Raw genomic sequence first — 60,948 nt, 5'->3', positions numbered from 1 at the left:
ACAGATCAGCTTAAGATTTCCCTACTGTGTACACATAACACCATGAATTGTCTGTTATTAATATAAATTATGTTATATAATAATTACTTATTTAACTTCTTGTCTTACCCACCTTACTGTAAGTTTCATGAAAGCAGAGATAATGTTTGACTTGCTCATTGTTATATGGGCAGTGCCTAGCACATATTAAGCTCTCAAATACCCAATGGATGTCTATTCCTTTATCCATTATTAATCGATATAGAAGGACTTTCCCCAGCTTTGCAAAGAATGCAGACTCATCTCTCTTCTTTGAATGACAATAGAGTTATTAAGGACCATGTAACTAATAGAGTTTTCTAGCCATTCAGCTATACTGGAAGCCCCCAGAAGCCAGAAAAGTGATGTTCTTTTTTATTTTTTCTTTCCTTGAATCTCCTACTTCCCTAGTAATAGTTTATCATTAGTTCTGCATCACTGAAAATCATAAAACTACATTAAAAAAAGTTTCAGTATTTCCACTTGGTAAAATCTGCCATTATCCTAATTCATTGCAATGGCATGCTTTAAATTCATAATTACATTCATCTGGTATTTTGGAATATGTTGCATATCTCAAAGCACTTATATAACCAGCAATGTATCCATTTCTCCTTTCAAGCTCATCTGCTTTTTATGACCAAAGAGAGTTACACAATCCAATGTATCTGCTTCTTTTCCCTGGTTACCAGGAAGCTCCTAAGTATACATGTTATGCTTAACTATTGAAACTGTTATCAGACAGGATTTCTTAATACATTCACTTTACTCTCTACTTTTATATCGTGACTCCTACCTTTTACCTTGTGTTAATGGCTTCAGTATATACCTGTGCATTTATTTTACATTGTCTCAAAACCTTTTTAAGGTTGACAGGAAGATGACAGATAGATAGATAGATAGATAGATAGATAGATTAGATAGATAGATAGATAGTTAGATAGATAGATGATAGATCAATAGATAGATAGATATGATATGATTCAAATACACACATATATATATCACCAATACTGGAAGTATATCTATCTAACTCCCAGATGGCTTCTGTCCCACCTTTCTATCAGCTCTGTCTTCTTCAATAATCTATTTTTGTCACCCACCAACCAGAACACATAGCTTCTCTACAATTAGTGAATTCCAAAAAGAATCTTCTCACATGAAGCATGAGTTAACAATTTAGACATTAGGGAAGAATTTATAGAGGTGTCATTTTTTTATTTGTACCAATTTATGGGCCACATGTGAAATCTTGTTACATGTATATAATGCATAGTGATCAAATCAGGGTATTTAGGGTGTCCATCTCCTGAGTAAAGTACATTTTTGTTTAAATGTAGTCATACTACTCTACTATCAATCAGTGAATTTATTTTTTCTATCCTCTGTATATTCATACCCTTTAACCCACTTCTCTTTGTCTTCCCACTCCCCCTGCACTCATCCTTCCCAGTTTATATTCTCCATCTTTCTACTCTCTACCTCCACGTGACCCAATTTTTTAGCTGCCACTTGTAAATGAGAACATGTAATATTTGTCTTTTTGTGCCTGCTTATTTCACTTAAGATAATGATCTCCAGTTTCATCCATGTTGCTGCAAATGACGATTTTATTCTTTTTTATGGCCAAATAGTATTTCACTGTGCATATATACCACATTTTCTGTATCCATTCATCTGTTTATGAACACTTAAGTTGATTCCACATCTTTGCTATTGTGAATAGTGCTGCAGTAAACATATGAGTGCAGGTATCTCTTTGATATACTGATTGTTTTCCTTTGGGTAGAGACCCAGTAGTGGGATTGCTGGATCAAATGGTAGTTCTATTTTCACCTTTCTGAGGACTCTTCGTACGATTTTTCATGGTGGCTGTACTGGTTTGCATGCCCACCAATAGGGAATTGAGTTCCCTTTTCTCCGCATGGAAGTGTATTAGGAAATGCATTTCTGTTCTTTTCCCCAAATCTCTTTCGGTTATCCTGCCTTGGGTCTATTTTAATACTCTAAACCAAGGGTCAGCAAGCTTTCTCTGTAATGGTCTAAATAGCAAATATTTTAGACTTCGCCAGCTGTGAGGTCTCTGTTGAAACCACTCAGATTTGCTGTTGTAGTGGAATTGAAGCCATAGATGTATACACAAATGGATATGATTACATTTCAATACAACCTCAATTACAAAGATAGGTGTCTGCCAGATTTGGCCTGTGGTTCAGTTTGCTAGCCCTGTTCCAAATCTTCCTCCCACTGTCCCTGTCCTCACTGGGCCCTCTCAATGAAGTGTCACTGTGGCTCAACTCCAACGTCCAATCTCTTCAAGTTAGCCCCAGCAAGACAAAGAGCTCTAAAGTTAAAGGTACAGGACCCTCCCTCCTCAAAAGGCCATTTAGTTACATGTGTTATAGCTTGAATATACCCTGGGTGAATCTGTCCTTGTCTCACATATACCCATAGTTAAAAAAATATATATTTCTACCATGTACAATGGTCACCAAAAGAGAACCTTAAATGAATAAAATTATTAAATTACTTTTAATAGCAAAAACTGCAATCACTTTTGCACCAACCTAATGATTTTAAATGGAGTAAAATGTCTCCATTCTATTCCAAATATATCTGCATTCCAGAAAGGTTCTGAAAGTATTTCTAGAGCCTGCAGCCATAGTCAAGGTTAGAAAGAGGGCTCAATCGAGGAAGCAGAAAACTAGTCTGTAAACCAACATGACCCAGCTACATGACCCCAGACAATAACTTATTATGCCTCAGTTTCCCTACCTACACAATGGAGGTGGTAATTTACCTGCCCAAAGGCTAAATTTTGGACCAGATGATCTCTTGGAGATTGTTTCCCTAAATGAGTGTTTTTCAAATGGTCTCAGGCATCTGTATTCCCTGGGGTGCTTTGTTAAAACAGACTACCAGACCCCAGCCTGAGTTTCTGAATTAGAGTAGGTCTAGAGGGTCTTAAAGTGGCATCTTGTTCCCAGGTGCTACTGCTGCCACTGCTGGTGTGGGCTTACACCTGAGAGCCTCTAGTCTCTACAACAGAGATCTCCCAGTCCCTTATACAGGAAAGCAATGTTGGAGGAATGGCTACTGCTGGCTTCCCTTTATTTTTCAAAATGGCGTTCCTTCTTGAAGGGATGAGGGGTTAGTTCTATTTGCCTACTGAGTCTCAGGCAGTGCAGCCACACCTCAGCAGCCAGTTCCAGGCTGAAAGGAGGCTGGGGTGGTCACTCTCCTGGGGCCATTCTCTGGAGAAAGATAGAGACACGGAGTACAGTTGAGAAGAGAGAGGCAAGAATGCCACCGCCCAATTCCTTTACATAAGCCACTCTTCTAGAACTTTCTCTTTCCATAAACACGAAGCATAGATTGAAGGTCAACCCTACATATATGACCAGCAGCAAGAAACTCAAGGTGGGATGCAAGGACTTAGAAGACTAGGAAAGTGCAGACCGCCCTCAGGAACTTTCATCTTATGAGCAAGGCAACATTTACATGTGTTTACACACTTGGGTTCCACGTCAAGGGAAGTAGATAATTAGACAATTAGGTTATGTGGCATGAAAATAGAGACATTCCAGAGAGGGTGTTGGTGGACTTGAGAGATCTGGGCAAGCATTCCTGGAGACGGTGAGGCGGGTTGGCAAAGGCTGGAAGGGAGAGGAAGAACAGGAGCAGTGGAAAGCCAAGTAAAACGTGAGAGGAAGCCTGGATGCACCTGGAATATTAGCAGAGCCGGCATAAGAATGAGCAGAGGGGTCCGGGCAAGCAGAGGGGGCTGGGTGCGGTAGTTCATGCCTATAATCCCAGCACTTTGGGAGGCCGAGACAGGCAGATCACGAGGTCAGGAGTTCAAGACCAGCCTGGCCAACACGGTGAAACCCCATCTCTACAAAAGATAAAATAAAAAAAAAAAAAAATTAGCCAGGCGTGGTGGTGTGTGCCTGTAATCCCAGCAACTCAGGAGGCTGAGGCAGGAGAATCACTTGAACCTAGGAGGCAGAGGTTGCAGTGAGCCGAGATTGCGCCATTGCACTCCAGCCTGGGTGACAGGGCGAGACTCAGTCAAAAGAAAGGAGAGAGAATGAGCAGAGGGGACTCTTACACCTGTCTCTCTCCCTGCTGGTATGTACTCCCTTTAGTTGTTCCCATTTCTGTGTCTCAGTTTCCTCCTTTTGTGGAATGAAGGATTCAAGCCAAATTTTCTGACGTTTCTGAATTTTGTTCACCTTGGAGAGACCCCATGCCAGAAAAGGGCGAATGAACAGGTGAAGCTTAGCCCTTCTCTCTGTCCCACCTGTGCTTCAGCCAAAGCAGCCCTGTTTTCTTATGTTTTTATACTCCTTGTACAGCTTTGCTTCCAGAAAGGATTTAAAACTTACTCAACAAGAAATTCTATAAAGGCTCCTTCCATCTGCACATCGTATGGCTTGAGTAGAAGACTGAAAGAAGCCAGTTAGCACAGGTCATGGATTTCTATGTTGGCCAGGCTAGATTCTAGAACAGCTGGAAAGCAGAGAGGGGCTTAGAGCAATGGGGGTGGGAAATAGGGAGCCACTGAAGGTTTGTGAGTAGAGGAGTGTCACAGCAAAAGAATGAATTGAGCCCGCAAACTACTGTACTAGGAACTGATCTGAAAATCTCAACTGTTCAGAAAGTTGAGTAAAAACAAAGGGTGATTTTTTCCCCCTTGTCAGCCTTCCCTCCCAGGACATTGTATTGTATGCAAAACGGGTAACTGTAAGACAAACATTTTTTTCCACTGCCCTTCTCAGCCTCACGGGCCTTCAGGAAGACCCGAACTTCAAGCAAAGCCTTTTTATTTTTCAACACCCACAGCTTCCATTCAACAATCAGAAGTTTTCCACTTTGATCAAAGAGGCTGAACAAGAGGGCCAAGGGAGCAGCTGGTTCTCAGCAGCTCTGGGCAGACCACAGAGCCCCTGCTACCCACTCGCTGTCCGTGCCCACCAGAGGACACAGCCTTCTCTCCAAATCAGCCAGGTCCATGCCCCAGAAAACACTGGCTTGCCTCGTTCCCACCTTAATTACCGGACCAAACCAATGTGAACACACTGTTTTCAAAACCAAACTCAACTTGGGATCACGGGGGCCTCGGTTTCCTTGATTGTAAAATGGGTATATCGCCCCCCCACTCTATTTAGCCCAAGAAAACAATTTATCTCTTGATGTCTCTTTTGTCTCCAGGATCTATGCTTTTACAGACTCACTGGGAGGAAATATCCAGACCAACTCCTAAAGCCTGTCCTAATTTGGGAGATGCTCAGAAATTTTGGTTCTATGCAAGAACAGCAGTGGTAATAATCCAAGCTTGGCTTTAGACATAGGACATTTCCTTAGGGGCATCTGGGATCTCTGCTGGCTCAAAGTGATGCGCTGCAGACAAAAAGTGAGCAGAAAGGAAAGGAGGTGCTACACAGAATGAATTTCTTCCAGGGTGATACCAAATGGAGCTTTCAAAGGCCCACATCTGGAGGCAGCAGCTATGCAGTGATTAACATTTTAAATGATATTTTGAAATGGAGATCATTAGTAACCACAGATGTGATCTAACTCTGTCCCCCAGGTAATCTGTCTATTGTATCTAAATTCCAGACTTGGCCCAGTAGACCGCTTGGGATGTTTAACAGGAATTGTCCAACACCATCCCCAAATCTATTTTTATTCATGGAGTACATCTGACATCATCAGTCTTCCTGATGACTGTAATGCATATTGGGAACAGAGAAAGCCATAAAGACTTGTATGATGGCCCAAGGTTAAGAAGGGAAAGGGCTGAGACCACACTTCAGGTTTTAGCTTTCAGGTGCGGTGAAGATTGAATGACATAGCATGAGTTTTCAGCCAGGCAGACTGCAAAGTGCACCCAAGTTCTTTCAGTGATCGACACTTGCAACTTGGGTTGAGATAGTTTTCATCCTCCCTGAGCCTCAGTTTTCCCATCTGTAAAAAATAAATATTGCCTGCCTCGGAGGGTGGAGGTGGAAGTGGATTGAAGCCACATGTAACTCCTAGCGCTGTGCCTGACATAGTAGAGGTTCAATTATAGTAGTCATATACACACACAACACATACATACACAAGACACAACACACCACACACAACGCGTACATACACACCACACACAACACATACATACACACCACACACGGCATGCATTGCAGATCACAAATGCACACCACACACACACTGCATACATACACCATACAGAATACACAACACATACACATACCCCCATAGCACAAATACACACACACTACATAGTACACCACGCAGAACACACACAGCCCCCACATTCCACACCATGCCACCTCACTGCCAATTCCTTCCCCTCTTCATGAGTTTTATGGCAGGTCCAGGTTCATCTGCCAGTTTAACAGATCCCAAAACTTCTGTAGGAGTGTTTGTTCAAAAGATTGATATTTCCAGATTCCTGCTCTCTGACAGTATCTTTGAACCCCAAATTTCATACTGCCATAAGCCAGTTTCCCTTTGGAGAAATATCTTCATTTGTGCGCCCTTTTTCCCCCAGGGAGCCTGCAGCATGTCCCTTTTTCAGCAGTAGCCAATCAAACCGAACCCTTTGGTGTTATTCCACTGCAGTCCGAGGGATCCGGCCTGCCTGAGACCCAGCAAGGACTCATTATCCGGGGAGGTCTTCTGAGCCACAGGCCTCGCTGAAAGAAGGTGCAGCTTCTTGAACAGGAAGGCGTTTCGTGGCAGAGTCTAAACGAAACAGAAGTTGCTTTGTGTGTGCGCACGCATGCACACACACACACACACACACACACACACCCACCCAGAGTCGGGGAACCGTCATTTTCCTACGCGCCCTCTGACATCAGCCACCTTCTCTGTAGCTAGTTTCTCTGCACACAACTTAATCCCTGGCAATGAAAAATGAACCTCTCCCCCACCCTTGCTGCCGCCTCTCGCCTCACGCCCCCAGAGAAGAGTTTCTCCGCCAGGCAGCAGGTGAAGGTTTTTTTCCAAGTCACATGATTCAGGATTCAGGGGGAGAATCCTTCTTGGAACAGAGATGGGCCCAGAACTGAATCAGATGAAGAGAGATAAGGTGTGATGTGGGGAAGACTATATAAAGAATGGACCCAGGGCTGCAGCAAGCACTCAACGGAATGGCCCCTCCTGGAGACACAGCCATGCATGTGCCGGCGGGCTCCGTGGCCAGCCACCTGGGGACCACGAGCCGCAGCTATTTCTATTTCACCACAGCCACGCTGGCTCTGTGCCTCGTCTTCACGGTGGCCACTATTATGGTGTTGGTAGTTCAGAGGACGGTAAGTGGACTCCTCTTCCTCCCTTTCCTTTTCTTGTTGTTTTCCCTAGAGAAAGAGCCCTGGGAACAAATGATATTCGTTTGTTGGTTAAGAGCAAAAAATAAAATTAAATAAATAAACTCTCTCTCTCTCTCTCTCTCTCTATATATATATATATAATATACTATAGTATATACTGCATAACATAATACACTTATGTTACATAATATATATTATGTTATACTATATATATATATATATATGAGAAAGGGAGAAAAGAAAGAGGAACTTAACTCTCTAAAATAATTTGGCTTGTTGAGAGAAATACTGTTAGACCATCATCATCTTAAAACTTTGCAGACCTGTCTGAGCAAAACAGTGGAGAGGAGCTATTGGCCTTTTAAAGTTAAGATTTAAATCTTAATGAGCCAGAGACCCGTATCAAGGAAGGTGGCAATAGAGAAACCTGATAACACATTTGCACAAGTTGTTATCGTGTCTTCAAGGACTTCAGACTGGATTCTGAGGTTCTATATCCTAAGTCCGAGTGTCCTGGAGGTTTCTGAGGCCTCATCCATTGCCAAGAGTTTTGTTTTTGCTTTTGTTTTATACAAAGAGCTAAGTTTCAGAGGCCAAGGTCTAGAAGGAAAGGAGGCAAAAGAGAAGACCATGGCTTCTTAGAGCTTTGGACATTTTGGTGTTAAAGCCAGCAAGACAAATCGAAAGCTTCCTCTTAAGCCACAACTTTGAAGAAGTTAGGGCGTCACAAAAAAAAAAAACAGCACATAGAAGCAGAAAGTTGAAAGGTTTTTAGCACCTGTTCTCTCTGAGGTTCCTCACAATACTAAGCAATTGTTGGGTACACACTGTACGGGGTCAGACTGTCTTCGGAGATTTACTTTGAAGTAAATGGTAAGATTTGTTTCTGAAAACAGAAGAGGAGAAAGAGGAAGCTTCTTCATATTTTAGAAAATTGGTGTTTACAGAGAATCCACCAGTATATATTATATAGAAAATGCTGTAGCAATAGCATATATTGCTCATGAATTTTTTTGATGAAGTTGTTAATTTGGGTAATTTAAGAACTGCACCCACCCACATGACCTGCCAAAGTGAGAATATTTCTGTTTCTTAATTCATAGTGCCTACTTTTCGTGGTATTATAATCCTGCAGAATTTATTCTGGTTTTTCTTCAGTTTTCTTAGGCCAAAGACTCTATAGCTTATCAATTGCTGGAAAGAACTAGGCTTTAAAAGGCTTTGATATCTATTTCTCAAGTGTCATCAAGCTTTGAAATTAAATGGAAGCTTTGAAGCTCATATCTCTACAAAAGTGAAAAGAAGGAGTTGCAAATATTTGATTTAGATAGTGGAATTCTTAAAACTCATAATTTAATGGCTTATCTACATCTACTAAGTATAATAATCTTGAAAACACTTTAGGGCATCTTTTCTTCTGTAGGGGCTCTGCAATTTCTGTAATTCTAATTTGGAGTAAACCAAGGGTATGTCATTTTATAGCAATGGCCAAAGAAAAGAAATTGAAGTGTCCTTTAAGAAGTTGTTTAGTTAAAGGATCCAGCTAGAACTGCTGAGAGAGAGAAAGAGATGGTGGAAAAATGGGTGGCGATGGTGATATATAAAGCTAGAGAGAGCTTCAGAGATCATTCATATCCAACTTTTGGTTGAATTGATTTCTTCTATAAAAGAACCAGAGCAAATCTTTCTGCCTCATTTTTGTAAATGTGGAAAATGAGGAGCAGAAAGGGAACAGGGCTTGAACTACGTCACCCTGAGAAAGTGGTAGAGCTAATACTGCTTGATTGTTTGATGCAAGCAGCATCCCCTTTGCCAACACAGACAGCCACAGAAGCACTAAGAAACATTGCACCCATTCTTCTCTTGGGAGCTTTATCTTCTTGTGCATCCACTTCCTTGACTTACTCCTCATGTTTGGATATGAAAAGATTCACTGTGCAATCTGATTGTACAGTTCGGTGTGCTGTGATTTCTTAGCCCAGGAAATATCAGTTGCTTCCTTAAAACTAAGGCTTGCCGTGTTAATAGTAGCCGTGGTATATAAAGTGTCAAATGCATTGCACAGATCATTTTCAATAAATTCCTCAGACCTTAACTGTTGTAAGACCTAACAAGAAAAAAAAAAAAGCATCATTTTCCCATTAACTTGAGTTATCAGGAAGGGTTTCCTATAGGAAGATGGAATGTAGACTGACTTGAAAACAGGAAGAACTTAGACAAATGAAGAGACTCTAAAAGAAACTCCAGGAAAGAAATCAATGGGAGAAAGCCAAGGAGCTTAGACTCACATCCCCATTATTAAAAATGGAATGAGTTAATAGTCAATTAGCACTCTGTATGTGATGGGAACAGGGGTGGAGAACCATAAGAATGGTTTTACTGGCATAAGAAGTCCCACAATTCTTATCCCAAGGCACATGTATAGACAAAATTTAAAACAGCTAAGTCATAACATAATGAGTGATTAAAGGGATACCATGAGACCACAAGTTAAGGAGAGAATATATTTTTCCAGACACGTTTAAGAAAAACTCCTGGGGATTAGTTTCAGGTTGGCTTGAGAAATGTGAACAATTCCAAACAGGCAGGGAAGGGAAAGCAGAGGAGAGGCACTCCTAGCCAATAGAACAGCATGAGCAAAGAGACAGAGGAGAGAAGACATAGAAAGTGTAGGGAAATCAACAAAGCTTGCCTTGAGGTTTGACTTGAAGATCAGATAACTCCAAGCTTAAACTCCTTGGGAGAGACAAAGGAGGAACTTAGGTTTCTATCTCAAATATTTATTAAATATCTACTGTGTGCAGGACATTGCTCTAAAGCCTTGAAAAAAAACAACAAAATCCCTGTCTTTGAGTTACTATGGAACTTCTTTCCCGTGATATTTTTAAAGTCTCAGTGATGGTTGTATTTTGTTTTATTTACATTTAAGCCAGCATATTTATAAAATAAATATTATTTTATATAATAATATTACTTTATATTATAAAATAAACATTTCTATTTTATATTCTAAAATAAACATTTTATATTATAAATATATTATAAAATAATATTTATTTTGTTATTTAATATTTATAATATATTGATATATTTTATAATATTTATATTAGGAAATACTATACTTACATGGTTTAAGAAAAGTAACTAGCAAATAAAAGAAAAGAAAGTAAAAATCTTCACACCTTCCCCACCAACCACTAATCCATCTTCGCCGAGGTAACCACCATTGACAGATTCTTGTGTGTCCTTCCAAAAATCTGTGCATCTACACAGTACACATTATAATATATAATAAACCCATGGGTCATTATAATAAACCCATAATTTTGCATCGTGCTTTAGTCACTTGACAACACACTGTATATCTTAGAGATCCTTCCATGTCAGTACATGGAAGTTGATTTCATTCTTTTAAAGAGTCACATAGTACAAAGTGTAAATGCTTCATAATTTATCTGTGCCTGGTGAGAGACATCAATGTTTTCTCTAGAATTTGTGCCCTCTGTGCGTGTCTGCAAGTATATCTGGGGAATAAATTTTTAGTGATAGGAATGGAATATGCATCTTCTTTTTTTCTTTTTTTGGAGACAGTCTCGGTCTGTCGCCCAGGCTGGAATGCAGTGGCGCGATCTCTGCTCACTGCAAGCTCTGCCTCCCGGGTTCCCGCCCTTCTCCTGCCTCAGCCTCCCAAGTAACTGGAACTACAGGCGCCTGCCACCACGCCTGGCTAATTTTTTTGTATTTTTAGTGGAGACGGGGTTTCACTGTGTTAGCCAGTAGGAATGTGCATTTTCACTTCAATAAATGTCAGTCTGTCTCCAAAGAGATTGTACTAGTGTACCCCTGAGGAAGTAAAAGTCCTACCAACAGACACCTCTTTACATCAATATGGAAAGAAAAAAATGATTTACTGTTGAGCAAGCACAACAGTACATGCAAATAGGCAGCCTGCAACAGACTACAAAGTCAGGATGAAATTTCACACAATTAATCTAGCAAAGCAAAAGAACAAAAAATAAAACTTCTCTTATCTCCTCAAGAGACAGGGGAATACATAATGAGATAGACAATGAGATAGACTCCTAGGTTAACACCAGAGGTAGGTGTTTGCATTTCAAAAAGGCTCTGAAGCCCTCAACCTTAGAGACATCTTTGTTTTATAAACCAGGAGACTGGGCTTCTCTAGCCCCAGGTGAGAATGTGAAGGGTTACATTCCAAAAGGTTAGAGTATAGGGTTCACAATTGGTAGGCTTTCAAGAAAGAAGCTGCCTCTTTTCCCTTTATAAGCAAAGAAAATTCTTTTTTTAAAATAATAATAATAATACTCTTTTTTAATTATCTCCACACCAACAGTGGAGCTGAGCATCTGTTTAAGGGTAGTAATTATTGGTGGTGGTGATGGTGCTGTGGTATTCTGGGTTTATTTTTAAGCTCTGATACAAAATAGAAGTGTAGGGTAAACACACCTGATATAGCAATAACTGAAGCATACCCTTAGAATAACCACGTATGGCAGACACGTCTGAATGGGTGTTCCAAGCTAGAGAGTCCAGGAGTGGTCAACCTGGAGACTCATTCCTTGTCTATGAGGAACATCTGAGCCCCCAGCCCATCCCGTGGAACATGGGCCATACAGGAGATTGAGGCCTGAGTTTTTGGTTACATGAAGGCTGCCAGGTGGAGGCCATTAAGGGGAGGCTGTTAAGTGAGCATGCTATAGAAACTGCATGCTATTTGCAAGTGGTTGTGGTTTTCCTGCCCAGCCCACCACCACTGGACTGTATATAAGGTGAATATGTTGTCCAGCCTGCTGCCATGAGATCATTTCTGTCCATAAAGCAGTTTTCCTGTTCAGCTCACTGCCCCTGTATGTAAGACCCAATAAAACCCCATATCTTGTTTGCTGACTCTATACCTCTTCTTTAGCCTCTTGAACATGGTGCCTTCCCTGTTAAGGCTAATAGGAGTTCGGCACAAGAAGAAGTTATTTGGAATGCCCCATGACACTTCCCACTACCCAAGGTACTCCCTCCACCTGACATTCATTCCATTTAGCAATCCAGAAAAATCCACTGTAAATCTTCCCAGGAGCGAGCCCTGTGTGAGGTTATGTGAGGAGGTCCCAAGTGGAAGGGGCAAAACCCTGTCTTCTGGGAACTCTGTTAAATTGAGCAGATGAAGCACAAACACCAAGTTCTTGGGTTCTCGGCAGAATGGCACAGAATGCTCATTTCTGCTTAGGATGAAGGAGGGGTTTGCAGAAGAGCTAGAACAAAAGCCAGGTTTCCAAGAATTACAACAGTCATGGCTTATTCCCAAAGTCTTATTTTGAAAATGTTCAAACCTACAGAAAAGTGGAATGGCAAATGTCATATAACCTTGGCACCTAGATTGCTGTGTCAATATCTTGCTGTATTTTTGCTCTCTCTATATAAGGATATGAAAGTAAGCTGTAGGCAGCATGACCTTTCACTCACATGTACTTCAGTACACATCTCTTAACTAACTGCAATGCCATTATCATAGCCAAGAGAGTTAATATTAATTCAACAATATCATCTAATAATAATATATGGTCCATATTTTCTTTACTTGTTCAAAAATGTCTTATATGTATGGCTGTTGTGTTTTTGTTTGTTTGAACCAATCTAGGGTCACATACTGTGTTATGATAATATCTGTTTTAATCTAGAACTTTGCTTTTTAAAGTGTGGTCCTGGGCCTTGTTAGAAATTCAAAATCTCAGGGCTCACCCCAGATCTCCTGAATCAGAATCTGCATTTTAACAAGCTCCCCAGGTGATCTGTATGCACATTAAAGTTTGAGAAGCACTGAGCTAAAATCTCCTTTGCCCTTTGGTGTTTGTTTTAAATAACACTGACCCTTTTTTAAGGGTCCAGGCCAATTCTGTTGTAGAAATCCATTCATAGCATGGATTTGTCTTAGTATTAACTCATGGTTATACTTAGATGAAACATTTTTGGTAAGAATAGTATATAGGTAATTCTGAATACTTCTTATTGTAGCACACCTAGAGACATATGTCAGGTTGTCCCATTTTTGATGACTATAGGTTTAGTCACTTGATTAAAGCGGTGACCACCAACTATCGCCTTGGTAAAACATTTTTTCTTTCTCATTAATAAGTAATCTGGCCAGGAGCAGTGGCTCATGCCTGTAATCCCAACACTTTGGGAGGCAAAGGCGGGTGGATCACCTGAGGCCAGGAGTTCAAGACCAGCCTGGCCAACATGGCGAAATCCTGTCTCTACAAAAAATACTAAAATTAGCTGGATGTGGTGGCACACACCTGTAGTCCCAGCTACTGGGGAGGCTGAGGCAGGAGAATCACTTGAACCCAGGAGGCCAAGGTTGCAGTGAACAGAGATGGCACCACTGCACTCCAGCCTGAGTGACAGAGTGAGATTTCATCTCAAAAAAAAAAAAAGAAAGAAAGAAAGAAAAGTAATCTATGTATGGGATAATACTCTGAAGACCTAAATATCCTTCACTTGGTGGTTTTGCCATTTCTTAGTGATCCTTGTCTGAATCAGCTAATGCACCGAGGGTTGAAAAAGAGGGAATGCCTAAGTCTGTCACTCCTTCCAAATTTATTAGCTGTCATTCTTCTGTAGAAAAGAGCTCCCCATTGGGAAGATGGTGGCAGGAGGAGGAGGAGCAGGATATTCCAGGTGAGGCAAAAGAGAAAGCAGTGGCACAGCCCACAGGAAGGCAAGCCCAGGTGTGAGGAGAGGAGTGGTAGGGCCAGAAGTCAGTCCAGATTGTACAGAAGAGAAGAAACGGAACTAGATGACAAAAAGATTTGACAGAAGAGACTGAGAGGACAGGATGCCACTGCCATCTTCAAACTAGGAAGATTTCCTAAGCCCATATCTGAGCCCAAATCTACACTCAGCCTCCTACAGCCATCTCTCAAGACCTCAGGTGTTCTGACTGCCTCCTGAGTAGTGTATTTAAGACCTTGCTATTCAAGGTGTGGTCCATGGCCTGGCAACATTGGCATCACCTGGAAGCTCATCAAAAATGAAAAACCTAAGGGCCCCTCCCTACTGAGTCAGAATCTGCTTTTACCAAAATCCCTAGATGCTGGTCAGTCTTTTAAAGTGGGAGAAGCACTGCTTTAAGCCACTTAAGCCACTGTGGTCCAATTCTCACTTTGGCAGACCATGTGCTCCCTGTAAAAATAGTCTTCCCCTGAGGATTTTCTATGACTTCTATTCACTTTTCCATGAAATTTCAGGAGATTTTTCTGCTCAGCTTTATCCTGCCCTCATCTAGAGAGGCAATGTAGCAAGACATTGAAAAGCAGTGCCTTCAAAGTCAAACTCACCTAAGTTTGAATCCCTTCTGTGCTATTCGCCACCTGTGGGACCTTCTATAAACATTATCACATTATGAAATCACTTCTCTAAGTCTTGATGAGTCCCTAACTCTTGGGGTCAAGTTAAAGGCCAAATGAAATAGTGCATGTAGAGTAACCCTCATTAAGTGCCCAATGAATTAGCTTGAAAATAAGAGGTATTCTTAGCAAAAGTCTCTTTGGGCCATGAGCCAGAGCCCACCTTACAAGACTATGTGAGGGCAACAAGGAAAGGAATGTGGACTCCCCCTGGCATATTCCAAACACAGCTGCCTTTGATCATTTTTGGTCCAAGAGGGCATTTTGTGTCCAAAGCAAATTCGGGAGCTGATTGCATCTGCTGATCATTCCTCTGTGAAAAGAAACAAGCCTTTCAAGGTATTGAGGCAAATTAAGCACATCATTAACACCAAGGCAGTGCTCAAAATAGCTATGCTTTTCAAGTACTTGCTAACACTTTATAATATCTTATGATGTCCACAATAACTCAGTGGAAAGATGGATTATTAGCCATCTAATCACTGATTAAAGGAGAGGAAAACACTCCTAGGCAGAGAAGATGTTTGGGATGGGGGTCATTTTACCTGGAGACAAATAGGTTAAACACGACCATTCCTCCCTCCATACATGAAAAGAACTTTGTTACTGTTGGGAATACTCATCAGACATCTACAGAGGCCAAAAAAAGAGGAAGTACACTTAAGGAAGTGTAACTGGTTGATAACCACGGAGACAAAGTTTCCTGAGCTACTCAGTGGAGCTGAGAATGAAAACCTGGGAGAGTCCATTTGTTTGTGCCTGCGTTCAGCCTAGGCACTACCTTACTCAAAGCCAAGTTATCGAGCAAGATAGTTCACATTTCCTGAGCTAGGACCCAGATCCCCAGATGAGATTAGGGAGAGAATTCTAGGACTGGGGGACATCTTGCCAAAGAGGAGTTGGTGAACAACACTTAGTATAATACCTGTTTATGAACAGTCTTCATTAAATTTCAACAGCCATCATCTCCTCAGACACTGCTTCTCCACCTCCAAATGCAGGGACTGCTTATGGGAGAGTGGAGGAGGGAGGAATGAGGTCTTCTATCCTTGGTTTCTGGAAACAGCATCTCTCCTAGGGCAGTGGAAAGTACACCAGAGAATTTCAGTCCAAGATCTGCCTCTGACTCATGAGTGCCTTGGTTTCCTCCTCCATAAAATTAACTTGATGGACTGAAAGATGTCTCAATCTCCCTCTGGCTTTGATTGTCTAATCTTGACTACCATGGGTAGCTAGGAGAAGCTGTAAAGACCTTGTCCCAAGAGCTCTTCAAAATAGGAGTAGTCACGCTTCTGTCGTGGATTTCCTGGGCGCTGAGTGAAGGTTTAAATGACAGGCTTCTTTCCTGTTTGAGATGCTCTGCTTTTGACATCCCATGTCTGAAATTAGGAAACCAGAAAGCTTTCAAGTGACAGAGAGAAAAGAGGCTTTCCTTGACCCCCATATAAATTAGGTCCTCCTCTCTGATATTACTTCTCATAGCTGTGCTATTCAAAGTGTGTTCTGTGGGCCAAGAGTATCAGTATTACTCGAAAGCTGCCAGAAATACAGAATGTTGGCCAGGTGCAGTGGCTCACGCTTGTAATCCCAGCACTTTGGGAGGCCCAGGCGGGCAGATCACAAGAGGTCAAGAGTTCAAGACCAGCCTGGTCAACATGGCGAAATCCCATCTCTACTAAAAATACAAAAATTAGCCAGGGGTGGTAGTGGGCCCCTGTAGTCCCAGCTACTGGGGAGGCTGAGGTAGGGGAATTGCTTGAACCCAGGAGATGGAGGCTACAGTGAGCCGAGATTGCGCCACTGCACTCCAGCCTGGGTGACAGAGTGAGGCTCCATCTCAAAAAGAAAGAAAAAAATACAGAATGTCAAACTCCCCCCAAATCTGCAGAATCAGAATTTGCATTTTAACGAGACTCCCAGGTGATTCATATGCACATTGAAGTTCTAACAGCACTACCTTAAAGCACTATTGTTCTTTTCCTCCATAGCTCTTGCCACAACCTGCAATTCTAATTACACATTTATTTATATTTTTTAAATGGCTGCCTTAATGACTAAAGCATAAAATCCATAGGATGTCTTTTAATGACTAACGTAGTTCCTACCACAGACCAGGTGCTCATTCAAGGTGTGCTGCATGAATGATTCTCTAGGACTTCCCGAACTGCCAGCAGCCTCTGCAATGATGGCTCTACCAGGTTTGCTATTCTAGCCTCTCTCACTGTCCCTGTATATGTCCCCGGGCAGCTGATGAATTTGATGATTGTGGTAAGACATTTCAATGCAGATATTTTTCTTAGTGCATTTGCATATCACGCTAATCAATGGTCACGCTTGGCAGTAAGCTGTAAGTTGTTTATTAAATTTTAAAATGTTGTGTGTTGTCTCACAGGGGCAACATAAAGGGGAATTTTGTGATATCAAGTTTTCCTGCAAACTGCATGCATAACTGAAAGACTACAAAAACTTGCAGCTTTGTTAGGTTAAAAGCTTTCAACTAAGGCAACAAAGTCATAGACTATTACAGTAGGAAGGGCCTTCCAGGACAAGTTGGCCTCCCTTCCCCTGAGAAGGTGGGGCCCAAATGTTTAAACTGACTTCCCCCATCTCCAGATTGGTGCTGTGCCAGGGCTTTGCCTTCAGGAGACCTCCTTGACTCACTACCATCCTCTTGCACTAGAGAAGAGATCCATTCATAAGAAAACAAGCTTTCAGCAGAAGGCAAAGGACAGAGCTCCCAGGGAATTGTTACAATAATAGGGGAACTCCAGATGGTCCTAGTGTTCATACAGAACACTAACAAAATAAGCTGTGGGCAGCTGCTAATTTCTTGCTTTGGTAGAGGTTAGGAAGTTGGTTTTTTCGCATGCACATGCTCACACCTCTCTAGGTCTTTATTAATATTTTAATTCAATGCAATACAGGAGATTCCAACCTGGGCAGGTCACAAGATGAATAAAATACTTCATTCCTTATTGGCAGAATATTGTATGGGTGTCTCCATGGCTAGAGAGAAAGCTGAGGGAGAATCAGGGTGTGAAACTTAGTGTCTGAAGAATTTATTAGGGGAAAAGAACTGTGCCTCTCTGCTTCTGTTAACTCCTTGTTGAGAGTCCTTGAACTAGAACCTCCCTCTAGTCACCTTCAATCCTCAGCCCAGGATTCCCTCCTTCAAAAGACAATCTGTTTCTATCAACCTCTTATTTGTGTAAATATTTATGTATATATTTGTTACAGAATAAATAATATATAATATTATGTAAATGTTTAAATATATAATATGCATATGTATGTATTTATACTACATGTGTATACATATTTGTATATTTAAATATAAACTTGTAATAAATCCATAAGGGTGGGGACCCAATTTAATTATGTATGGTGTCCTCACAATGCTTGGCATATAAACACACCATTAATTCAGAATTTCCAACCACAGGAGAGATAGAGATGTACCTTCCCAGATATGTTTACAACATACGTTCACAGATGAATCAAACATGGAAAAAAAAACCACATATACTTTTATAATATACTTGATTATTCTCATGTTGACCAAAAGGAAAAAAAAGAAAAAAAAAACCCAAACATGTGGAGGGGGGAAAAGCACCAGATTGGGAGTTGAGTCCTGGCTCTAGCCGAGTGTGACAGTTCACACCTGTAATCCCAGCACTTTGGGAGGCTGAGGCAGGTGGATCACAAGGTCAGGAGTTCGAGACCAACCTGGCCAATATGGTGAAACCCTGTGTCTACTGAAAATACAAAACTTAGCTGGGCGTGGTGGTGGGTGCCTGTAGTCCCAGCTGCTGTGGAGACTGAGGCAGGAGAATCGCCTGAACCGGGAAGTGGAGGTTGCAGTGAGCCAAGATAGTGCCACTGCACTCCAGCCTGGCAACAGAGCAAGACTCCTTTTTTTAATTAGCTGAATGTAGTGGTGTGCACCTGTACTCCCAGCTACACAGGAAGCTGAGGCAAGAGGATCACTTGAACTCAGGAGGATGAAGCTGCAGTGACCCATGATCATACCACTGCACTCCAGTATGGGTGACAGAGTAAAACTTTGTCCAAAAAAAAAAAAAAGAAAAAAAAAAGTCCCAGTTCTGGTCCCTGATCTTCTATAAATTAACTATGTGGCCCTAGGCAAGTCATTTTATCTCACTCGACCCCGTGTCTCTTGCCTGTGGAACAAGGACAGTAATCCTCATCTTGCATTTCTAATAGATTGTCAAACAAATGGATAGAAAGCCCATTGGAAACTATATCAGTGAATTAATTTTTAAAATTTAAGAAGCAGGTGGAGGATGAATTGTAAATTGCACAGTACTTTAAGGTCAACAAAATGAAAAAGAAAAAAAAAGTTGTTTCAACTGAATGTCACACCTCATGCTGCTTTTTTCTTTCTTCTCTTCCAGGACTCCATTCCTAACTCACCTGACAACGTCCCCCTCAAAGGAGGTAAGATCTTGGAATTAGGTGTAAATGTGTAGTAAGTCATCTAGATAAATGCCATAAAGTGTGAAACCTGATTATCAACCAGAAACAACTCTATGACACGACCGAACAGTAAAGTGGGTAGGGGTGGAGGCAAGGGCTGTTCAGGACTGAGCTGATGCACCTGAATTCATCTTAGCAGCTCCTGAACTCATCCCCACAAGTCTCCCACCAGCCCTTGACACTCTCACTAACGAAAATTCTACCTCCAGCATAGGCAGGACTGCAAGGCAGTGTTGTGTTAAATGCTTGAAACCTGAAATCAGATAAATGAGGGAATGAATCTTGGCTTGACTTCCCACCTGGGAGCCTCAACTCCTCATCTGTTAAATGGGAATAATAATAATACTCACCTCATCAAGGTATTGGAGAAGCCATTCAGATCTCATCTGTAAATTGCTTGGCATGGCAACCAGCACATAGTAATCATTAAATAACTAGTAATAGCTAAAATGCATAATGAAGTCAAGGACTTGTGAAAACAGACTTCCTCCTCACTCCTATATTTCCAATCATTGAAGTCACTAATTAATACGTCATCTCTACTAGCCTCAGAGAGATGATATGTTGAGTTCAGTTAACATCGATGATGAGAAATTTTCAGATGACCTGACTAATGTTTTTATTGCTCAGAGAAGGAAAAGGAAGACCCAGAGAGGGAAAGTGAAGTATCTCGTCCAAGGTCATACAAAGCCAAGCCTAGAACCCAGAAAGATGTCCTCATCTCTAATACAGTGTCTTTTCCACCCAAGAACACCAACTCCCATCTCAGTCCTATAACCTTTAGAACCTAGATGGCAAACACAGCTGGATAGCCAGAAAGCCCAGAGCAAAAAGGAAGGAAGTGAGTTAATGTAGGCACCAGGGTAGGGGCACAAGAGTGTCCTTGAGACCAGAGGACACAGATGACTGAACACAGCTCCTTACACTCACAGCATCACACTTGGAGCGTCCTTCAAGTTTCCCTTGGCCATGCCTTTCCTGTGGTTTATCACCCAGAGACTTCAAAAATAGGGGCAAAAGTCCCCAAAAGACAAGGATTCTGGATCTTTCAAGGCAGACTAATAATCACAGCCTTGTCAACAATATCTCATTTTGGCTGGAATTACTTAGCATGTGACCTCAATTCCTACCATGTCTATGTAAACAGTCACATTAATATTAAAAGGAGCATGGTAGAACGCAGGGGTAAGCAAACTTTTTCTACAAAGGGCCAGATAGTAAACGTTTAGGCTTTGGGGGCCACTATGTCTCTGTTGCAATTAGTCAGCTCTGCTGTTGTAGTGCTGAGCCAGCCTGACTACATGCAAATAAGTAACCGCGGCTGCATTTCCATAAAACGTTATTTATCAAATGAGGTGGTGGGCTGGATTTGGCTTATGAATTGGAGGAGTCTCTGCAGGCTTTGGAGACAGATGTTTCAGTTAAACACGCAATGCACGTTCACACGGAGCTTTGGAAAAACCAAAAAGCTCTGAGTGGATATAACTTGCCCCTCCCCACTCCCACTGTTCCACCACCACCTCCACCCAGACTTTCCAAGGAAGATGGAAACTTTTCATTTTTTGACAGGGAGAAGGGGTTTTTAACATGAACATGGTCTCAGTGACGAGGATAGTTTTGATTAGGTAATAGGACCTTAGCCATTCTGGATCTCAGTTTCTTCGCCTGAAGAGCACTTCAATGCAAAGTTGCCAAGCATAGGGGCTCTAACTAGTATTCTGGTCCCATAATAAAGTTGATAAAGTTTTCATCAGTCCAAAGTGAAATACGAAAAGTAAGGACACAGTAGCCCCCTTTTCACAGGGCCAACTATATCTAATGTAAGAGGCACTCTTCCTCTGAGACAGTCCTTCATTTTTGTGTGTCAAAATGTCCTTTTTTTTACAACATGATGTTGATATAGACAGGAGTTAAGTTGGCTTGTTTTTTGCCAGTTATTTGGTTTTGTTTTAATCATCACAATAGGCAAAATAAAAAGCTGTCCACTTCATATTGGTCTCTGAATTTTCATTCTGGGGAGAAATTTCCTGGGTCTATAAAGTCCAGACTTTTCAGAACCATGGACGAAATCACTTATCACATTTCTTCTTATCTGGACCGTGAATGGGAATATCAGAATACAAAGTAATCAAAACCAACCTCAGTTTACAAATAAATGTTTCCACAACCAGATTTTTTTAAATGCTAATAATACTCGGTTGGTGCAAAAGACATTGCAGCTTTTGCCATTATGTTCAATGGCAAAAACCGTGATTACTTTTGCACCAACTCAATAATCCCCACTGGGACTGTGAAACTTTTGTTAAAGACCTTCCCATACCTCCTTTGGGTTCATTCTCACCTCAACCCTGTGAGCAAGCCACAGCAACATGGGGAATAGTCTTCCCATTTTGCAGATGAGGAGCTGAGGCCTAAAGAAGCCAGGTGATTTGCCCAAGGTCATACAAGGAGTTAATGGCCAAGTGAGAATCTGGGGCTCCTCCCTCTTCTCCCTGCATGACCGGCTTCCACCATGAGATGCCAGTAACCTGCTGGAGGCGGTGCCTGACTTTCTCTTGCTTTTAATGCAAGTTGACATCCCCTTAACTCAGCAATCTGCAGAGACACTGTAGTAGGGTGAGGTAGAAAAAATATTCCTGGGCTCCAGAACTGACCACATCAACAAGTCTTTTCTCCTCTCTGAGCCTCGTCTGTAATATAACAGCAATGTACTAAATGCCCTGGAGGAGTCTCTCCAGCTTTGACACTTTATGAGACTATAATTCTCTTGTACAGTATGTAAAAATAGAAGAAAAAAAAACTAACAAAAATCTCAAGGAAATCTGAAGTCACAGCTTCCTTCCCCAACGAACCCAGCTTAAACAGGCACAGAAGCAGTAAATTGTCCCTTTTGAAAAAAGCCATTGCAAGACATTCCAGGCAGAAGGGAACCATCTTTCAGGTACTCTTGGGAGGAAGCTTCAGGGGCAGCATGTGGTTTGTCACTAGAAAGGAAAAGGGCAGAAGCCAGACACCTTCTAGGGAGCCCTTTGTCACTGGCTGTTGAAAATCTTCCACCATCAGCAGAAAATCAGCAGTGGCTCAGAGCCTGGGATGTAGAGCTATGTGCACATGCTAAAGAAAAAACACAGGATACACTTCGCTACAGAGGAAACACTGAAAATCAAACCCTTTTGGGTAATGAAAGGATTTCTGAGTCCTATCACAAGCTTCCCATTCCCAGCCAGGATAGCCCCCAGCCAACTGACACCTCACAGGCAGTAAGCCAGGAAGAGCGCCTGGGAGGAGGACCTTTCCCCCACACCCTTCTCCTTTCTGGGTTTTAGTTTTCTCACCCAGAAGACAGAGTTAATAATGACTTTTGCATGAAGCCACCATGAGGATGAAATGGGACAGCAAATGTGACCCTCATCTGATACCTGATTGAGCCTATGTCCTTTGGGCATAGGATCCACTCTGTTCTTTCATATCCAGATAAAATGTTCCCATCTCATTTCACAAATGGCATGGAACCAAGGAGAATGGTGTAAAGAGAGTGAAGCTCATCCTTCTCCTTATCACTCCTTGTTTCACTTTTCTGCTTCCACCAAATTTTGAATCTCATGTCTGCACATGGTTTCTGGCTTATTTGCCCAAATCAGAGAAGACAGCCACTTTTGCCTTGATTTCCAAGTTTGAATAGTAACCCACATTTATAAATAGCGACATCTACAGAAGGATTTGGGGTATGCAGAGAAGCCGGTAGGGCAGTGTAGCACATCCCAGTGCAGCCCAGCAGATGACACAGAATTGAATATTAGGTTCCTCTGTTCTTGCAAGGCCTCAGCTATTCCAGCCACTGGGAATTTCTCAAGGGACAGCTCTCCTCCCTGGGGTTCAGCCCTCTGACACCTGAACTGACTCACTCTCCTTCCTGTCTGTTTTAATGTCCTTCTCCCATTTCCCCTCCGCTTTCCACTTCCCTCATAAACTCTGCAGAAATTCAAATTGTTCTGACTTTAATTTGCAGGATGATTCTGGTCCTTTGGTCTCACCTCTGGGCCTTCTCAACATACCCTGGCCCTTTTTATAACAAATCACCCTACCAAATGATAGCTCTTACCTGCACTAGAAGAATTCTGTAGACAGTGTTCTTTCTTGTACTCCCTCATTGCATCCGTATGAGGCCACGGCAGAGTGAGAATAATGAACGTTAACAGGCATCACTATGTGCCAAGAATTGGCTGAGTACTTAGTAATTCACTCATGCAGTTCTCACAATAAGCCCCCAGGAATCATAATTAGCCCCATTTTATAGGTAAGGAAACTGGAGCACAAACAGGCTTGTTGCCTTGCCTAAAATTTCAGAGCTGGTTAGGAGGGGTGAGACCTCAAATCCAGCGTATCCACCTTGCAGCCCTTATGCTTAGCTGGGATTGTATTGTAGACCATCTGGGAAAACTCAGTACTGCAAATCCTTCCAGTGCCCCCACCTGCTGGTCAAATCTACATAGCCCCTTCCAGGGCTCTATCAGTTCTATCACTTCCTCGGCACCTGCAGCCCCCAGCTGTTGGCTTTCATGTCTCAGAAGTGCACTCTCTGTTACCAAGCTCAGGGTCACAGAGGGCCACACGCATGGGTTTGAATGAGGTGAAGTGCTGAGGGGAAACCTGGTCCATGGCGAGGGTTCTAGAGGCTGAATTTCAGCTCTGGCTTTGCAGCTGAAGGGTCATGTGCCTTGGGACAATTCCTTCCCCACTGCCTACCAGTTAAAACAGATTTGTCTTTCCTACAAATGTAATGTAGCCTCCAACACCCAAAGGTTCCTGGAGGCCCTAAGGAAGTTGGAACAGTGGATAGACCTCGTGTGGGTCCTGACAACTCCACCCTCACCTGAATTCAGTCTCCAGCTGAAGTTGGGGTATGAAATGCAGAGGACCGGCCAGGAATTTGGAATGCTGACATTCAAGTCTTGGGACTTGAAGCAATTCACTTTCCCTCTCAGGGACTTGGGTTTCCTGTTTTCTAAAATATCAGAAGTGAAGGGAACAAACCAGATGTCCTAATCCTGAGATGGATTTTGCTTTGATTATAGCGTTCCATGAATCAAACAAATATCTTAGGGTTCTTTGACCACTTTAACATTCTAACATTTGCAATTTTATAAGGCGTGGCAGGCTACCCTCCTTGCCCCTCCACTTGCTAAAAAGAAAATGGCATTAAAGAAGACGAAGTGAGGTTGGCTCTCTAATTTTACCAAATTAACCCACCCCAAAGAAACAACAAAAGCTGCACCTTGAAGGCAGTGACATTAAGCCAAGACTAGGTTCTCACCAAGACCCAACTATCCCTCATGTCCCATGGTCACAATCAGACGACAGCAGCCCCAGCGGAACACCACACTGGAAGTAGTCAAGAGGCAACGTGCACTTTGGGAGGCCGAGGCGGGTGGATCACAAGGTCAAGAGATGGAGACCATTCTGGCCAACGTGATGAAACCCCGTCTTGAAAAAAAAATACAAAAATTAGCTGGGCATGGTGGCACACGCCTGTAGTCCCAGCTACTCAAGAGGCTGAGGCAGGAGAATCGCTTGAACCCCAGAGGCAGAGATTGCAGTGAGCCAAGATCGCACCACTGCACTCCAGCCTGGCAATAGAATGAGACTCCGTCTCTTCCTGACAGCTCCTTCCCCTAGAAAGACAAAAACTAGCAAGCAGAAACATTTCTGGATCTAGAATGCCCAATTCATCTCCTTTCTTTCTTGCTTGCTTGCTTGCTTGCTTTCTTCCTTCCTTTTCTTTCTTTCTCTTTCTTTCTTTCTCTCTCTCTTTCTCTCTCTCTCTCTTTTTCTTTCTTTCTCTTCACAGCAAGGGAGAGTGCTCCTGCTCAGGGGGAAAATTATTTTTCAGATAAGTCACAAGTTTCAAAAGCCTATTTGCTTCTCCATTTACTTTAAACACACTCACTCAAAATCTACTCTTAAACTCACTTTTTCTTAAAGCAGAGCTAACGGGAATCAGAAATCTCTCACAAAAAAAAAGAAAGAAAGAAAGAGAAAGAAAGAAAGAAAGAAACAAACTAGACAATGAACCACTCAAAATATAGTGGAATGGGATCCTGGAGAGGCCATCAGAGTTCTAAAGCCATCTGCCCCTAATCCCCACACCCCTGCCACCAAGAGAAGAGAGAGAAGAAGAGAGGAGGTGCAGGGGAGGGGAGAGAACAAGAAAAAAGAAAAGGAAAAAAACAAGTCACTGAGTTACATGTGAAAATTTATACTTGAATTTAGCACATATAAATCACAAGTCTTTGAATCCAGAGGAAATCTCAGAGTTCCTCACAATTCAGACAGCACTTTGGAGAAGGAGAGAGAAAAGGAAGAAAAGAAGGAGGGAGGGAGGGAGGGAGTGAAGGAAGGAAGGAAGGAAGGAAGGGAGGGAGGGAGGGAGGGAGGGAGGGAAGGAATGAAAAGAAGGAAAGGAAGGAAAGGAAGGGAGGGAAGGAGGAAAGGATGGAAAGGATGGAAAGGAAGGAAGGGAGGGAGGGAGGGAAGGTAAGGGAGAGAAAGCAGGCCTATTCCTTGAAATTCTTTTGTTATGTATTTCATTCAAACTATCTAGACACAACATGTGTTGGCTTAAGTTTCTACAATTTCAAGCAGCACAAACCATGGACTAGGGCACAGGACTCAACCACTATTTGGTATAGTTTGGGTGGTAGACACCAGGCTCATTTTTATGCATTATCTCATTTAATCCTCCCTACAACGCTCCATGATAGTTATTTTATTATTCTCACTTTTAAGAAGAAAAAAGGACAATTCAAAGAGGCTGCATGATTTTTGAAAAGCCACACAGCTAGTAATGGCAGAGGTGGAATTTGAACCCAAGTCTGTGTAACTTTCTAAAATTGATTTGAACCCAAAACTAACTTTCTAAAATTGCTGCCGTACTTTTGCATTTTGAACAGCTAGGGAGTGTTTTTTTTTAAGGTTATTAAAATGTTAGCAGATTTTACCCTATGTCTCCAGACTCACCTTTCCTTTTAAATTATAGACTTTAAAGATGCTTCTTACTTACCCACAGTAATGTCAATTCAACCTGTGTTTAGTATAAATGAATTCCAAGGAAATGCCCATAGTGTCAGATAGGTTTACTAACTGTTGCAGATACACTGCGACAAGTCAGGACTGAAAAGACTTTAACATCCCAAGGAAAGTTAGGTGGGGTAGGCGGCAGGGGGAGGCAGAATTTAAATTATTTAAATGAATTCCAACTTGATCTTAATTTATATTTAGTGATCACTTCTTATGTGCTCAGTCAGCACTAACTAATAATTTGGCATTCTCCAAATCCTTTTGGAAATCAGGGTCACCTAGTGGTCCTTTGTTTAACAAATGGTCCATCCTGCAGTTTATCTCTCCATTACCAGCTGGCTTAGTGATATCAAGGAAATGGTCAAAAGCCTCAATTACTTTTGCACCAATCTAATAGTTGAAATGACCCTTGCTCAGGTTAAGGACTCACTTTGAATCCAAATTTTATCCAGAGGGGAGAGACTGTCCTCTAGATGTCACTGTTGGGACTCTCCTAGATATTCTCCCTGAAGCCTGGAATGAAGAAGCCAGAGCATGGCAGATGCAGAGTCATTAGGATAATCCCTTTCCTTCTTGGAAGGATTAAAACATTTTTCAACAAATGTAAAGAGGATTTGGCACACATTCCTGAAAGCATCAGATAGCCTTAAACACTTAGGTACTTAATTGAGAAGCTCCCGTCCATCAGATAATGTCATGAGCTTCATTTTAATAAGCATTTCATCTGCCAATTCACTCTGCTAAGTGGCATTGCTAAACTGTGCCACTATAACAACAAAGAAAAGAGGAGTAAGGCAGAAAGAATCTACTTTACTGAGTGTCTCCTCTAGCCACAGGCCACACTGATCACTTGACATCCACAGTCTCATTGCATCTTCATGACATCCATACATTTAGGTTGATTGTTTTAACTCTCACTTAATGGATGTGGCAGCTGAGGCTCAGTAAGGGGAAATGACAGATCCAGAGCTAAAAGCTCTGACCAGAACTCAGGTGCTCTTTTTGTGATGCATCGTGTCTTCCTTGTTCTTATATCAAAGGTGCTGTACATCTGGAAGGTACCTGGCACTCAAACCACATACCATCTGGCCAGGATGGTTGGCTTGGTTTGTTTTGCCATGGTAGAGCCGCCTTGAGCATATTTGCATCTTTATGTGCCCATGACTTGTAACTTGGCAGTGTTCACCACATGGGCCTGAAGTCGTCTGCTGGCATTCTCCCACAAGACGGAACCCAGGAGCTCATTAGTGCTTGTTTTCCCAGAACCTCCAGCTGTCTTGTCAGTTTTCAGTTCCAGTGTCTGTACTGGCTGCAAACCCACTTAGTCCTGCATTTAACCCTTCCTATTCCACAGGAATACTGAAAGTCAGAGAAGAGCCCTGGATTAGGAGTCAGAAGCCCTGTGTTCTGAACCCAGCTCCACCATTTACCTACTGTGGGGTCTTGGGCCGGACCCTAGTCTCTCTGGGTTCAGTCTCGCCACTCCTAAAACTAGGATCTCTGTTAGCATGGCATTTAATGACCCTTTCTGTCCAACATTGTGAAATCTCAAGGTGAAAGCTAGTCTTAAGGTTGCCACAATCTTGACCTTCTAGAATATGGTCCTTTCAACCACCTCGAGCAACCCCTCTTTCTATCTCTCTCCTCTGTGTGAAACTGGCCAGGAGGGTTTTGTTGGCACATCTTTCTCTTCAGCCTCTCAAACAAAACCACAGAAAGTCCCATGATCCTTCTAGAAGAGGCTAAATCTTGAAAAGATGATTTACAAAGCTGATGCATCTGAAGGCTTTGGTCCTCAGGGAAGTTCATGCAGTGCTAGGGTTGTCTGAAAGATAGACTGCCCTACAGAAGGAGTAAGGAGCCCTGGTCTCTGGTCCTGTCTCTCTCACTAACTCTCTGGATGACCTAGGACCAGCCTGCCATAGGGGCAACATTGAGGAGCACATGAGTTATGTGTTCACCAAGCCTGAACCAGGCGATCTCAGGGAACTTTCATTTCTCCAAACTATGAAAATCCTTACAGAACCAGACTATTCATAACTTAGATTGTCCTCAGAGCTAAAATGTTCTGTTCTACTACTGCAGGTGTCTGAAAACCTGAATGTGTGAAGACACAGCCTCCTACCTTGGGTCATGCAACATGCCCATAAAGATAGACAGGTGCAGCTGGGACTGACTCCCCATCCCAAACTTTCCCACCCCCACCACCAGCAGGTCTGGTAGGGGATGGCTGAGTCTATACAGCCTGCTGAAATAAGCTAGGTAGGCCCTTTTAGATAGATCATCAAATCCACACTGCTCTTCATCTATTATGTTGGTGCAGAAGTAATTGCAGTTTTTGTTATTGCTTTTAATGCCAAAACCACAATTACTTTTGCACAAACCTAATAGGGACACTAGAGCCCAGAGAGGAGAAATCCCAGGAGTCTAACTACCAGGTCATCAACTCAGCCATGACTTGCAGACAGTTCTCATTTCCCCCACTCTGATGCTCTGTTCTTCAAACTAAACCTCTCCAGGCATCACTTTTTGCTCCCTCTGCTCCCAGCCTTCAGAATTCCAGGGACATTGCACAATTTCAGCTGCATGTAATGCCACTGTTTATAAGTCACGTTTTTCTGTCTTCATAACCAAAAGAGAAAGTTATATCATAGACTCACAGGGTGATGAGAAGACTCAGGCCACATGGCTGATGACCCATGAAATGTTCATCTAGCTCTTGACAAGAGCCTCATGACCTCCAAAGCAGCCCACCTCTTTTTTCAGCAGCACTGACTGGTCAACTCTGTGAGCTGCCGGCACTGTGACTCACAGTGTGACATAGGTGTTTTTAGTGTACATCTTTCCATTGCTGCATCTGAGAAATGGGGATTAGAGCAGTGTTAGCTCTTAGCTGAGGGCTTCATCTCCTTCCTCTTCCACTTGGAGGTTTAGTGTTTGGGCCCCACGGTGTGCCAACAGCCTCATCAAGCATTAAAGGACAGAGGCTGTGCCCTCCTCTGGGGTCTTCTCCAAGTTTAACAGCCCATTCCCTCAACAGCTCCTCTAGCGTCCTGCTTTTAGCCCCTTTCTAAACCAGCTCTGGCAACATCATTCCTAAAAGGGCTGCCTGTGTTTTTCCCTTTAGCTAGAAACCATCTAAATGATTTTTAAAGAAAAACTAAAATATACCACGCCATTTGACTTCAGGAAATGCAAATGTTTCAAAATAAGGTTTTATTTTCCATCCTCGGGTTTCTCAGAATTACAACTGAGGTCAACCCAAAGGGGAAAAAACAACAAAAGAACCAGCATGTGTGAGAGGCAAGCCTGGGCTTGCACTTCTCCAGCCACCTGTTACAGAGGCTCACCTGCCATAAGGGGTAAGGAGCACAGCGTGAGGGGGCTTTCGGCCAATGAGCAGAGTCTGTTCTTGATGTTTTGTGCTGGCCTCAGCCCAAGGCATGAGTCTTATCTTCCCATCTAATCTAGCCTGACCTGCAAAGCCAGTGGAAGAATGAGGCCCTGTGTTATTCTAGCCCTCAGGCAAAAGGCAAGCCAAGCATCCTGATTCACCTCACTGTTGTCCTAAGTACTTACTCTGTATCCACAGAGGGAAACAAGAAAGATGAGCTAGGTGATTCAATTCAACAAACATTTACAGAGCATCCGCTAGGCTGGGCAGTGGGGGTTTATAAACAGGAGTCTCTGCCCTGAGGGTTCACTGTCTAATAGAAGGGGCAAATAGGCAAAGGGTGCTAGGCTGTGTTTCAAATGAGGAAAAACTTGCCTGGTGAAGGAGGCAGTCCAGGTAGAGAGCCCAGCAAGTGCCAGGGTGTAATGATAAATCAACATTCCTAAATGGTATGTTTAGGGGGACTGCAAAGCCCCAAACTCCAGGACAGCGGTCAGGAATCCATTCGGGCAGCGGTCAGGCAGCCTGAGTTTGGATCTCTACTCCACCCCTGACTACCTGTGTGAATGTGAACAAGTCAGTTAACCTTTAAAAGGGTACATTTCCTTATGTACAAGATAGACTTAATTATGGTACCTCTCTCATCGTGTGGTTGTGAGAATTAAATGAAATAATGCATGTAGCATACTTAGCAGAGTACCTGGAAAATGGCTATCACTCAACATGTATTAGTTATGATCATTCATATTATTATCACTGTTCCTCTTCATTATTATTACTATTGGAACATAAAGGGAAAGGGGAGGAGGGAAGGTGAGGGGTGAGACGAGAGAGTTCAGTAGGAGTCAGAACACCGGGGACCATGAAAGCCATGCTGAGGAGCTTGGGCCTGATCCTGCAGGTGAAAGGAGTCAGAAAGGGCTTCCATGCAAACAGACAGCCAGGTCTGTCTCCCTGGCTTGATGTTCTACAGCTTAGAGTAGGAGGTTAGGCTAGGAGGACTCTCTAACCATAGTCACAGTCCATTAGGAGCATAAGCAGCCATTAGTGTTGGGGTTCTGACTACAAACCCCAAGAGTGTGGGCTGTGGGCTGCAACAGGCAGGACCAGAGCACTAATCAGAGGATGCATGAGGATGAAACCAAGGGAATGACAGCTGACCCACTGGCCCTCACCACCAAGAGAGCTTTGGACCAGAAGCTCTGTGTGGATGCAGCAGATAAGGAGGAAAACTGCCCCTGCCTCTGCCCGGAGTGCCCCTCGCAGTGAGCTTGTTCAGACAGCAGAGGGAACTCTTCATTTAACTTTCGACCACTCCAAAGCCCCCATGAAGCTATGAGGATGGCCAGGAGGGACTTTCTCAGGGCTGGGCAGAGATTGCAATGGGAAAGGTTGTGAGCCCAGCAGGTACTACTCTGCGATGCAGTGAGCAAACATCCCAGGGTGTGGCTGCTCCATTGAATGGGCCTTTGGCTGCCTACTGTCTGATGGACGGACTACATGGTCATCTCTGGTGACATCTTTGAAAAGATGTCCATGTCAGGTCAAAGATTGCCCAGTTTTACACATGGGGAAACCAAGGATCAAAGAAGAGATTCGCTCTGAATAAGTTGAATTCAAGTGTCATTGCAGGAAATGTATAACTTGAATCTTTGCATACAAAATATTAAGTAATTACTGTAATAAAAAAAAGCTAAGCCACCATCCCTAGTGAATATATGAAAAATATTTTTATTTCTTAAATACCATAATAACATATTATCATGTTTGCCTCTGCCAAGGAAGCTCCAAATAGTAGGACTTCTGCTAAGATTTCTTTAACCCTGTGTCCTCTTAAAATTGAACACCAAGATGTTTTTATCTTCGTTGTCTAGCAAAATAGCCTAGAACAGGAAACCTGGCCTCTGGAATTAGCCATGGGCAAGTCCAGCATTTACACAAACGTCTGAACTTAGGTGATGGTATTGACCACCTCTAGGCATCAAAGTTAACCCTACAGGATTAGTCTGAGAACTAGATTAGCTGATATATTACCCAGACTAGGTTCTGGTGTATAGTAGGTAAGTTGACAGTATTTACTATCAGTATTATCATTCTCACGACCACTGCCTGGCAAGGTGCCACGAAACAATGTATTTCACCTTCGTGGTCCCCAGATTTTTTTCCCATCTGTAAAAGGGGCTTAATAATACCCCTCTCATAGAGTTGCTGCAAAGATTAAGGAGATGAAATATGTATAGTGCCAAAAAATGGCACCTGACACATTATAGGAATGGATGTCATATTTGTTTCCTTCCCTGATTTCCACAGTCTTCCATAAAAGCCCAAGTGGAAACAATCAATAAAAATAAATTTAAAAAATTAAAATCCTAAAATACCTGATGGCAAAATAAGAAATAAAGAGCTTTTCTCCTTATTCTCAAAATGGAAAACAGAATGGTAATTGTCTCCAGCAAAGTGTTGTAGAAAAAGATCAGGTATCTCCAGATCCCAGAACGGCAAAAGACATTTTAATGTGTCATCTCCTTATTTTTAGGAAATTGCTCAGAAGACCTCTTATGTATCCTGAAAAGGGCTCCATTCAAGAAGTCATGGGCCTACCTCCAAGGTCAGTAACCAAACCCAGGAAACCTAAACATATGAAAACCGCTTCTGTGGCTTTTCAGCAACTTTTAAGCCAGAAGTCACAATTAGAGTCCTATGGCCAAATGTGACCTGCAGATGTGTACTGTTTAGTCTGCAGGATATTTTTTTGTAATTTGAATTTGAATGTCTTAGTGGGGAGAGCGTTATTCTCCAAAGCTACAAGGCTTCTCTTTCCTCAGCCTCATTCACTCCTTTATTTTGCCTACCTGGCCTCTGTGGGCATTCATGGTCCCCACCACCACTGCCACCACCAACCCCAACCCTCACCCCTCACCCCTCCTTATTCAGCTACCTACCAGTTTCAGCAAAGTACACAGTCCTTTTCCTAATGCAAGGGAGGCAGGCACTTAATCTCTGCCTCTATGAAGTTATTCACAAGGGAACCATAAAATTGCCTTGTCCCCAGATTGACAGCTTAATGAACATGTCAGCACAGGGCCGATTTGCATATTGCAGTGTGCTTCAGGTAAGAGGTCCCTTACAAATGAAGCAATAAGAGGCACTTTAGACTGCAGAATGAGAGAGAGATGGCCAAAATTCTCTGAATAGCCATCCGGCTCATTTTAAAAATTCAATTTTGCAGTTAGATTAGTCCTCACTCTTCAGTTGAATTGCAATGAGGTTTAAAGGGAAAGCATGGAAGCAATTAAAACTAGCATGCCAGCTTCCTGGCCCTGAAAGTCACCCTTACCAGTCAGTGCTAATTTTCATGTGTTACGACTTAGAGACTCACCTTCCAACACAAACTTGTCAGTTTAGAGGGTCCGCTAATTCTCTGCTTTTCAATAAATCCCAGATGGCAAGAGCCCCTTAATAAGCACATGGGGGACCTACACAATTATTTTTGGCTGCCCTTTGAAGGGAAAAAGGCATTCAAAAATTCAGACAATGAACCGTTAGAGGATACATCTTAATGTGAAAATTAATGGTGATTCTCCTGGACATCTTCAAACCTAAATTGGATATTAACTGAATAATATTATTGAATGTCCTACCTTGTACTTTCTGCAATGCCTATCAAACTCAATATTATTGAATTTCCTGTCTCTGATACCTTTTGCAATGCCCATTCATGATAAATGAACATAATAGTTCCAGTCTTGTGGAGAACAGAGTCCAAGAGCTTATAGTCTGAAAGGGGGAAGATCATCATTGTCATCAAAGAATAATATAATATGATAATGATTCAGTGGAAAACCATTCTATAGGAGGTAGAAGTAAAGTACCATGTGTGTTCTGACCCTCCAGCTTTGAGCATTGAAGAAAAGGAAGAGAGGTGGTTTTATACCTGTGCCTTGACTAATAAGTAGACTCTAGAGGGAGTAACATGGAAGATATTCAGATGATTGGAACATTACAGAAAACATGGGTCTTGAATGGGAAACTTTGAATAAAGACTTAGAATTTTGCAATGCGTACCTACAATCTTCTCAATAATTCTGTTTTCTATACTTCTCTTTCTAGTGGCAAAGCATCTAAACAAAACCAAGTTGTCTTGGAACAAAGATGGCATTCTCCATGGAGTCAGATATCAGGATGGGAATCTGGTGATCCAATTCCCTGGTTTGTACTTCATCATTTGCCAACTGCAGTTTCTCGTACAATGCCCAAATAATTCTGTCGATCTGAAGTTGGAGCTTCTCATCAACAAGCATATCAAAAAACAGGCCCTGGTGACAGTGTGTGAATCTGGAATGCAAACCAAACACGTATACCAGAATCTCTCTCAATTCTTGCTGGATTACCTGCAGGTCAACACCACCGTATCAGTCAATGTGGATACATTCCAGTACATAGATACAAGCACCTTTCCTCTTGAGAATGTGTTGTCCATCTTCTTATACAGTAATTCAGACTGAACAGTTTCTCTTGGCCTTCAGGAAGAAAGCACCTCTCTACCATACAGTATTTCATCCCTCCAAACACTTGGGCAAAAAGAAAACTTTAGACCAAGACAAACTACACAGGGTATTAAACAGTATACTTCTCCTTCTGCCTCTTGGAAAGATACAGCTCCAGGGTTAAAAAGAGAGTTTTTAGTGAAGTATCTTTCAGATAGCAGGCAGGGAAGCAATGTAGTATGGTGGACAGAGCCCCACATGGGAATCAGAAGGGATGAATGGATGTCCCAGCCCAACCACTAATTCACTGTATGGTCTTGATCTATTTCTTCTGTTTTGAGAGCCTCCAGATAAAATGGGGCTCCAGTACCAGAGCAGCTAGCAACTCTGCCCTAATGGGAAATGAAGGGGAGCTGGATGTGAGTGTTTACACTGTGCCCTTCATGGGATACTTCTTTTATCTGCAGATGGCCTAATGTTTAGTTGTCCAAGTCGCGATCAAGGACTCTCTCACACAGGAAACTTCCCTATGCTGGCAGATACACTTGTGACTGAACCATGCCCAGTTTATGCCTGTCTGACTATCACTCTGGCGCTGGGAGGCTGATCTTGTGCTCCATATGATCCCACCCCTAGGAACCCCCAGGGAAAACCAGGCCTGGGACAGCCCCCTGTTCCTGAGATGGAAAGCACAAATTTAATACACCACCACAATGGAAAACAAGTTCGAAGACTTTTACTTACAGATCCTGGACAGAAAGGGCATAATGAGTCTGAAGGGCAGTCCTCCTTCTCCAGGTTACATGAGGCAGGAATGAGAAGTCAGACAGAGACAGCAAGGCAGTTAACAAGGTAGGTAAATAAATAGGGTGTGGTCACTCTCAATTCACTGGCAAATGCCTGAATGGTCTGTCTGAAGGAAGCAACAGAGAAGTGGGGAATCCAGTCTGCTAGGCAGGAGAGATGCCTCTAAGTGCTTGTCCCTGGCCAAAGGTGTGGCATAGAACTGGAATATCAAGGGTGACTAAGCCCGGCTTCTGGTATGAGAAAATTAAACTTGTATACAAAATGGTTGCCAAGGCAACACAAAATTATAAGAATTCACTATACCTTCCCCTCCCTGGAACTCAGGATCCAAGCTAGAAAATGGAAGGACTGGGTTTGAATTGCTTCAAAACCTCTTCCATCTCAGAAGACCAGACCCTGGGAACTGAGATTCCAGACACAATTTTGGAAGCTCTCCAACCAAAATAAGGCCCCCCCATCCCAGTATACAACTGAAGACACTAGTAGCACCTGACTGCATCTCATCTCAGCAGAGCCAGAATATGGGGACAAGGTTCAGGGTGCCCTGCTGAATGGTGTGAACAGCAGGATCTCAAGGATGTAATGGAAAGAACTACCACACTGACCATCCAGAATCTAAGAGACCATCTGGGTGTTTGGGAAACCATCTGATGAGGCCTGACTCTATTCCAGTTAGAGTGACAATAATTGAGCAGCAGGCATTTTTCATTTCTGGTCAGGAAAGCATTGTGCCTTTAGCAAACAATCAGTGTGCAACAGTGATGTGGTCATCTAGCCAGGGAATGGCTGCTCCATCTCGTGCACAATATATTCCTGCTTCAAACACTTCTCAGAAAACCAGTTCCACGAGGGTTTTTAAATCCCCACAAAGTTGTTGACAGACAATGATGACCCTGGAAGTGGGGAGGAGGACTTCTGAGAAACAGCAACCTCTCTCCTGATTAGGGTAGCCATGAGATTTCTCTAGCTATATCCAACTTGACACCTGTACATCATCTTTGGAGGAACATCTTATCTGTGGAAGAACCTTGACAAGCCGTTTGAGATGGAATGTAGGCTCTGAGGTTATGCTTCAGTAAAAAAAGATGGAAGCTTCCCTGCTATCCCAAAACATAGAGCAAAATTTACATTTTTCTCAAGAAGGAGAGAAAAGGAGTAGGACTCCAGCAAAGTTTGTCAGAAGAAAAGCTAGAAAAGATTTAAAAGAAAAAAAGAAAGAACAAATCAGCAGTGGTGGTATGGATGAGAGGGACTTGAGAGAACAAAAATGGCTAAGGGAAAATTTTAAGTCATCTGCTGAGCAGTGTGCTGTGTCAACCTCCTCCTAGGTCTCCTCTATGAAATATTTAGTAAAGTCTACATTTCTCTTTAACTCTTTCTGTGAGTAGATTCTTTGGGATAAGCAGGCATTGGAAGAGGTGTTGAATTCAGCAAGCCAAGTGGTCTGTGGTAAAAAACAGACTTTGAGACTCAAGGCTAAAAAAACAGGGAAATGGCTGGCATTTGAGTCACACACTAACTGCATAGGACAAATGAATCTTGTTTAAACCAACTCATGCATTCTTGAAAAGGTATATGCAACCCAACTGTGTGTTAACTAAGCAATTTTTTTGCCATCTCACATTCTAACTCGAGAAAGATTCCATTTTCATTTTTCACCAACTGTTCTCTGAGCAGAGGTACCTGACTTTTGCACTGTGAGTGGTTTCTAATCTCAGTCTCTGTCAAGCAATGCTAAGAAAGCCAACCCCTAAAGACACAAGGGGTACATCATTTAAATGAATAATGTAACCAAACAAAAAAAAAAGAAGGAAAATAATCATTAATAACTCAACTGATAGATATGTAGGGAGTAGGCAACCCAGGAAGTTTAAAACTAAATTCCGTTACTCTTGAGGGTTAACCAGCCCCTGGGAATGTTATGAGCAAATGATACTCTGCGAGTAAAATGATATCTATGCAAGAAAAATAAATAATTTATCTAACTGGGGACCCAGGCTACCTAAAACATATGCCTCTTTGGTAAAAACTCAACTTGAGCTCCTTCCCTTCTTCCTACCCTCTGAACCCCACCTCCCCACCACACACATACACACACACTCAGTGTACTTGCAGAACTTGTAGAGGAAGATGGTAAGTGAGCTGATAAAAACATAACAAGTCAATGTAGAGTCATCCAAACTGGAGTGGAGTGGTGCGATCTCGGCTCACTGCAGCCTCCCCTTCCTGGGTTCAAGTGATCCTCCTACCTCAGCCTCCTGAGTAGCTGAGACTACAGGCACGCACCACCACACCCAGCTGATTTTTGCGTTTTTAGTAGAGACGGGGTTTCACCATGTTGGCCAGGCTGATCTCGAACTCCTGACCTCAAGCAATCTGCCCACCACGGCCTCTCAAAGAGCTAGGATTACAGGCATGAGCAACCACACCTGGCCTCTAACCCTTTTCTGAATAATATATTGACCATGTACTGAGTCTATAGAGGATAGAGACCACCTGTGTCTCACATTCAAATCACCATCCTGGAGTGACCGGGGCGAGAGCAAGGAAGAGCAGAGGAAACCTCTGAATGTGGGGACTGTCCAAAGTAAGGTTGGAAAGACGTGACCTGAGGAATTGCAGAAAGGCTACAGGAGGCCCTACCAAGGCTGGTGGGAAATAATGGAGATTGGAATATGAGACTGGGCTCAAATACCAGCTCTCTCACTAACAACACTCGAGGACTTCGCAAGTGTCTGCTCCCTGCTGGGCTTCCAACCAATGGGACTTCCATCAAGCCTGGCAGATCTCTCAGGAGTGTTCTAGAGATGACACAGGCTGGCTTCTCCTTCCTCTTAATTTAAAGGTTTGTCCCTTCCATCCCAGAATAAGTGGTATTCCTGGAATTGTGGGAGGCTCCCTTGTCTGACAGATTCTGCCAGCTTCCCTCAGCACTTCCTGCCTTTAGTTCTTGTCCACATCAAAACCTCTTAGGGCACTAGGCTATTCTCTGAGCCATCCTTTATGTGACTGGAGATTCTGAGAAGGAATTAGATAGTAGAGTTATTGTAGAGTAACTGCTATATATTTAATTGTTTGAATATACCATAGTTTGTCCATTCTTCTATGCCAGAACATTTAATTTGCTCTTAGGTTTTTGCTGTTACACACAAAGCTACAATAAGCACGTCTTCTTCTTGCACACCTCCCACCCCTAGTTGCAATTTTTCTATACAGCAAAAATACTCTTGGAAAATTATAAATGGTGTCACAAAGACACTGAGTTAACCATGGCTAGCGAGGGTTTAGACACCTCTGTGATCAGAGGTCATGACCTGGAGCTTAGTCTCTGGAATCTGAATGCCTCCTTCCATACTTTCTAAGTACTTCTCTGCTCTGTACATTCATTCAACACACATATCCCAAGTGCCAGTGAGTGCCAGGTCAGTTTACAATCCAGCATGGTGTGTGCTACAGCTGCCAAGCCACTGCAAAATCAGCCCTCATTAGCATGGGTTTGAAACATGCCTTTCAATGCACTCTGGGGCTTCCCTGGATCTAGCTCTCTTCCTGGAGAGTAAACAAACACCAGAAAGCGTGAAGGACAAGCACAGCTTCAGAAGATTTCTCCCCCAAGATCAAATGTCCATATTCCTCACGGGCACTTCTCACAGTTCTCTCCTGAAACTCTCCTGAAACTCTGCAATGGAAGATTGTCACTCAATGTATAGTATAATGACTTTCCAGGTTTTTTTGTACCTGAAAGAAGAAATGTCATGTTGCCAACAAGGACTAAGAAAAATAAAAAAAAAACTTACTGTGACCACCTGAATTGATTTTATGATGCTCTCTTAAGTCACAACCCACATTTCCAAAATACTATTCTAGTGTGCCTTCTCCTGCTCCACATGTTGAAATGCTAAAATATACTTCCCTTATTCTTTTGCAGCTCAGGCTCTAGTATTATTTAGTCTGAAATGGACAGAATTTTGGAATGTTTGTCCATCCAGCTAGCAAGGACAGCTGTGGAGGTGTTTGGTTTTTCTGCAGCTTCGTTTGCAGAAGTTTTCATGTTCAAATATGAGCTTAGTAGTTGGGGTGAGCCTAGGTGGTGAGGGAGAAGCATCCGTTCTGCTGATGTAGTCTGTTGCAAATGTGCACTGGTTCTGGAGCCCGGCAGCAGTAGAGGCTTCCTGATTGTAGTGGTTTCCTGTTCGCGGCAGCAGTTTTGTGGTTCTAGAGGGGCAAGCTTCCTGATTGCAAGATTATTGAAGAGACAGCAGCTACTATAGCAGCCCAGTTCCTAGGAGTCACATTATAGGTTTCTCCTGAAAGCTCAATCTTGATTCTGTTTCCTCAGCCCTCCTGACAATTCTACAAGCCATTTAATACCCTGTGATAAACCCCTTCCTGCCAAACAAGCTAACTTGAAGTCTGTTCTCTGCAACTGATTCCTCATGAATATAATAACAACATGTACAAACTGACCTCACCATTATGTGCAAACCAACCCCACCATACTCATCCTGAACTTAACACTATTCCTACATTCCAAATCTCAAGGACTGTCTCAGTCTCTGAATATCCTTCTTCTCACTTCCTACTCAATTAACACTCAACTAATTCCTCCGTTTTCCTAGTTCCAGCCACCACTCTCAATACCTCCTAACTCACAGCATTGCCTCCAGTCTTACTCCTTATAAATCCCATCTCCAGACAGCAATAGCATCTCCCGATTGTTCTTGGAATTGATAGTGATAATAACCATTTATCAAGCTCTTACAGGTTATGACTTTTCCTGCACTCACTTAATTAATCTTCAAAGCAACCCAACGAAATAGGCATCATTGAGCCAGGCGCGGTGGCTCATGCCTGTAATCCCAGCACTTTGGGAGGTCGAGGCGGGTAGACCACGAGGTCAGGAGTTCGAGACCAGTCTGGCCAACATGGTGAAACCTCGTCTCTACTAAAAATACAAATAATTAGCTGGGCGTGGTGGTGTGCACCTGTAATCCCAGCTACTTGGGAGGCTGAGGCAGGAGAATTGGGTGAACCCAGGAGGCAGAGGTTGCAGTGAGCCGAGATCATGTCACTGCACTCCAGCCTGGGCAACAGAACAAGACTCCGTCTCAAAAAAAAAATAGGCATCGTTGTCCCCATTCTTCATATAAGGACATTGAGAGTCTGCGACGTTGAGGAGCATGGCCAATGTCACACAGTCAGTGGATGGTAGAGTCGGGATTTAAGACCAAGTTTGCCTAACTCCACATTCCACGCTCCAGTCACTATGAACATAGCCTTCCTAAACTCTAAGCTCTTTCCACCAGGTCTCTCCCTATCTATCTCCTGAATGTCTCTCTAGTTTTGTGCTCAGCCCCACCTCCTTGTGCTCTATGATCAAATCACATTGCACTCCTTCCAGTTCCTCCAGTCTTCCATGCTCTGCCTAGCCACCAGAAGCTTGCAGATAATTTTCCTTCTGCCTAGGATACTCCTGTCACACTCTTTTGCCTGATTAACTCCTATCATTGTTCTGATTTCCATTTCAATGTCACCTCCTCAGAGAAGTCTTCCTGACTCTGCCGGCTTCACTTAATGCCTTGCTGTCACCTTCCATGCTTCCCCATCGTTAATTGCATGACACTTTACCCTTCACCGCTGGTTCTATCATTCCTCTCCAACATTCAAACTCCCAGAAGGCAGGAACCCTATCAACCTTATTTAGCACTGGGTACTCACAGCCCAGCCCAATTCCTAGGACACAGTAGATGGCCATTCAATACATATTTCTTAAATGAATAATCAAAGAAAACCACTTTAAACATAAGTCCATTTTAAGGAAAAGATATCAAATAAGCCATACCAAAACAAAAGAAAAAAAAACAGTTCTTTTCAAAATATGGAAATGTTAATTGAAAGCCTCTATTTTTCTTAGAAATAATTTTCAGGCCAGGGACAGTGGCTTATCCCTGTAATGCCAGCACTTTGGGAGGGCAAGGTGGGTGGATCACTTGAGGTCAGGGGTTCGAGACCAGCCTGACCAACATGGAGAAACCCCGCCTCTACTAAAAATCAAAATTATCCAGGCGTGGTAGCACATGCCTGTAATCCCAGCTACTCGGGAGGCTGAGGCAGGAGAATCGCTTGAACCCAGGAGGAGGAGGTTGCAGTGAGCCGAGATTGCACCACTGCAACTCCAGCCTGGGCAATAAGAGTGAAACTCCATCTCAAAAAAAAAAGAAGAAGAAAGAAAAAAAGAATTTTCAGCACTCAGGAGATAAGAATGCCTATTAGAGAAAGGTGAAATTTTTAGAAAGCAGAATCTACCTGTGCCATCTGAGAACGTGGAAGGAAAAAAATAAATCTTTGCTTACTTTATTGAACCCCTTTTCTGAGCAAGGTGTGGTATATTTGCTGTAGAATCCATCGCCCTTCCTATCTCTGAGATATCTATATGCTATTCTAGTCATTTTGTGATTAGAAATAGTGAGATTAACCTTAGAAAGTTTTTTAAGTTTTATTTTTGATTGACACAAAAATAGTGTACATATTTAGGTAGCACAATGTGATATTTCAATACATGTATACATTGTGCAATAGTGAACATATCCCTTACTTTTTTACATATCCCTTACTTTAAACAGTTATTTCTTTGAGGTGAGAACATTCAAAATCCTCTCTTCTAGATATTTTGAAATACACTAGAAAGTTTAAATCAAACCTTGGTATACCTTAGAATCCTAAAATCCCAGGCCACGTCCTAGGGCAATTAAATTAGAATCTCTGGATTTAGAACCCAGGCATCAGGATTATTTTAAGCTCCCAAATTTAAGCCAAGTATTAAGAGTCAGTGGTTTAAATCTTTGCTGTCCAAGTTATGTCCTGGTGCCTGGTATCACCAGAGAGCTTGTTAAAAATGCAGGCATCTCATACATACCTAAAAACTGGAATAGAATCTGCATTTTAATATGATCCAAGAGACTCAGGTGCACCTTACAATCTGAAGAACACTAGTTGGATGACTTTTTCTGGTAAGTGGAGAAGATTGCTGGTAATCCGTTATGTTTCTCTGTTTCCCCTAAGTGGACTTTCATGAATTGACTTTGTCTTCCTTGTCTGCTGCTTATGCAAATGTGAGGGTCTAAACACTACAAAACCATCAAGTCAGCATGATGGTATTCATTTGTAATGATCACCACTGAATTTTTAACAACTGCTTTTGGTCCAACTGTCTCCCTTGGGAATATTGGGCAAGCACTAGGAATAATCTGGACAACATGTTGAAAGCTTTGGGTGCAGTTTAGAAACTTCTATGGGGGCTGTACTTTCCCTATAGCCAAGGAAAGAGAAAAAAACAAGTCTGAGGGTGGCAGATGGGAAAGAACAGTGGCCTTGGCAATTGGAAGCCAGTCTGAATCTGAGCTGAAGCAATTACTAACTCTGTGAGCTTGGCAAGTCACAGGGACTTTCTAAACTTAAATTTTCTCAGCTGTACAATGGGAAGCTGTTGGGAGAACAAACACATAGAATAAGCTTGGAAAGTGTACAACTCTTGGGGTATTTTATCATATTCAGTATCTGTGAAGGAGTTAGACCTTGGGGAGAGGAGTAGGAAAAAATAAATCAATGCAAGTTTGAGAAAAGTGAAAGTTCCTCAAATCCACTGAAGCCTATTTCCATCTGCATTCAGAAAAGCCAGCCGTTGGATCAACAAAGGTCTCTGTCAGGCCAACTCTCAAAGGATGGTTTCATCCTGCAGGGAAAACTGGACTAGATAACCAACTGACTGTTTGGGAGATGCAGTATCAAGGTCCTCTCCCTGTGCCTCTCTAGAAGCAGCACTGATTGCACTGGAAATGAACACTTTTCTCACTTAGAAATTAGCACTTAGAAGACAAGAAGAATCCATCTCCAAATCCCAGCACCCAAATCAGTGTCCTACACAAAGTCAGCACTCAGGAAATGTTTAGATTTCACTTGCAACAGGAAGAGGGAATTACCAGGCAGGGATATCAGCTAAACTAGTCAGGAACAAGCTGATTTGAAGGCTGATCCTCCTTTACAACCAGGAGGCTCCAAGCAAAAGCCAGCTGAAGTATTTCATCATTTCCTTTCCATTGCTAGGGACGCAGATGACCTAACCTCCTTGACATTCTGACTATGCCTTCCGTTCTCACAATGAGTCTCATTTTACCAGCTGGCCTGATGCAGTCAGCATATGGCACAGTACTACTCAAGGGAAGAAAGGTCACAATCCATCACAGGATCAATACAATGGGATGAGTAAACAGCAAGAAAACACTGAAGGAGGCTTCATTTCTACCACCACCATTACATTCATACACTCACACAGTCCTCAATTGCATCTGGTCTTTTCATCCTCCTCATTCATTGCTTTGATGTGTTTACTTAAACCACTTTATGTTACGTAAATAGATATAATTACTAACACTTACTGAATGCTTGCTTGCTAGGTTTCAGGCGCCACATGGAAGCCTTCAAATACTGTAGTCTACTGCATCTCACTCTTATGAGATAGAGATGACCATTCCCATGTTGCAGATGAGGAAACAGAGGCTCGAAAAAATGCTTAACTATGTCTAAGTTTCAGCAGCTCATGAGCTGAAGAGCTAAGATGTAACCACTGCAGTTTGGCTCCAGAGCTATATTTCTAACCACACTACACTGCACTACCCTGAGGCTACTTGACACGGTGCCTGCTGATTCCTTTGTCCACAAGGTCCTTGCCCTTCATTCACATCTTGTTAATTTGACCTCATTCATAAAATTTCAACTCAGATATTATTGCTCAAGAACCATTCCCAAGCTAAATTAGACATCCAACCTGGACCTTGATATTCTCACTTCTGTCTAAAAACTTACTACACTGACTATGACAGCATGATTGTACATTTGCCTCCCTGCTAAACTGTGGGCTTCTGAGTAACAACAATGTCAAAATGTATCACATCTCTCCTGCCGGTATCTACAAAGTAAAGTTATTCTTTCTTCCAGATTATTGTGGCATGATCCTCCACCATTCACACTCTACCCTGGACTGTGGGAAGGGACACTGCTGCCTTGAGACTCTACAACCCTGAACCTTGATGCTGGTTGCTGCAGACAAGAACTGCTTCTACCCTGGGTCACTGTCACTGCTAAGTGGAAAGTCATGAACTTGATGGTACCAGTCACTCTGGGCCTAAACCGACATAGCCAGGAAACGGTTCACTCCCCACAAACAGAATCGTCTAGTCCTGTCCATGATTTGGAATCGTGGCCCAACACTTCCTGGCCCCAGAGAGAGAAAAAAGTCTGACCACCCCCTACTCAAAGTGCCAACTCATTTCCTTCCCAGAATTAATCACTTCCCAAAATGTATGACTGTGTGAACATCAATTCCCTTCAGGGGAAAACCCCACTCCCACCTCTCAGGCTGTCATCTTACCCTATGACCCCAACCTGACAATCATGCAACAGCCCATTATTGGTACCTTTTCCAACATTTGGGTGACTCATTCTTATCTACAATCACTTTGTTGTTCTAGGAAAGTTTTTGACACAGCAGGCATTTGATATATATTTCTTGATTAAATGAAAGATTAAATGAATACCATCTTAGATGTCTGCATAGTGCTTTAAAGTTTACACCACCATTCTTTCAAATAGTATAAGAGAGAACTAAGCTGTGTACTCAACTGGGAAGAAGCAGAACTGAGAGTGGGAGCCCCTGGTATTCTGATTTCTTGTCTAGAACTATATATATTCTGAGATCACTAAACTACAACCTCAGGGGACTCTGCCTACTTTTGTAAATAAAGTTTTATTGGAACACAGCCACATTTGTTCATTTCTGTACAGTCTATGACTGGTTTTATGCTGTGATGGCAGAGTTGAGTAGCTGCCCCAGAATCCAGGAGCTGTTTACAGAAAATGTCCGATGGACCTGCTATATATTGCTGGTGACTCCAGGTATGTTTAGATATACACACTTACAACACACACACACACACACACACACGCATACATCATAAATTCTCCCACAAAGAGAACCATATGATCACTGTCTATCTGAACTTTTCAATATTGTCAGCTGTGAGAGGGGAGTACCAACTTTGTTGGAATCATGTATAGAACATGCCTCTGAGTGCTAAGAGATTCCATAGGCTAATGCATGATTTTTGACCATGGACTTGATAATATCTATCCTAAAAATATGAAGAATACTAAACTTAAAAAAGAAAAGGCCTCAGAGGCAAGTCCACCAAAAGCAGTGAGAAAGGAATAGCTACCAAAAAGATCATGTTTTAAAATAAGGAGGTTAGAGATGTGAGGATTTTTTTCTTTACAACCAGTAAACCAGAGACATGTGAGGATTTGAATGTCTTCATAATAATGAAAATAATTTTAATCAAAATGTCTCTTTCTAAAATATAGATTTAGAATGTACTGTTCCAAGAAAATTATTTGTTCTTAGATGTTTTTCTTCAATCAACCACTCAAGGGAGTTTAGAAGAGACCAGATGGTGCCTTAAAAGGATATGAGGCCGGACACGGTGGCTCACATCTGTAATCCCAGCACTTTAGGAGGCCGAGGCAGGTGGATCACTCGAGGTCAGGAGTTTGAGACCAGCCTGACCAACATGGTGAAACCCCATCTCTACTAAAAAAAAAAAAAAATCCAAAATTAGCAGAGCATGGTGGCGCACGCCTGTAATCCCAGCTACTTGGGAGGCTGAGGCAGGAGAGTCACTTGAACCCAGGAGGCGGAGGTTGCAGTGAAGTGAGGCAAGATTGCACCATTGCACTCCAGCCCAGACAACAAGAGTGAAACTCCATCTAAAATAACAAATAAAAATAAAAAAAGAAGGATATGAAAAAAGGGAATTAAGTGGATTCTAATGAATCACAAAACCTCATATACAGCTATTCTCTAGACTGAATTACCCAGACTTCTGAAAATATACTATCAGACATAATTTTAATATTCACAGGTATCCTATGAGTTTGCTCCCTGCTCAAACATAGGGCCAAACCACAACACTGTGGGATATGTATGGGATGTGCCTGATAAAGGCAAGGTATCATTATTATTCATCTAACATGGTAGATACTTATAAAATATTTACTTTTTAACAGTAGATTTTGTTTATATATTTATTTTCTCTTTTTAAAATTTTTAGTTGTTGTGGGTACATAGTAGGTGTATGTATTTATGAAGTACATGAGAAGTTTTGATACAGGCATGCAATGTGAAATAAGCTTATCATAGGAAACGGGGTAACCATCCCCTCAAGCGTATACCCTTTGAGTTACAAACAATTCAATTATACTATTTAAGTTATTTTTAAATGTACAGGTAAGTTATTACTGACTAAAGTCACCCTGTTGTACTATCAAATAGTAGTTCTTATTCATTCTTTCTATTTTTTCTTTTTTTTACTCATTAACTATTCCCCACCTCCCTTTCAGCCCCTCACTACCCTTCCCAGCCACTGGTAACCATCCTTCTACTCTCTATGTCTGTGAGTTCAATTGTCTTGATTGTTAGACCCCACAAATAAGTGATAACATGTGATGTGTGTCTTTCTGTGCCTGTCTTATTTCATTTAACATAATGATCTTCAGTTCCATCTATGTTGTTACAAATGACAGAATCTCGTTCTTTTTATTGCTGAATAGTACTCCATTGTGTATATATACCACATTTTCTTTATCCATTCATCTGTTGATGGACACTTAAGTTGCTTTCAAATCTTAGATATTGTAAACAGTGCTGTGTCTATGATTTCTTTCTGCAGTGTTTTGTAGTTTTCCGTGTAGAGGTCTTTCACTTCCTTGGTGACGTATATTCCTAGGTTGTCGTTTTGTTTTTGTTTTTGTTTTTTGCAGCTATTATAAAAGTGGTTGATTTCTTGATTTGATTCTCAGTTTTGTCATTGTTGTTGTATAGCAGGACTACTGATTTGTGTACATTAATTAATTTTGTATCCTGAAACTTTGCTGAATTCATTTACCAACTCTAGGAGCTTTTTGGATGAGTCTTTATGGTTTTCTAGGTACAAAATCACGTCATCAGCAAATAGCAATAGTTTGACTTCCTCTGTTATTATCACTTTTAATAAACTTTCTACCCGTATCTCTTTCTCTAACTCCTCTTTAAGGCCAATAACTCTTAGATTTGCTCTTTTGAGGCTACTTTCTGGATCTTGTAGGCATGTGTCATTGTTTTTTATTCTTTTTTCTTTTGTCTCATCTGTGTATTATATTTTCCAATAGCCTATCTTCAAGCTTGCTAATTCTTTCTTCTTCTTGATAAGATCTGCTATTAAGGGACTCTGATGCATTCTTCAGTATGCCAATTGCATTTTTTCAGCTCCAGAATTTCTGCTTGATTCTTTTTAATTATTTTAATCTTTTTGTTAAATTTATCTGATAGAATTTGGAATTCCTTCTTTGCATTATTTTGAATCTCTTTGAATTTCCTCCTCACAGCTATTTTGAATTCTCTGTCTGAAAGGTTACATATCTCTGTTTCTCCAGGATTGGTCCCTGGTGACTTATTAGTTCATTTGGTGAGGTCATGTTTTCCTAGATGGTGTTGATGCTAGCAGATATTCTTTAGTGTCTGGGCACTGAAGAGTTAGGTATTTATTGTAGTCTTCACTGTCTGTGCTTATTTGTACATATCTTCTTGGGAAGGTTTTTCAGATATTTGAAAGGACTTGGGTGTTATAATCTAAGCCATATCTGCTTTAGGGGGCACCCCAAGCCCAGTAACACTGTGGTTCTTCCATACTCCTAAAGGTACTGCCTTGATGGTCTTAGACAAGATCCAGGAGAATTCTCTAGATTACCAGGCAGAGACTCTTGTTCTCTTCCTTTACTTTTTCCCAAATAAATGGGTCTCTCTGTTCTGAGACACCTAAAGCTGGGTCTGGAGTGACACAAGCACCCCTGAGGCCACCACCACTATGACTACGCTGGGTCAGACCTGAAGCCAGCACAGCACTGCGTCTTGCCCAAGGCCTGCTGAAACCATTCCCTGGTTACTGCCTACGTTTGCTCAAGGCCTTGAAGCTCTACAAGCAGCTGGTGGCAAAGCCAGCCAGGCCTGCATCCTTCCCTTCAGGGTGGTGAGGTCCCCCATGCCCCAGATGAGTGCAGAGGTGCCATCCAGGAATCAGAGTCAAAAACCATAGATGTCTGTCGGTGTTCTCTTGTACTGTGGCTGACCTGACACTCAAACCACAAGACACAGTACTTTCGATGCTTCCCTCCCCTTTCCAAAGATAGGGGAGCCCCACCCAGTAGCCGCCACCACCTCAGGCCACGAGGAGTACTGCCAGACTACTGCCAAAGTTTTCTTAAGTCAGCTTGTGGTGCATGCTGCCTGGCCTGGGACTCACTCATCAGGGCAGTGGGCTCTCCTCTGACCCAGGGCAGGTCCATAAACACCATCCAAGAATCAAGTCCTGGAATCGGGAACCCCAGGAGCCCACTTGGTGCTCTACCCAACTGCTGGTATGTAAGGTGCAAGACAAAGTCCCCTTTACTTTTCCCTCTGCTTTTCTCAAGCAGAAGGAGTTTTGCCCCATATCCGCCTCAGCTGGTAATGTGCTGAGTCTCACCTGAACCCAGCAAGTCCCAGAGGCTTACCCTAGGCCCTCAAAGTAGTACCTGGACATCACTGATGTTTATTCAGGGCCCAAGAGCTCTTCAGTTAGCAGATGATGAATTCTGCCAGGACTGTGTCCTTTCCTTCAAGGCACTGGGTTCCCTTCTGGCCCAGGGTATGCCTATAAATGTCATCTGAGAGCTAGGGCCTGGGACAAGGACCTCACAACTCTGTCTGGTGCCCTCTCCTGCTGTGGCTAAGCTGCTATCCAATATGCAAGACAAAGTCCTTCTTATTCTTTCCTCTCCTCTCCTCAAGCAGAAGGAAGGGGTCTCTTCTGGAGCCAGGAGCTCTGCAGCCTGGGTCTAGGGGAAGGGTGATGCCAGCGCTCCCTTGGCTGATGCAGCTGGTGTCTCTATGTCACATGCCACCCAGTCCGCTGTCTCTGGCCCCAGTTCGACACTAGGACTCACCTAAGAGTTGCGGTCCTTATGGCCTAGACTGCCTTTCAAGTTTACTTGGAGACACACAGCACTGTAGCCCTCAGTGGTGAGGTTTGCAGGAACTCAAGTTTGGACTGCTGGGATTCATGATTCCACTCTGGCTAGGGCTGGTTTAAATGCTTCCTTGGTGGGTGGGCATCAGCTGAGTTTTGTCCAATTTTCCTTTCTGCTCTAACAAGACAGCACTGAGTTCAATTGCCTCACAATTGCTGTGCTCTCCCTCCCCCAGCACCCAGAGAAACTCTCCACACCACGGCTGCTGGAGGGTGGGGGAGGGGTGACATCAGCAATTCAGAGCTGTTTTTTCTATCTCCTGAGTGCCTCTTTCAGCAATTTGAAGTTAGAACCAGGTACTGTGAGTGCTCACCTGATTTTTGGTTCTAACAAAGGTATTTTTTGGTGTGTAGATAGTTGTTAAATTGGCGTCCTTGTGGGGAGGACAATCAGTGGAGCCTCCTATTCTGCCATATTGCTCCACATCCCTTGATTTGAATAGAAGCTGCAATTAGCTTTAAAAAAATTTCTGTCTGAAATTTTGTCCTCTTGGTTCAAGCTCTTTTCCAAGCAAAAATACTGTACCCAAATACTCCTTAAATGAGCTACATAGGCATATATTTTTAAATAATTAACTCAAGCCCTCTTTTAAATAAAGGATTAATAAGAATAGTGTTCTATTTGAGTAAACATGTAGTATAGGGAAAAATTGTGAGACTTTGAAATTTCGTGAGAGTACTGACTAGCTCATTAATTTTGGTTATTTTATGCTTTTGTTGGCTCTGGGATTTGTTTTACAGCCCTGAAAGTTGCAGAAAATTGATAGTAATGCAAATAATTCTTGTCCGTAAATATGCAAGTTGTGTCCCATGTGATGCAACTGATTACCACTCTGTAAATATTGACCAGTTTTGCAAGTTTCTGTCTATTTGTAACCCCTATTCCACCCAGCAGCACCTATTACTATCTATAGAGAACCTTCTTTTGGTCCACACTCTGTTGTGCAGTTACTAACTCAACAATGTCATATACGCACACATATACAAGCACACACACACCAGTGATTACAAAGTCAATTTATAGTATAATAGTGATTTGACTATTTTTAAATAGTATTTTTATTAAGTAAATACAATTGTTTTGGTATTTTTAATCTGAATATTGAAATGCAGGAGAAAACTAAATACTGCATTAAAAATGAGGCATTATTGTTTCCATTTCATTGATGTAGGGAAACAGAATCAGAAATGAAAATCACCCACCTGATAAATAAATGCAGTAAAAAGGACACTAACCCAGATTTTCAGAGACCAAATTGTTACATTCTATTTTTTTGAGAGAAGCTTTATCTTTCTCCAAATACTCAAAGAAGTAAAATCTCTGTATGATAAAGATAGATCTATTATATCTAGAAAATCAGCACTTCAAAAAGCATCAGACTAATAGTATTTCAGAAACACAGGTTAAAAAAACACTGAAATTTCAATATTATTGTTTTGCTGTGGTATTGCAGATAGCAAATTCAACTAGCACAAAGGAAATTCAAGAAAAGCACAAGACCCAGATGTGTTTTTAATGAAGCTTAAAAACTAAGTTGGAAAATAAGTCACATTTTGTCACAAAACATCCTGATAAAAGTATAAAATAACATATTTAAAAGCCCAATAAATGCAATAATATAAGCTAATAAGAATAGCTAACATGTAGTAGGAGTTTACTGAGATCCAGGGACTGGTCTAAGTGCTTTTACATTCAAATAACTCTTTCAATATTCACAGGTATTCTATGAGATTGATCCTATTATTATTCCCAATGCAAAGATAAGATAAAGAGGACCTGAGGGGCTAATTTAATTCAAGGAATGTTATGGGAACGTCGAAGTGGTAGAACTCCTGTGGTAAATCCAGGGAGCAATCCTGTGGGGTTTGGCTTTGGAGGGCTTCACCCTTGGCCAGCCAAGGAAGAAAGATGTACGGGAGAAATTAGCTGTGCAGATCTGATGGTGCTGAGAAAAAAGTCTAGGACTTCAAAGAGGGAAGGGTACTGTGTAGCTTTCTGTCAGGGATGAAGCTTGGCTAAGGTACAGCAGGAAGAACATGGAGAAGGAAAGGGTAATGGAAAGAGAGCTGGATAAGCAGAAGAGGAAGGAGGCTTAAATGGCCCATGAAGATCATACTTTAAAAATATATTTCCTTGACAGATATTAAAAATTATTTGTGGCTAGTTTATTTAAAATTTGTTTTATTTTAAAATACTGAATATAATGTAACTAATAAAGGTAAAACTATCTCTTAATACTGCTGTTAAAGTTTCAGAAGTGGTGACAGCTACCTCTTTCTGCATTCAGGCTCTTGAACAAACTGAAGAGTAAAACAAATATTAAGGCAGATAGGAAATTAAAATATCAATTTCATGACTATGAAAGGTTAAGTTGGAAGATGCAGCTTAGCTTCAGAGCCAGAAAGACCAGCTCTGCTAGCTGAATCTCAGATCTAGATAGGCTTGCCTGTCATAGCATCACTGAATCCTGGGCAAGTACAGGGGATTCCTAAGAGGAAGATAAAGAGAGCAGTTGAAAGGAACATGCCTGCTCTTTTCCTCCCAGATTTATGAAGCGGATAAGTCATTCCACCATCCCTGTAACAGAGTGAACAAAAGCAAAGAAAGACATGGAGTTAAACTAACTGAGTTTCCTTCATGTGAAAGAAACTGCTAGAAAACAAAAGAAGTATTTCTCATCAACAGCCATCCCTCTTTAAATATTTTATACTAAGAAACGAAAGAACCATATTTGTTAAAAACTTACACTAAAATCATACTGAGTGGTGAAATAGAGAACGTTTTCCCTCTGGTTAGGAACAAGACAAAAATGTCTGTTAGCATCAATCCTATTCACCATTGAACTGGAGGTCCTAGCCAGAGAAATAAAGAAAAAGAAATAAATTATATAAAGATAAAAGAAGTGACACTTGTATATTAACAGATGATACAAATATTATAGTTAAAAAATTATAATACAAAAGATTTATAAACAAATGAATTTAGCAAAGTTGCTAGGTATGAAGTAAATATACAAAAATCAATTCTGTTTCTTTTTTCACTTTTATTTTAGTTTCAGAGGTATATGTGCAGGTTTTTTATGTAGGTAAATTGCATGTCATGAGGGTTTGGTGCAAAGATCGTTTTATCATCCAGGTAATAGGCAAAGGTAGTTTTCAGATCCTTACTCTCCTCCCACCCTCCACCCTCAAGTAGGCCCCAGTGCCCGTTGTTCCCTTTTTTGTGTCAATGTGGATTCAATGTTTAGCTCCCACTTATAAGTGAAAATTTGTGGTATTTGGTTTTCTGCTCCTGCGTTATTTGCTTAATTCTATTTCTTATACTATCAACAAACAACTAGAAAATAAAATTTAGAAAAATATACCATTTACAATAGCACTCAAAAATATCACATACCTAGGAATATATGTGATGAAAAATGTAAAACCCTCTACATTGAAAATTATACAATATTGCTGAGAGAAAGTAGAGACCTAGTGGAGAGAGATAGCACACACATGAGTTGGAAGATTAAATATAAAATAATGTAAATCCTCCCCAAATTGATCCATGGAATCAATGTTATCACAGTTAAAACCACTACAGGTTTTTTTGTATGGAAAATGACAAAATGTTTGTAAAATCTATTTGGAAATACAAAGAACCTAGGATAGCCAAAATAGGTTTGAAGAAAATGAGCAAATTGCAAGTCTTACTGTTATAGTAGGTAGCTCATCGGGCATGAGCAGGGTAGAAGAGGGCTCTCCCCGACTTCACACTCCCCCCCACCTCCTGCCACACACATCAGGAATGTCAGGTGACAATCAGGTAATGGTCAGTAATGGTCAGGCCATTGTTAACTGTCTCTCTAAAATAATAATTGGTCACAGCTGGTGCCAGGGAAAGGCCATCTCCTGCTACATAGAAAACACCTGAAACCAGTGATCAGCAGCTTCCTGGAGGTGGGAAAGTGGACTCAAGCATGTGCATGCAGACAGCCCAACCCAAGGGAAGAATCAAAGGAGAAGTGATGCAAGACCCCGGAAGTATGTCAACATATAAAGCCAAAGTGAAACATAAAACCAAAGTATGCCAAAGTAAAACAACGTCAAAAGGTCAAACCGCGCGCTTGTCTTTCAAGTCGCCCGCTTGGTCCCCTTCCAAGTGTACTTTCTTTCCTTCCTTTCATTCCTGCTCTGAAGTTTCTTAATAAACTTTTACTCTTGCTCTAAAACTTGCCTCAGTCTCTCCTGCCTTGTGCTCCTCAGTTGAATTCTTTCTTCTGAGGAGGCAAGAATTGAGGATGCTATAGACCCACATGGGTTCACTGCCAGTAACATTACTATCAGATGTCAACTTAACTATATAGCAAAGGTAATCAAAGTACTGTGGTTGTTAGCATAAGAATAGAAAATATAGTCAATGGAATAAATCAACACAGGTATTATCATCTGAATTGTGACAAAAGTCTCAGTGTAGAAACAATGCCCTTTTTAATAAATGCTGCTGGAATAATTGTATCTGTAAAACAAATCAACTTTGACTCCCCCACCTTACACCATACATAAAAATTTATTTGAGATAGATTACAGACATAAATGCAAACGGCATGACAATAAAGCTTCTGAGATAAAGTATAGGAGAGTACTTTCATAATATTGCAATAAATAAAATATTTTATACAGAATATGAAAGACACAAACCATAGAAGTAATGAATTGCTATTCACTACAATTAAGACCTTCTGCTCATCAAAGGACACCATTATGAAAGTGAGTAGAAAAGCCACAGATTGGAAAAAACTTTGCCCTGTGACAAAGGAGTCATATTCACAATACTATGTATAAAAATTCCTATAAATCAATTAAAAAGGCAAATCAACCTAATTTTAAAATGAGCAAAACAATTGAATAGGACTTCAAAAAACACACTATCCATATGTGCAGTAGCTAATGATTCCCTGATGGTATCATTAGTCATCAGGGAAATGCAAATTAAAGCCATATAACCACCAAATTAAAACTACTACACACCCACCAAGTTACTAAAATTGAGATGACTGACGATATCAAATGTTGGTGAGGAAGTGAAGCAACTGGAAACCTCATATATTGCTGGAGGAAGTGAAAGTGTTGCAATCATTTTGGAAACCTGTTTGGCAATACCTACTAAAGCTAAACATATGCTTGCCTTATGATCCAACCATGCTACTCCAAGGCATATTTGTAGAAGTGAGGTCACATGTCAACAAAAAAGATGGGTAAAAGAATATTTGTAGCTTCTGAGCAAAACAACTGTCTCTGAATATTACCTTACTTTGGAAGGTATTGGCATATATTTGAATTAAAGTCAGAATTTTTCAAAATAAGCCCTAATTTAAAAGACTATTCTATATTCAAAGTAAAACAATATTAATAGAACTTTCCTTTGCAAAAACAATAAAGGAAACAAGGCATTTTGTAAAATGTGGTCCTGAACAAGTCACAGTAAAAAATAAATGTATACTTAACTTCCACCTCCTCAAAACAGAGGCTACTTTCTCTTCCTCAGCCTTGGAAACAAGGTGAAGAACAGCCCATATGCAACTTCGGACAGGGGGTTACCAAAACAAAGCTGAAGCAGTTGACCATGGACAGCTCAAAAGAATTTCGGAGAACCTGACCGAAGGATCCAAATTCTATGTTTTTTATTTTTGTTTCTGTTTTTGTTTTTTTGAGACAGAGTCTCATCCTGCTGCCCAGGCTGGGGTGCAGTGGCGTGATCTGGGCTCACAGCAACTTCCGCCTCCCAGGTTCAAGCTATTCTCCTGCCTCAGCCTCGCAAGTAGCTGGGATTACAGGCACCTGCCACCAGGCCCGGCTAATTTTGTTGTATTTTCAGTAGAGATGGCGTTTCACCATATTGGCCAAGTCAGGGTGGTCTCAAACTCCTGACCTCAAGTGATCCGCCCGCCTCAGACTCCCAAAGTGCGGGGATTACACGTGTGAGCCACCGCGCCAGGCCTAAATTCTATTTTTAATAACTAATACAAAGGTGAAGTGGCTCCTCCCAAGTAGCAATGCTGCCGGGGCCTGGCCCAGGCCTAGCCCTGAGCTCGACTCTCATGCTCCCAAGCAAACCCTGATGCTCCTGCTCCAAGGTAGACCTTTTCCCTTTAGAGGTTCAGTGTCCAGGGAGCTCTATGATTGTGTGAATGAGGTGAGCGCCAACTCCATGTGAGTATTTTAAGGCTTGGAGTCAAAGTATTTTCCTAACACTCCTAGGCAGAGTCCATGGCCCATCTCCAGTTTGTTCTAATTTCTTACCACGCATATGTAGCTCTAGGACTGCAGACCTTCATCATAATCACATCTAATGTCCATCCTAAATTTTTTTTTTTTTTTTTTTTTTGAGAGAGAGTCTTGCTCTGTCTCCCAGGCTGGAGTGCAGTGGCGCCATCTCGGCTTACTGCAAGCTCCATCTCCCAGGTTCATGCCATTCTCCTGCCTCAGCCTCCTGAGTAGCTGGGACTACAGGTGCCCACCACTATGCCTGGCTAATTTTTTCATATTTTTAATAGAGATGAGGTTTCACCATGTTTAGCCAGGATAGTCTCGATCTCCTGACCTCGTGATACACCCGCCTCGGCCTCCCAAAGTACTGGGATTACAGGAGTGAGCCACCATGCCTGGCCCATCCAAACTTATGATTCATATTCTGTACCTGGAAACAGTCCCTGTATTTAACAATAATACCTACACATAAAAACAATCCACTGTTACAGCTTATATGGTCACAAAACATTAATGATCTTCTGTAGAACAAGCAAATGTTTTTTTACCGTAATTGTTGTGCATCAAATTCTTGGCTGTCTAGCATTTCTTGGTAAAGACAGAATTCTAAAACCATTCCTCCATTGATAGACAAGCAGGCTATTCTCAATTTTTTGCTATTTCGACAGTACTACAATCAGCATTCCCCAAAATATAGCTTTATGCACCTAAAATACAATGAGAATTTTTTGTAGATTAGATTTCTGAAAGTGGAATTCAGTGTCAATGGATATGGGCATTTGAAATTGTAACAGATGTCACAAATTATTCTCCACAATTTTGAAATAATTCACTACCCATCCAGTAGTATATAGTGGAATCCATTTCCCACACCTTCACCAGCAATGGATACTACCAATCTTTATTACTTTTGCTAATCTAAAGGGAGAAATGGTGTTTTATTGACATTTTATATGGCCTTTTTAAGATAACATAATAATACATTTATGCTGATAATTGCCAACACCAATATGAACTAGACTCTACTAAAAATGTTACATTAATTAAATATGTTTAAACACAAGATACTGACCATGCTATAGAGAAAACTTCTGCTTTGAAAAGGGGTTGGAACTGGTTACATTTTGCACAGGAATTCATTTGCCGTAGGAGTACCTGCCCTGTCCACAACCCTTGCTGAGGGAAATAGTTCTGGGTAACTTCCTAAATATAGAAAACCACACTCTATATTCACATCATCACTGCCTGGCTTTTAGAGAATTTGACCAGAAACAGATTACTCCTAACCAATCCTACAGAATGGCCAGTTACCCATGAGTTAGTCTAGTTTGTAAGCTTGGTTCCACAGTGAAAACAATGAGTAAGTGGACTCACACCTTCATGGTGCTTTGTAACATCCTCTAACCTAACTCTAACCTAACCCAATTCCTGCCCCACAAATCGTTTCACTGTAACCCTCTGGATGCCTGCTCTGGGATCAGCAAACACCCTAAATTTCCAACCTTTTCTTAGTAAGTTCTTTTTACATATTTTGCCTTAGTTGAAATCTGGCTGTTCTCTGAGACAGCATGTCTCCTGTAGCCCTCTCAAAAGGAAGGTGGTTTGTTCTCTCATAACTCACAACCTCATAGTCTTGAGATGGGGTAGCTGTCTGTGCTCTCCATTTCTTCTTCCATATATACTATCTCTCCCCCTTGCTCTTATAAAACACTCAAGCTCTTGCAAACTCACAGCCTCTCCTTGTTGCTATAAACTACTGACCTCCCGACCACAACCCCTAATCCTGACAACCTGAACTCTTGGCTCAGTTTTCTGTCCACCCCAACTCCTGTCATTATCATCACTGGTCTCAACATCCAACACCCTGGTGTTGCCATTCCCACTCCACCTTTTCCACCACTCTATATCTCATCTGCCCACTCCGACAGTCACACCTTGAATCTTCTCATCAGCAGAAACAATATCACCTGTGAAATGTCAGCTTAAACATCCCACTCCCTGACCACCACCTTCCATCAGTCCAGATCACATGCTCCAGAAGAGCCCCACCACTCCCACCACAAGTCTTTGACGTTATCCTCCCATCCCCACAATTTTCTCATGGCTCTCCTGACTTCCCTTCCCTCTTGTCCGTCCTAGATTTCATGAATAATCGTTTCAGTTACTTCCTGGCAAATCCTACCAACTCATTCACTCATATCCTCCTCCATCATACTTTCCTGCAAACACCAGACATCTTCCTCCTTGAGGCTGTCCCCAAGCAGCTGTATGTTGCTAGAGGAAACAATTGCACAACTGAGATGATGGGTTTCTTGTTGATGTGGTGATCCCAAGAATTAGTAGGGCTTTACCACTGCCCAGAGAGCTGATCATCTTTCTCTGACAGGCTCACCTTCCCACTCCCCAAAGTGAATAACCTCTCTCTCCCACACCTACATATATCATTTCTTTCCTCATACTTAAGAAAAAACAGAAGTCACCAGAAGCAAACTCTGAGCTTCTCACCACCCATGCTCAAGCTTACAATATCTGTACTCACCTTCTCTTCTTTTTAACCTGTTATGGTGGAGGAAGTGTCCCCAGGCCTAATGAAGGCCAACTCTCCTCTTGGGCTCTGAATTCCATCCCATGAATTCATCCCTGCCTTCTAAAAGACTGTACCTCCTTAGTTATGTTCTCTCCTGGAATAGAGTCAGTCCTTCCTTTCTCCCTATGAAACCACTCCCATCAGCAAGCAAACGTGCTCTACTGCCTACCTCTTTGAAAAGGCAAATCTTCACCCCTCCAGTTTCTGTACCATCTCTCTATCCCTTACTCGCAGCCAAACTCACCAAGAAATATATCTACACAATATGTGTAAATTCTCACTTCACCTTATTCCTCTTTTACTTACTATGTTATTCTAGAAAATTAAAAAATAGAGAAGGAATTGGATATTTATCTGTGTATTTTTTGATAAATTTTAAAAAGACACACAAAATGCACAACAGAGGTTGCCACTATGGTGGGTACAGCAGAATAAAACTAGAAGCATGACACAGAAGAGAACTTCAGCATCATCCTTTTATTCTCAATGATGCTCTCTGCTCTGCCTTCCACCTCCACACCCAGTGGAAACTGATCTTATTACAATCATCCATCAACAAACCTCATGTTTTCAGATCCAATGGACATCACTTGGTCTTTGTTTTACTCAGCCTCCCAGTGTCTGTCACAGTGCCTAGCACATGCTTTTCTCTGGGCTTCCATATACCACCTCACTGGGACACCTTTCTCAATCACCTGGCCATTTCCTCCTCATCTACCTGAACTTAGCGTTCTTGGGAGGATTTTTTCTTCCATTATCTCTTCTATGATCATGGCTTCCAGTGCCATCTATCGGCTATAACTGCTTTATTAGTCCATTATCACACTGCTAATAAAGACATATCTGTGACTGGGTGATTTATAAAGGACAGACATTTGATTGACTCGCAGTTCAGCATGGCTGGGGAGGCCTCATGAAACTTACAACCATGGTGGAAAGGAAAGCAAACACATCTTTCTTCACATGGCGGTGGGAGAGAAGAATGAGCAAAAGGGGGGAAGCCCCTTATAAAATCACCAAGTCTGGTGAGAACTCACACACTATCATGAGAACAGCAGTGTGGGGGTAAACACCCCCATGATTCAATTAGCTCCCACCAGGTCCCTCCCATGACATGTAGGGACTATGGGAACTACAATTCAAGATGAGATTTGGGAAGGGACACATAGCCTAACCATATCAACTGCCAAACTTACATCTCCAGTCCAGATAACTCCTCTGAGCTCCAATCTTCCTAATTCAACTATTTAACACTTTCTGGCAGGGCACAGTGGCTTATGCCTGTAATCCCAGCACTTTGGGAGGCTGAGGTGGGAGGACCACTTAAGGTGAGGAGTTCGAGACCAGCCTAGCCAACATAGTGAAACCCTGTCTCTACTAAAAATACAAAAATTAGCCAGGTATGTTGGTGTGCACCTGTAGTCCCAGTTACTCAGGAGGCAAAGTCATGAGGATTGCTTGAACCCAGGAGGCAGAGGTTGCAGTGAGCCAAGTTTGCACCGCTGCACTCCAGCCTGGGCAACAGAGCAAGACTCTGTCAAAAATAAACTATTTAACATTTTTTTCTGATATTGCCAATTTTAAATGCCCAAAACTCATTATTTTAACATCTTCCCCCACTTACCTCACTTCTTCTGGGTTTCTGCAGTAACTTTTATCACCATCGATTCAGTTGATCAAACCAGAAATCTCTCTTTCACTAATATCCAGCATCTAAGCAACCAGTTAAGTGGCTTGTACTACCTAATATGCTCTCTCATTTTTCCTCTCTTGAATCATCTCTACTGCTAACACTGTAATCCACACCATCATTCTCACCTGCATTGCGGGAATAGGCTCCTACCTGTTCTCATCTCTTTCTTGCTGCCTCCTCCCTCACCCCTGTTGTATTTTTCACACTCCAAGAAGAATCTTCTTAAAACAAAAAACTGGATTATGTTGGTTTATTGGTTGGTCTCACTCTCTCTCCCTCTCTCTCTTCTCCTCTCTTCTCTATTCTCTCTTACATACTCTAGGACCCACAACTGTCTCACTATATCTGGAATCCCCAGAACCTAGCTCAACATTGACACTTAAGAGGAGGACTTTAAAATATTAGTTAAATGAATCAATGAAGTGGACAAATTAGGGTATCCTATGATCATTTAAAATCCAGAAACAAAGGGCTAAGAAATCAGTAAGAGATCCAGAAACCAATGCACATGAGTAAAGAAAGCTAAAATAACAGCCAAGGAGGAGTACACAATATGAAAAATAGAGAAAATTATTAGAATTGAAAAGTTTGACATAGTATCTGAGCCTTAAAGAGAAATTGTTGCTGGTAGCTGAGACAGTTGCAGTACTCATGTAGTGTTCTGGAAAGGCCTTGAAGCTTCCAGTGCCCCCATATGATCTGGTGTTTTGAGGTATATTTGTTTGAGATTCTATTCCTCCTTATTGCTATGTTTATCTTTACAGCAGGCTGAAGGATCTTCTGAGTTCCTTGGTATATCAGTTGTCTACCCAAACAACACTCTAATGTTGATTATCTCCTGAGTTGACTGGGAGGGTCTCTATTCTTACAACTGGAAAAATGACAGATTAGGAGTCTGTATGATCCCTCCCAGGGCTGGTATTCTGTCTTGTTCATCATAGCTCTGTTTCTGGCGCTGGCACACACTAGGAACATGAAAAATGTGTGTTGAAATGAATTCAACAGATCAGAACTCTCCGACGAATTGAAATTTTTCTGGACTTTTTATGGCTTTCCCCTTTCTTTTAGCAGAAAAAGAGAATCAATTCTAGTGAAGTCCATTTCACGGCTAATGAAGCTTTAGCTGCAATGTGTCCAGGTGTGAAGACACTATTAGAATATGATATGGTTTGGCTGTGTCCCCACCCAAATCTGATCTTGAATTGTAGTTCCCATCATC

The 60,948-nt window shown here is 41.9% G+C and overlaps 1 protein-coding gene across 2 annotated transcripts; it reads left to right on the top strand.

Moving 5' to 3' along the window:
* Positions 1-6,856: 6,856 nt before the first annotated feature.
* TNFSF8 (TNF superfamily member 8) lies at positions 6,857-44,124 on the top strand. 2 transcript variants are annotated; one of them, XM_024252441.2, is made up of 5 exons: positions 6,857-7,343; positions 19,198-19,240; positions 32,287-32,358; positions 33,861-33,959; positions 44,039-44,124. In XM_024252441.2, the coding sequence occupies exons 1-5, from the start codon at positions 7,149-7,151 to the stop codon at positions 44,122-44,124; spliced, it is 495 nt and encodes a 164-aa protein (XP_024108209.1). In that variant the 5' UTR covers positions 6,857-7,148. The 2 variants fall into 2 exon arrangements, with proteins under 2 accessions (XP_024108209.1, XP_024108208.1); XM_024252440.3 differs by lacking the exon at positions 44,039-44,124 and having other exon boundaries at positions 33,861-36,416.
* Positions 44,125-60,948: the final 16,824 nt, after the last annotated feature.

This window comes from Pongo abelii, chromosome 13 (genome assembly GCF_028885655.2).
Source record: "Pongo abelii isolate AG06213 chromosome 13, NHGRI_mPonAbe1-v2.0_pri, whole genome shotgun sequence".
In the NCBI taxonomy this organism is placed as follows: Eukaryota; Metazoa; Chordata; class Mammalia; order Primates; family Hominidae; genus Pongo; species Pongo abelii.
This window is presented reverse-complemented; position numbering and strand designations above follow the sequence as displayed.

Coding starts and splice junctions, on each gene's coding strand:
- TNFSF8 (XM_024252440.3), top strand. CDS start 7,149: ATGGACCCAGGGCTGCAGCAAGCACTCAACGGAATGGCCCCTCCTGGA. Junction 19,241..32,286: donor CAACGTCCCCCTCAAAGGAG/GTAAGATCTTGG, acceptor CCTTATTTTTAG/GAAATTGCTCAGAAGACCTC. Junction 32,359..33,860: donor GTCATGGGCCTACCTCCAAG/GTCAGTAACCAA, acceptor TTCTCTTTCTAG/TGGCAAAGCATCTAAACAAA.